The sequence below is a fragment of the Nelumbo nucifera genome, chromosome 1, assembly GCF_055504915.1.
Source record: "Nelumbo nucifera cultivar China Antique chromosome 1, China Antique-T2T, whole genome shotgun sequence".
Lineage (NCBI taxonomy): Eukaryota > Viridiplantae > Streptophyta > Magnoliopsida > Proteales > Nelumbonaceae > Nelumbo > Nelumbo nucifera.
The window spans coordinates 79,399,407-79,471,495 of record NC_142649.1 but is presented as its reverse complement, the minus strand read 5'-3'; the positions used below and the strand labels follow the sequence as shown (position 1 = coordinate 79,471,495).

General features: G+C 40.1%; 3 protein-coding genes across 21 annotated transcripts in view; 2 read left to right on the top strand and 1 right to left on the bottom strand.

Moving 5' to 3' along the window:
- LOC104605631 (helicase-like transcription factor CHR28) overlaps window positions 1-18,668 on the bottom strand; it is a 42,338-nt gene extending 23,670 nt beyond the window's left edge. The window contains exons 1-10 of one of the 8 annotated variants that reach the window (XM_088886768.1): window positions 17,580-17,750; window positions 15,502-15,595; window positions 14,764-15,054; window positions 14,361-14,468; window positions 13,306-14,228; window positions 13,115-13,186; window positions 12,610-12,687; window positions 11,647-12,517; window positions 3,476-3,606; window positions 3,103-3,324 (exon numbers count right to left, since the gene is read on the bottom strand). In XM_088886768.1, the coding sequence (XP_088742894.1) occupies window positions 3,103-3,324; window positions 3,476-3,606; window positions 11,647-12,517; window positions 12,610-12,687; window positions 13,115-13,186; window positions 13,306-14,228; window positions 14,361-14,468; window positions 14,764-15,054; window positions 15,502-15,595; window positions 17,580-17,735 (2,946 nt within the window). In that variant the 5' untranslated portion in view covers window positions 17,736-17,750. Of the gene's footprint in view, window positions 1-3,102; window positions 3,325-3,475; window positions 3,607-11,646; window positions 12,518-12,609; window positions 12,688-12,947; window positions 13,092-13,114; window positions 13,187-13,305; window positions 14,469-14,763; window positions 15,055-15,501; window positions 15,596-17,579; window positions 17,794-18,107 lie in introns of those variants that run through there. The other 7 variants (XM_010270468.3, XM_088886771.1, XM_088886766.1 and 4 more) reach the window with 7 other exon arrangements.
- Window positions 18,669-29,501: 10,833 nt separating this feature from the next.
- Window positions 29,502-36,929, top strand: LOC104605632 (protein GID8 homolog). Of its 12 annotated transcripts, none has more exons than XR_016070844.1 (8): window positions 29,549-29,688; window positions 30,122-30,225; window positions 30,436-30,595; window positions 30,694-30,800; window positions 34,627-34,758; window positions 34,932-35,088; window positions 35,930-36,168; window positions 36,422-36,929. XR_016070844.1 is itself a non-coding variant. In XM_010270473.3 (7 exons), the coding sequence occupies exons 2-7, from the start codon at window positions 30,175-30,177 to the stop codon at window positions 36,541-36,543; spliced, it is 729 nt and encodes a 242-aa protein (XP_010268775.1). In that variant the 5' UTR covers window positions 29,502-29,688; window positions 30,168-30,174; the 3' UTR covers window positions 36,544-36,929. The 12 variants fall into 12 exon arrangements, 10 of the variants coding, with proteins under 10 accessions (XP_010268775.1, XP_010268778.1, XP_088742887.1 ...); XR_736655.3 differs by having other exon boundaries at window positions 35,925-36,168; window positions 36,422-36,801; XM_010270473.3 differs by lacking the exon at window positions 35,930-36,168 and having other exon boundaries at window positions 29,502-29,688; window positions 30,168-30,225.
- A 25,206-nt stretch (window positions 36,930-62,135) lies between these two features.
- On the top strand, window positions 62,136-65,968 carry LOC104605633 (uncharacterized). The gene is made up of 2 exons (XM_010270477.3): window positions 62,136-62,841; window positions 65,328-65,968. The coding sequence occupies exons 1-2, from the start codon at window positions 62,569-62,571 to the stop codon at window positions 65,511-65,513; spliced, it is 459 nt and encodes a 152-aa protein (XP_010268779.1). The 5' UTR covers window positions 62,136-62,568; the 3' UTR covers window positions 65,514-65,968.
- Window positions 65,969-72,089: the final 6,121 nt, after the last annotated feature.

Sequence of the window (72,089 nt, the reverse complement as noted above, 5' to 3'; positions counted from 1 at the left end):
CACCCTTTGAATAAATTTCAAAAGCTTTTCTCCTTCCAAACAGAACATCCATAGAATTGGTTTGATACCCCTGGAGATCCCATCCCAAATTTCTATACCTGTATTTAGCTACTACCACCCTCCCCCACAGACCTCCTTGATTTCAGAAAATCTCCAAATAGAGCAATATTCATATTTTTCACCTTCCTCACACCCAGACCTCCCTGGAGTCTTGGCTTACACACTAACCAAATTATATTTCTTTTTATCCTTCCACCCTCTCCACAGGAATTATTTCATTTTCTTTTCAATGAGAGATGCCATTCCATCCAGGATAGGATACATTGAAAGCAAATATAGGGGAATAGATGACAGCACACTTTTTAGTAAAGTGATTTTACGGTTTTTACCTCCATAAGAAAGATACTTGTTATCCCTTTGAAACATGTTTTCCTTCACCTTTTCTTGTTATCAGAAGATAAGATGTTCTGGTAGTGGACTCTATTAGTTGCAGGGAGGTAATGTTCTGTGGTCCCCTAAATTCTGGAAAAACCTGCACAATTGGGAGTTTGAGAACCTGCTGCAGCTGTTGAGCTCCTTGGGAGTCAATCTGTCAGGGTGGAGCAGGATGATACTAATGAGAGTTTCTTGGTTAGCCTAAGAATCTTAACCAAAGCTCTGGCTTTACTAGGTAACTTCTAAAGACAATTTTCTGCATTGGTCAGTTGCCATTGGGAAATATTTGACCAGAGATAACCTACCAAGGAAAGATATGCAGATCCAGGACCAATCCTGTGGTTTGTGTGCGATGGCAGCTGAATGTCTGGACCACCTCTGAATTCATTGTCCTTTTTTTTGAAGATAAAGAAAAAATTTTATTAAAACAAAAAGAAGTACAAAGAAAGGTGATAAGCAATCAACCGAGGGAAATTAAACACCCAATGAAAAACCAACTAAAATAAAGCAAAACCCTGCCAAGCAAACACCCCACAGAGGCCGACCCCCTTACAAAAGGAAACAAAATCAAATCAAAACAAACAATGAGATCCCAATCATCAAACAAAAAAACAGCTCCCCTTCCAGCCCCAAGAACCACCCAACAAGAACCCAAATCAAAACCCCAGCCCCCTAAAAGACTCTTATTCATGCAGTCTTCTTGTTCAATTTTTGAATGCAATCTTCTTGTTGTCTTCTGACTCCATTTTTGTGTTTTCTTACTATCTTGCTAGGCCCAATGCCAAACAGGCCAACTTTTATCCTTGCAAAAACCTTTGACGCTGTTATCTGTTGTTGACTCTCTCTGCTTTTCTGTGAGATCTGCATCTTCTAATTGTGTTTAAATTTCCAACTGCTTCTTCCAATTCTCCAACAGATTTCTGACCTCTATCTGACCCATCCTCCCCTCTCAATTCTTCTTCCTTTTCCTTGATTCTATTCTCACAGCCTTCTTTCAGCTCTTTCAACTTTTGAGTTATTAGATTACTTGCATTACAGTCAGCCACTTGATTATCCTTATTTTCCTTCTCTCCATTTCTTTCCTCCACGAACCTGGATTATCCTTACAGTCAGCCACTGAATTCATTGTCCTTTTGTTCAAGCCTTGTGGACTCATTTCCTGAAATCAGCCAGTTTATGTTGGGTTGTGCCACAATCCCTCTCTGATCTTCTTTCTAGCTGGCAGCAGCAAGCCAGCAAGGTGTGAGTGAGATTTGGAAATCAATGTCAGGTATTGTTCCTGCGGTTGTTGTGTGATCAATATAGGCTGAAAGAAATAGAAGGATCTCCCTAAACAAGTGCAGATTGAAGGAGGAGCTTATTAAATTCATATTTGACAAGCTTGGCTTTTGGTTTTCTGTTACTAAGGGAAGTGGCCATCTGTCCCCTTGGCAGTCCTTGCAGTGTCTGGAGTTCTGGAGGGTGTATTAAGTGTGTCAGTGTATCTCGTGGGTTCAGAGTCTAGCCTTCTGTTTTGGGCCCTGCCCCTCTTGTTGTACTATTATCCTGAATTGAAATAAAATCTTGCTTTACCTCTTTCAAAAATAATATATATATTAAACCAAGAATCCCTTATTCAATAAAATTCTTAAGGGTGTTTAATAATGGCTGAATTGGTTGAACTGAATTGCCTATCAGTTTGCCTTTTAGAAATAAGCAATTGAGCCCTGTTTGGGAACACTTAAAGTAAGTACTTATTTTAAGTGTTGGGACCACATAATAAGTGGAAAATAAATACTTATTTGTGTTTGAAAAATAAGCACAATAAGTGCTTATTTTGAAAATTAGTACTTAAAAAATAAGCCAGAGTTGGGTGGATTCTTTTAAGTGCTTATTCAATAAGCACTTATTTCTTTTTTTCTGGGACAAGACCATCCCCAATGTTTTGTTTATTTTCCAAGGACTGCCCCCAACTTCAAAAAGCCAATAGAACCTATCATTTTTTCCCATCGAACATTAACTTAACTCACAGTGGCTATGATTATTATGGAATCTCAGCACCAGGTTCACGAAACCCCACTGTTTAACTCCATTTTTTCTGTTTTTTTTTTTTTTGCTCCATTTTTCATTATTTCTCCAATCCCTTTCTATCATCTATTATTTTTTGGATTCTAATGCACTGCTTTGCTTTGGATCCAGCCTAGCAAGCAGCATCTACTGTTTTACTTTGGTTTTTTCAACAAAGTGTGCCAATATAATATTCATAAATATCAAATATATGCCTATGTTAAGTTAGGGCTAATTGTCATTTCCAAAAATATAAATACTTATGAGATAAGCAACTCACCAAACACTGTAATATAAACAAATTAAGTACTTAAAATAAGTATAATTGGTTTGAGAAAAGACCTCCCAAACCAAAAAAGTACTTACTCAAATAAGTACTGAAAAATAAGTACTTATTCAACCAACCACTTATTTCCAAACATGCCCTCTTCTTAATTGCTGCAAGTCATGTCAGGGTGACTTCTTTACCCCTAAATATTTCACTATATGACTATTTTATCCAATAAAAGACAAACCATTAAACAGTTCAATTTAGCCAAGTTAGCAGTTATCAAATGGCCCGGGGGGGCATGGAGAGTAAAACTAATGCATAAGGACAAAAAAGATACAGTAACTACATACATTGCAGATGCCACAGATTGCCAAACAGGCTTCCAGACAATTCAGAAGATCAATCTTCCTTTCCCTAGTAAGTTTCTTTGCAGTCTCAAAAGAGGAACACCAAACGGAATTAGAATCATAACTCTTAACAAGAAGAGGGTGATCACAAGCTTGTCGTAGGCGCAAAAGCATCAATAAAATATTAACATAATTCTGTTTGATGGTCCCTGCAGCTGCATAAACCTGAGATAGTATCCACATTAAAAACCAATGAAAATACAAATTTCAGGAAAGAGTTAGAACCATGATTACCAGAGTTTCAATATACAGAAACCAAAGTAACTGTTGGCAGCACAAAAAATTCGCACATGTACAATGAAAAAAAAAAATTCACCTTGAACTGTGCACATGAATCAGCCTCTAGTTTGGAGTAGAAGTCTCGTTCTTCTTTTGAAAAATCTACCTTCTTCAGTTCTATGGATTTTGGTGGTAAAGTAATTATTGGTTTTCCATCAATAATAGTGCCTAAAGAACAAAAAACAAAGGCCCACTGAATAAGCATAACTCATCAAAGAAGATTTCACACTGATACAACCCTAGGTGCAGCCACCACAAACATGATCAGATCAACCAACATGTACAAGGATCCTGTCTTGGAACAAGATGTTGCTAATAATAAAACATATCCAACGGTTTTCCATTTGTCACCACAAGCTATAGTATAAACAAACAAACAAAACAGAATCTGAGAGCCAATTAAGTAGACCCCCTCTAGTAAAATCTTCTAAAAAGATTTATGAAAATGTCCAAAATACCCATGCAGTTACTTTTGACAAAAAAAAATATTTATTTTCTCTCTTCATATGAATCACTAACTCAAACCCTTTCAATCTCTTTTCTGAAATTGATTTATTTTCCAAATTTTCCCTTCATATGAATCACTCAAAGGTAAAGCTGCAACTTTACATTTTCTTGTTTTTGTTGTTCATAAAGTTTGTATTTTTTTTCCATAAAAACCAGCCTCAATAGTAGCTTTATGGGTATTTTGGACATTTTTGTGGATCTTGTTAAAGGATTCTAACAAAGGGGGTCTATTTGCAACTGTATCAGAAAGTTTATGGGAGGTGACTGCAATTACTAAACTTCAGGGAATGTTTTATCAATGATCAGAAACTTCAGGAGATGTTTCAGCAATTTACCCTAAAAAACAGAAAAAAAAAAAAAAAAAAAAAAAACCTTGCTAAAATATGATTTCTTTAGGTTATTCAAGACTCTATTTAAAAACCTTATTGAGTTTTTTTCCCATCATAGTGGGTAAATATAAAATTGTTCTAGTGCTTCTAATGCATGTTTGGTACACTTGGTTGTATTAAGTACACATATAGTAGATATGAGTTAAAATAGAGTAAAATTACCTTTCTATGTATATTTAAATGTTTAGTATGTGTGTTCTTAATTTTTTGACAAATTTCTAAAATAATAGATTGGTCTTATGTTATGAGCACGTGCACCACACGGCAGCAGTTGAGGCAGCAGCGCGCATACGATAGGCACCGCACGGCAGCGGCACCATGAGCCGCGCGGCAGCGGCACCACGCGCAGCGCGCAGCACCGCGCGCACGCACCGCGCGGCAGTGGCACCGCGCGCCGCACGGCAGCGGCACCATGTGCCGCGCGCACGCACACTGGCAGCAGCAACAGAGCAGGGCCCACACGACAGCTCATAGGGTGGACCCACCCTTATCCGGAGACGTCAAGAGATCGCGCCTTACCCCTTATCCCTTATCCCATTCTCCCTTATCTTATCCCCTAGTCTTAGACGGAATTGTAGTACCATTAAAAGTAAGTAGTCTAATTAGAAGTAGGAGTTTTAAGTCCGCTAGGACTAGCCTAGCCTAATCCAACAAGGAAACCTCCTCTTGTAATCGCCTATTTAAGGAGGCGCTATTATTGAATAAAGGCATCGAATTTTTTAGTCAAGAAAGGAAGTAGAGGAGAGTTCGGTGATCTCTTGAACAAATCACCCCTGAGATCGTCAAAATAGGGCCTGTACGCAAGGCCAAGGGCAAGGAAAGGTCTGAGGCTCCGAAGGCGGAACGACCCGTAACACGATCCTACACTCGAGCCCATAACATCTTGGTATCAGAGCCAACCGTCATGGGGGAACAGGAGCCGCTGTCTTTCAGAGTCCATGAACTGGGAGCATAGGCTCGCAGAAACCAGTATGGAGGTCCGAGAGGTCAAAGATGACGTTCGGGAGCTGCGTCGCCTGTTAGAAGCGTTCCTCTCCAACAAAGAAAAGAACTCAGAGGGGCTAGCCTCTACCAGCAGTCGCCGCACGGACGGGACAGAATCAGCCAACGAACATCAAGCCGCAGCACCGATGGCTGCAGTTGTTCCCAAGTACAGCCGGCTTGAGTTTCCATCTTACGACGGCACCGGAGACCCATTAGGGTGGTTGTACCGCTGCGAGCAGTTCTTCCGCAACCAACGCACGGATGACAGAGACAAGGTCAGCCTGGCAGCCTTCCACCTTACGGAAGAGGCACAACTCTGGTTCTACCGCGTGGAGCAAGAAGAACCAGGGCTCAGTTGGGAGCAGTTCAGGTCCTATTGCCTCCTCAGGTTTGGACCCCCAATGACGAGCAACCCGTTGGGTGAGCTAATCAATCTCAAGCAAGTGGGAACCGTGGCTGAATACCAACGCCAGTTCCAAACCTTGCTTGCCAGAGCAGCCACAGTTAGACCAGATCAGCAAGTGGACATGTTCACAGCAGGGCTGTTAGAACCCCTAAGGGTAGACGTTGAGATGCAGCACCCCCCAAATCTGGTTACGGCAATGAACCTCACCCGCGCCTTTGAACGGAAGATGCAGCTCACTCAGGGACCCTTCAGCATTAGACGGCCAGCCACGACTTGGGCACCGTCAAGGCCAGAGGGAGTGTCTACCCCTGCGCCCAACAGGGAGCAGAGGACCCACACCGGTAACCCCTCCAGACCAGTATCACAGACAGGGAGCAGCAGGGTGTCACCCCCCATCCGGCGTCTATCTCGAGCCGAGATGGCAGAACGGCACGCGAAGGGACAATGTTTCAATTGTGATGATCTATACTCCGCAGGGCACAGATGCAAGAAACTATTCTGCCTTCTAGTAGACGAGGCTGAAGAGGATGAGGAAGAGCCGACACCAACTGAACCAGAAATCTCACTCCACGCCATCACAGGTATCAAAACCTCCCAGACAATGCAGCTAAGGGCTCTAGTGACGGGGAAACCCGTGCGCATTCTGGTGGACTCCGGAAGCACCACAACTTCATCAGCAATCGGGCGGCCCGCAAGTTAGAATTGCCCATGGAAGTCAGGCCACAACTACAGGTAGCCGTGGCGAATGGGGAAAGAGTCCACAGCCCCGGTATCTGCAGGAACACTGAAATTCAGGTTGGAAAAGAATCCTTCAGGGCAGATTTATTTGTACTATCCTTGGACGAATTTGACATCGTCCTAGGCATCAAATGGCTGATCACCTTAGGCCCAATCCTGTGGGACTTCGCTGCCCTGACTATGACCTTCCACTTGGATGGCAAACCAGTTACTTGGCAGGGAACCAGGACAAGGTCCAAGACACAACTGCATGCACTCCAAGGGGAGAATTCACGCGCCACGGATATGGAAAGACTTCTCACCGATTACTCGGTTGTTTTCCAAGAACCCAAGGGCCTCCCTCCTCCTAGAGCCTGCGACCACCGGATCCCTCTAATTGTAGGGTCAGACCCGGTCGTTGTTCGGCTCTATCGCTACCCCCACCGACAGAAAGATGAGCTAGAGAAGCAATGTGCAGACATGCTACAGCAGGGGATCATTCGGCCCAGCCACTCCCCTTTTTCCTCCCCAGTTCTGTTGGTTCCCAAACAGGATGGGACTTGGAGATTTTGTGTAGACTATAGGGAACTCAACAACCGAACCGTCAAGGATAAGTTCCCAATCCCCATTGTAGACGAATTATTGGACGAACTCCACGGTGCACAGTTCTTCTCAAAGTTAGACCTCAGATCAGGCTATTTCCAGGTCAGGATGTCTTCCGCGGATGTAGAGAAGACAGCCTTCAGGACACATCATGGCCACTTCGAGTTCCTAGTTATGCCATTCGGCCTCTGCAACGCCCCTTCCACATTCCAGGCCCTGATGAATGAAGTCTTCCACTCTCAACTCCGAAAATATGTGCTAGTCTTCTTCGACGACATCCTGGTCTATAGCAAGACGTGGGTGGAACATATTCAACACCTACGGGTCGTGCTCGAGCTCCTAAAGCAACACCGACTCTTCCTTAAAAGATCCAAGTGCTCCTTTGGGGAACACCAAGTCCTTTACCTTGGACATGTCATCAGCGGACAAGGAGTATCCGTGGACAACTCCAAGGTTCAGGCCATTAAGGACTGGCCCCGGCCACAATCCGCCAAGGCCCTCCACGGGTTCCTAGGGCTAACAGGGTATTACCGAAAGTTCGTTCAGAATTACGGCCTGCTAGCAGCCCCGCTTACCAACCTGCTCAGGAAAAACGCCTTCCACTGGGATAGCACAGCCGAGGCAGCCTTTGTAGGCCTAAGGGAAGCCCTCTCCTCCACACCAGTCCTCCAGCTACCGAACTTCGACCTTGAGTTCACAGTCGAGTGTGATGCTTCCGGCACAGGCATAGGAGCCTCCTTCAACAGCAAGGGCACCCGATAGCCTTCTTCAGCTGCAAGCTAGCCGACCGCCACCTCAAACTACCCGCCTATGAACGCGAGCTCATTGGCCTAGCCAAGGCAGTACAACACTGGAGGCCGTACTTATGGGGCAGACCCTTCGTCGTCAAAACAGACCACTATAGCCTCAAATACTTGCTGGAACAACGACTGACCACCTCTCCACAGCAACATTGGGTCAGCAAATTCTTGGGGTTCGACTTCCGAGTGGACTATAAGGCAGGATCCCTGAACCATGCAGTAGATGCCCTGTCCCGACGAGAGGAAGATAGTATGATCCTCCATGCGATCTCCCAACCACAAGCCACCCTGCTAGAAGACATTCGGAACGCACTGTTGCAGTCTTCCGAATGGAACGACCGAGCCCAACAAATACAGTCAGGGTCTGCTAACCCAAACTGGTCTTTCCACGATGGGCTGGTATTTTACAAAAAGAAGATCTACCTACCCGCCGATTGCCCCCTCATCCCCTCCATCATCGCCAGCATACACCACTCGACACACGAGGGCATTCAGAAAACGCTGCATCGCATTCACGCTAACTTCCACTGGCAAGCTATGAAGGCCTCGGTACGGGACTTTATCCAGAACTGTGCGGTGTGCCAACAACAAAAATGGGAAAATTTGCACCCCGCGGGCCTGCTCCAACCCCTCTCCCTCCCAACGCAGATATGGGCCGATATTCCATGGATTTCATCGAAGGGCTGCCCAAAGTTGGGGGGAAGTCAGTCCTGTTCGTGGTGGTAGACCGGTTCTCCAAATATGCTCACTTCCTCCCTTTATCCCATCCTTATACTGCAGTCTCGGTCGCCCATACATTCTTCACCCACATTTTCCGCTTACATGGACTCCCCGAGTCCATTGTCAGTGACCGGGACCCGATCTTCACAAGCACATTCTGGAAGGAGCTCTTTAGATTACAAGGCACGGCCCTCGCCTTCTCCTCAGCCTACCATCCACAGTCAGACGGTCAAACAGAGGTGGTGAACCGGACAATTGAGATGTACCTTCGTTGCTTTGTGGGCGACCAGCCGCGGCGCTGGGTCGAGTACCTCCCATGGGCTGAATACTGCTACAATACATCCTATCACTCCTCCCTTGGAATGACTCCCTTTAGAGTAGTGTACGGTCGAGACCCTCCACGCCTTCTATCCTACGAGCCGGGCTCAACGCGACTAGAAGAAGTGGACCGCAGCCTACAGGCTCGCAACGCCCTACTGGCCAAAGTCTCCTTGCGCTTACAGCAGGCGCAGGCACATATGAAAAATGCCTATGATCAGCAACACCGCGAAGTCACCTTTGAACCAGGGCAGTACGTTTGGCTGAAACTCCGACCATACAGGCAGCTGTCCCTCAGGCGCCGGGGGCCCCCTAAGCTGGCCCCCAAATTCTACGGGCCTTTCAAGATCCTAAGGAAGATAGGAAAGGTAGCTTATCAACTCGAGCTTCCGGAGCACAGCAGGATCCACGACATCTTCCATGTATCCCTCTTAAAACTTTATGTTGGCACTCCTCCCGTCCAGGTACCTCCCCTACCCCCTTTGCAGGACGGTAAACCTATCCTCCAGCCTGGTGCCCTCGTCCGGTCCCGCGTCCATCAAGGCACCTTCGAGGTTTTAGTCGAATGGGAGGGACTACCCCCAGCAAAGGCAACTTGGATCCCCTGGACCGTCCTCCACAACGCTTATCCAGACCTCGAGCTTGAGGACAAGCTCGTAGTCCAGGAGGGAAGTGATGTTATGAGCACGCGCACCACACGGCAGCAATTGAGGCAGCAGCGCGCATACGATAGGCACCGCACGGCAGCAGCACCATGAACCGCGCGGCAGCGGCACCACGCGCACGCACCGCGCGGCGGTGGCACCTCGCGCAGCGCGCAGTACCGCACGCACGCACACTGGCAGCAGCAACAGAGCAGGGCCCACACGACAGCTCATAGGGTGGACCCACCCTTATCCGGAGACGTCAAGAGATCGTGCCTTACCCCTTATCCCTTATCTTATCCCCTAGTCTTAGACGGAATTGTAGTACCATTAAAAGTAAGTAGTCTAATTAGAAGTAGGAGTTTTAAGTCCGCTAGGACTAGCCTAGCCTAATCCAACAAGGAAACCTCCTCTTGTAATCGCCTATTTAAGGAGGCGCTATTATTGAATAAAGGCATCGAATTTTTCAATCAAGAAAGGAAGTAGAGGAGAGTTCGGTGATCTCTTGAACAAATCACCCCTGAGATCGTCAAAATAGGGCCTGTACGCAAGGCCAAGGGCAAGGAAAGGTCTGAGGCTCCGAAGGCGGAACGACCCGTGACACGATCCTACGCTCGGGCCCATAACATCTTATCTCTTATGAATTACAATTTATGATACAATTGGATTCTATTCAGCCTACCCTAGGATTTACAATACAATTAGGATTTCAGAATATTTGGTGGTCTCCTCTTTTGGCAAGCCAGTAAACCTAAAATTCAGCCAATAAATATGGCTCTTGAAAGGGAAACTGGCAAAGTAGTCTGGTGTCTTCACTCAAGGGAATGGATATGGAACTTTCCTTTTTATGAGTAATAAAAAATACTTTTCATGCATGCAAGTGTTATGTTAGATGTACAAAAAGGATATAAATAAAAGAAAAGGGAACCGCCTATGAACAATATCTCTGCATCTCAATCTTTCTACTCATTTAGGACAATATCCTAATCCATTAAGAAGAAAGAAACCATCAACACGAGGTAAAGGCCTTATAAATTTTTCAGATATTCTTTTACTCTACTCCTTTCATACCACCTAGGAGATGGCACAAGGAATCATTAACCAAAGCATAGCAACCCTAGGACCCAATTGAATCAAATGGTCAAGAAAGAACCCCTTTCCATTTCCAGGAGGGGCAAGTCCAAGATATTTAAATTAGATACCAAGGCTGGGCAAAACGTAACTGTTTCAGGTGTTATTACAGACTTCAGCTATTCATAGTGCTGTGAAGATATGTTGTGGTTCAATTTGTTTTCCACATGATGTGTTTGATCACAATCATGTCAAATTATAAATTCAAGATGACAACCTGATGGAATTGCTGAGGCAATAGCCAATGATGAAGCTGATAACTATTCCATGTTTTTAGTACTTATTTATTTTGGGGGCCACCACAAGGCAGAGGAGCATTGTATCCTCGTATGCAGCACTCAAGATGATCAAAAGAACAGTAAAGGATCCTCAGAAACATATGCAAGCTTGATATTATCCTTCTAGATAATGCCATGTTAGGAAAAATCATCTTTTTTCCATAGGCTTATTCCTTAAGTACATGCCTTCTGGAAATACAGAATCCAATACCCAACCATAAACCTCAACCAAGGTACTGCTATGACCTAAACCCTACTTGAGTAGGTTTATTTTATTGAAATACCTTCAGAAGTGCAGACAAAAAAAAAGATCCCATCCAAGAGAAAAAGTGCCCAAGGGGGAACTGGGAGACTCAGTACATCCATCTACTAATGGTGTAGTTCAAGAAACTGAACAAGGGATAATCAACATCCTGGAAATTCGACTACCAAATACAATGAGGTTTGAAGAATTGTGGTACTAAACAGTTAAAAAGGTAATAGAAAATTAGAAACTCAACCAATTGGGCACCAGGGCCATCACTTCCAGAACTGAAGCCTTGGGTAGATCTATGAATGAGGATGACAAAGAGATGATTTTTTCCCACCAAAAAGATAAGACAAAAAAAAAAAAAACAAGAGGATAAAAGTTAGTAAATAAAAAGATCTATTATCATCATCCACTGAAGAACCAAAGATTATAACACAAGAGAGTCTAATCTGGAATGTCACCTTTTGTGCGACGAAGCATTATGGTCTTCAGAACAGCTTGTAGATTTTTGTACCCATGTGCTGGATTCTTATTAATCGGAATCTTGATCATGGAGCAGAATGAATTGTAAACAGAATATGGATCATATCTAAGGAATCTGAAGTAACTATAAAGATCATCAACTGCATTCTGGATAGGTGTTCCTGACAAGCACCACCTCCTTTTAGCTCGAAGTCCCCAACATGCCCTTGCAACTTGAGTTCTGTGATTTTTAATGCTCTGTGCTTCATCCAATACTACCCTAAACCATCCAACCCTTGCAAGAGGACGAGAAACAGATTCAAGTGATGTGCCATCCACTCCCTTTTTATCCTTCCGATTTTTCTTATCAGAACTAGGGGGATACTTTCTTTTTCTGCTGGAAGACAATCCCATAGGTGGCAGACTTTGAGCTTCTTCCTTCCCTTTATCATCATCATCTTTATCCACAAGAGGCTGCTTTGGAACCTCCATGCTTACAATGGAATATGTTGTAAGCACAACATCATACTTGGCCAGATCATAAGGATCTTTTGTTCGATTGGTTCCATGGTATACAAGAAAAGAGAGATTAGCATCCTTGCTGACCTTACTATCCAGCTCTTCAGCCCATTGCCGGAGGACACTGGTAGGACATACAATCAATGTTCCAGCGGCTGGTCTACCCTTCATGATCATGGAAGAATTCTCATTCTTCACTGACTTCTTAACAAAACCAGAATCTCCATCATCATCTTCATCTAAATCTAAAGCTTCCAATTCCCCTTGTTTTGCAACTGCAGAACTAATCTTGGAGGAGGGAGATCTTTCCTTCAGTATAAGTGCAATTGTTGATATTGTCTTTCCCAATCCCTGCTAGGCAATTATCATGTAAGCCATTGTAAAAAAAAAAAAACTAAAATGGTTCCAAGAACAGATAAAATTTAAGTTATTGGTCAATAAACCTGATCATCAGCAAGAATTCCTCCGGAGCAGGGTGAGCTATCTGTTTCCTTTTTCACCATCCATGACAATGCAATTCGCTGTCCAAATGTTAATTAAAAGTCATTTGGGATGTCAAAAATAAGGAATTACTTCTCACAAATATAAAGGATGATCCATCTCTAGCCTTACAGTCACACAATACAAGAAGGCGAACCATTCAATCAGTCTCATTAATGTATATCACCTAGATTAAACCATTTTTATTGGTTGACTATGGCCATTAGCATGTACTTGATCATTCAACCATCATGTAGATTTTAATATTCAAGGAAAAGATTAGATAGACAATCATAGTCACCTGGATTGTATTGGTTTTGACTTAGATCATGTCTTAATTGGGACCCATTAAATGGTTTCCCTGCATGTTTGCAAGCTAATATGCATTTCTTTTGCTGACTTCAAACTATAAACCATGCTAGAACCTTGTACTTGCCAAATAAATGGACTTAAAAGATAAACCTAAACCTGATGTCTCAGAAGGGGGACGGCCAAAACACCATCTGGTGGATTATCTTCTGACTTAGGCTGAGCAAGATCCTGCAAATGCACTTCAACCTTAGGTCCATATAAATGTAGAGAAACACACATGAACATATGCAAATGCAAAACCACTTCTTCGAGCAGCAAAAAAAATAAACAAAATTTATGGTTATCACCTGTAACGCCACCCTGAAGGTTAATCTCTCATCATTTGCTCTATGCCATGTGTTTACAATTCCTGTATGGTAAAGAGAGTTTCTATTCATAGAATGTGTTGTGGTCACAGGGGGTTTTTCATGCACTAATGATGTATATGGCTGTATAGGATGACTGATATCTTCAAGAATACATAAATCAGCATCATCAGTATCATCAACATGGGCCCTATGCCCTGAGAGACTCTTGTGGACAACTTCACCAGTGACTTTTACAGAATGACAATTCATGCTACCAGATGGAAGCAGTATATTCTCTTTTTCTTCCTTCATGAATATGGTCTGCTTGTTACTTGAGGTAAATAATTGAATATCAGAAAACAATTGTCTTGAGCCACTATGAATTGAAGGCTCACCACCAGCACTAGCATCAGAGTTTCTATTGATTGGAGAATGATAATCATAGGGGACAGGCTCAAGAACCTTTACATCATAAGGTGTGCTCTTAGAAGAAAGAAGCTCATCCTCTCTTTCATCCTTTATGCAAACCTCCTCCTCACTTACATTGCATGATTGAAGAGTATGAAGTGATTGCCTTGAATGATTGTCAGAAGAAGCTCCATTTTTCGCATCAGAAGAAGAGCATCCAGTAATTGGTGAATGATACAAACCAGCTTCACACTTAAAACCCATACCCTGAGACATATTTATATGAGCATAATCCATTATGGATTCTTCTTGAACAAATGTGTCAGCTCTTCCTCCATGTGTTGTCATCGTACTTCCTTGGCATATATTATGAGTTGGAAGCAGGTGAACCTCTGTTTCATCTTTTGTGTGGATTTGTTCTCCCACAGTTGACATAAATTGCAGAACCGAAGAATCAGACAGGAAATGCCTTGAAGAACATACTAAAGTAGCATTATCATCAGAGGCACTAGGATCTGTACAAAAGGTTAGTGGTGAACAATGATGACTAGTTTCACATGTGATATCAGCAACCTGACTGCTATTGAGTATAGTATGAAATTGACCTATATCTACATCCAAAAAATATGCCTCCTCAGGATATTTACATGAATTTTCTTCAAGTTTTCCCATATTGTCCATGCTATTTCCACATATAGCACTATACTTCCCAAAAGCCAAACCTGCTTCTTCCATCACCATGTAAGGTGAAGCACCTGCAGTTTAGAATACCCACAAGTTAATGAACATGAAACTCATTCTAGAATCCACAAAGCACAGGTGAAACGAACAGGCATATGTAGCTAATTATTACTCTGTGCAGTACAAACTTAGATACATGTCTTAACCAGGCATATGGTAACACATGCAATTTTATTGAGCTCCCAAGGTGACCTCATCTTCAGTTGAACAAAGATCATGGTCACCAACAATACGAAATGTGATTACCATTGCCTGCAGAAGAATTAAACTCGGTGCCAAAATTCCTTAGCTGGTATGGTGGTTCCTTACCAGGAGGATTTACAGAGCTTCCAACCCTCTGATCAAGGCAAGTGTTACATTCTGAGAATGGCACAGTTAATTGGTCATTAAAACTCAAAGAACTGCATACAGGATTGCCAATCTGTGGTGGATCTTCCATCTTCACATGATCAGACACCATTTGAGAACTTCCTGGAGTCTCAAACGAACACTCTGAGCCCATGCTTGTCCTAGAATCTGAAAATTGTGTATAATCTGAAGGATAGAACATGAAAGATCCTGGTACCTCAGCTCCTTTTGGAGGTGCCACCCCATAGATACCTAACAGAAACTCAGCATTCAAGCAAGAAACGATTAATGCACGCATACTGAAAGGCATAGGTGTGTTTGGTAACGGCTGAAATAGATTCTGAAAGCTGAATGTGGAGAAGGCTTAAAACTTAAAAAAGGTTTAAATCCAATTTATCAAAAAAAAAGCTTAAATCCACGGGGTACTATTAGTATACAATAAAATTTCTAAGGATAAAACAATCACCCCACAATTCCCATGCTTCATTCAGCAATTAAGTAGCAAGTTACTTAAATGATGAATGAGGCTTTTCTAAATTTATTTTGCATTTATCAAATACCACCTTAGTTTTTCTTTATGACTTTAATGTATAGCTTTTCTTATATGAAATAACAACAACAACAAAAACAACATAACAGTAAATAAGTGTAACATAGGCAACAAAAGAAGAAATACCAAGTCAAAATGAATCATGTTACCATTTTGTGGCTGGGACACATTCTCATGGTGGTAAGCAAGAAAACTTGACTCTCCTTGTAAATCATTCCTTGATGATATATTTCCTGCATTGGTCTGCAGAAGGTGCCACATTGTTAAGAGCTGATGAAAGAGTGTTCATGGAAGACAAGGGAAATAAATGGATAAAAAAAAGCATAATAGTAGAAAATATGCATATCGAGTCAAGAAAGTTATCTAGAAAATATTTCAATTATAAAATAACTATTTGGCCCCTAATTTCTATAGTAGTTATTGCTAAACTTCTTCCTCTCCCTTTTTGATGGATAACAAAGTTCTCGTTAAGATAAGAATGATATCAAAAAGCATAGAACAGGGAGAGTTCCAGCCATAGTGTAGAACACTAAACATAAAAGAACAGGAAAAATACAAAATATACCAATGTCTTACAATTTCTGTCCAATTACTAAAATCAATCCTGTTCACATCCTTAAAGTCTTAAACTCTTTGGCACAAATTCCTGATATGCAATTAACAAATAGATTTTCCTGCAAATTCTGTGAAACAGTAATAAGGATGATACCATGCCTTTGAAGATTTATTCATATAGAAAGAAAGCAATAACAGCTGTTAAGACAGCAGCTTAGAAGTCCTTGGGAATAGGATTCTGGATACAGAGGTATTTTGGTCATTTTGATAACAACAAAGATTAATTTCCATCATGGTTCTAAACTTCCACAGAACTGACATTATTAACCTTGCTAATCGAAGTCACAGACGATTTTCAACAAGTTTTGACTGGTTGGAGTTCAATGTTACATTCAGTTTTGTCAAAACCAGATTGTTCACAAACCCAATAAGCCTACAGGGTCACAGGTAAAATGGTCTCACCATTGGGTTGACCCAGTGCTCTATGATGCCGTTACTAAGTATAAAATTTATAAAAAATATTTGTAGGCAGTAGCAAAATTGTTATTATTCTTTCTCCATGCATGAGCCCAAGTTTGTACCTCCCCAAGTGCATTTTCCTTTGTTTAGAATACACGATTAAAATGTATTTAATGTCCATATAGTATATCTATATAATGATATAATGCACAAATTGGCATATGACTTTATAGTTTGTCACTAGGCATTCACAAATGATATGGTTTGAAACTTCTTATTAATTCTACTAGTTGGCACTTGACACTCAACTATTGACTCAAGCAGTTCATTTAGACACATCCAGATTTCAGAGAATTATCCAGGTTAAAAGCAACTTTGCCAGTTATTCCGGAAATACAAAAAGTGGGGATCGACAAAACTGTAAAACCACCAGATCTGGTCAAGATGGTGCAGCTGTCCATGCAGCATATTGATAATGATCTAAGCATGAAAACATATCAACTGAAATTGTAAATAACATCTCAATGTGAGAATATCAGACACACATGACTACATATGTTAATATCTATATCCTATTTCCTATTTCAAATAGTCTGGTTTAGTGGCATTATTGGTGCTACTGCTATCATTTTGTAATGTTTTATCCTAGGTTTGTAATAATTTAATGATGCTCCCTTGGTTTCTGTATTTTATAATGTTTCCATGATTAATTCCACTTCCAAAAATTAATTCCTCGTCCACAATAATGAAGGTTACATTGCAATCAAAGTTTTAAAACCTTGATTTCCACTTTCTTGCTTACAAATTTTAGAGCTTGTAAACATGGAAGTCACTCCATGAAATGTATTTCAGTGTCATTACTATTGTTGTGATCATTTATACTAAAAACAAGGCCAGCATCTTCTTAAACCGTAACTGACTCCCACTCTACATACTGTTATGGATGCCATGCAATGTTTCATGTTTTTCTCTATGCGAAATCTTTATGCTTTTTCTATTTTTAATGTTAGGTTTATGCTATTATTGGTCAAGTAAATGCAATTTAAATTGTTCCCAACCCTAAGATGATTTTCTTGTCTTTGTTTTCTTTCTTTTTGTGATGGGGAGAATGAAATACTAGTTACCCAAATTCAGGACAGGGCACAAATGAGCGTAATTCAAATCCCAAAACAACAATCGCCACAGTTTTTGTTCGCAAGAAACAAACACATACCTTGGAAATGCCATGTGGCTGGTTTGGACTTTCATCAAGAATGGCATATAATTGATCAAGATCAATAGAAAGATCATCGGAACCATTTTCTACGTCAAAGGAATCCTCCAACCAGTTCGAACTCTCCTCTGCTTTCAGCATATCATTGCATGCCATCCGTAACAGTATGTAGAGCGAGGGCCAGTTACGGTTTGAGAAGATACTGGTTGGAGGATTCCTTTGACGTGGAAAATGGTTCTCATTTCTTTCTATGCGGAATCTTTACCCTTTTTCTGTTTTTAATGTTAGGTTTATGCTATTATTTATTGGTCAAGTAAATGCAATCTAAATTGTTCCCAATCCTATGGCTCAGTTTCGAAGAAGTACAAATACAAATATGAGTGCAAAACCTTGCATTTTGTATTATTTTATATTTATTTATATTGTACATATTTGTATTTATGCTCTTTCCAAATTAAGCCTAAGATGATTTTCTTTTTGTGAATTCGGGACAGGGCACAAATGAGCGTAATTCAAATAAACACATACCTCGGAAATGCCATGTGGCTGGTTTGGACTTCCATCAAGAATGGCATATAACTGATCAAGATCAATTGAAAGATTATCAGAACCATTTTCCACGTCAAAGGAATCCTCCGACCAGTTCGAACTCTCCTCTGCTTTCAACATATCAGAGAAATACCATAGAACCCCCCCCCCCAAGCACCCCCAGCTTCAAAAACCCTAATTCCCTACAGTACCAGACCCGAATTATGGAGCGCCTCGATTCAAATTTGAAGAGCCCACAACTTCGAAATTGGGAAAAGCACAATTCCGAAGAAATTCAGCGAAGACTATGTGAATGCTTAGAGACGATGGTTTTCGTTTGCAACGTCGTCGACCTGTCAGCTCCAATTCCCCGAAAGTTCATAGCTGTTTCGGCTGATACGACTTCTTTTTTCCTTTATTTTATACGGGAGGAGATATGGTTAGGCTATTAAGCTGTTGAGGGAAACCAACGCGTGAGATCAGAGTAAACAACGCGATAACAGGTGTAGTCGTCGTGTTCGTGTAGAGATGAAGTGCTCCTCATTATTTAACCCCCACAAAAAAGTAAAAGAGAGAGAGAGAACAACTAACTGCCAATCTGCCATAGAGGCATAGAGTCAGTTTGTCGCCTTATCAAAAAAAGACGTGCCCAATTCAGTAATTGCTCTGCTTTTTTAAAATTCGGAGTTTCAGTAAACCAAAAAGACAGGCGGTTTTCTAGTTTTTCTTCTTCCAGAGTTCTAGGCCGTGTTGTCGTTTCAGGATTTAATTATATAAATATAATTATCAAAAATTAAAATTATGAAAAAAAAACCCTCGAACACCTCGTGGCCGTTACGAAAACCGGAAACGTAGCAAGTAACAACTGTGCATTTGATGAAAACTAAACTCGGAGTTACAGTACAGTAGGACTCTGGAAGGAATTGAGCAACGTGTAGTTTTGAGTACTCATAGGACTGGGAGTTTGTTTAGTCTACAGAGCTACTCGTAAAACTTGTCCAATCACAAGAAAGAAATAGCGCCAGACCGTACGCGTGGCCTCAGACGTCAGGGTGAGCCGTGAGGATTGGCTGAGAATCTTTCTCAGAGGATTCGAAGTTGTACGATAATTAATAAGGCCGTAGGGCCGAGAATGTAAAGTTGGACACTTGGACCAACCCAGTCTCAGGGCCTAATTCACGTATGACACACCTGCAACAGGAGTGGCATCTTTCTATATTGGGAGAATGACGGTTCAGTCCAGGCTGGGTCAGAAATTTTAGGCCCAGTTGGGTAGGTGCCTGCTCGAAATTGATGTCAATTTACGAATGGAATGGTGTATAGAGTGGGAGTATTTGATGTCAATTTAGAAATCTAGTGTAGGTCTGTCCTTTGTTTCATATTCCCACGTATGATACACTTGCAAAGTAGGCACTTGTGGAAATTTTGTTTGATTAAAATATCTTAAACCGTATAAATGTAATTTTAATAATTATTTTTCTCTTCATTTAATTTTCTTTTATTAAATCTTATATTTAGGTATTAACTTTCCTTCTTTTGAATTTTATATTAATTAACTATATTAAAAATATATATAAGTATGATAAAGAATAATTATTTTATTAATGATAGAAATTGATAGAGGATGATTTGACTGGCCAATCATGAAACAACATGTGGCATGCCGAACCACCTTATGACACCTTGGCACCACAAAAGATGTAATCCCGACCTAAGGAGACTAATCGGACACCTCGTAACAAGGCAACACATTCTACCTCAGTGGAGGAAGTTGAGGACTTCGAAGGCCAACTTGCACTCTTCCAACCTAGGCAACCAACGGTCTAAATAGCCAGCCAACTTCTCGAGTACTGACCTGACGACCTGTGTAGCAGGTTAACCTTATCCAGAGTAATATACCTATTGGTTCTGAGTCATGCAGCAACACATCACCCACTTGGCATGGATGACCCTGGCCTCCATACGACGAGACTGGGTAAAGATCACCACCAACGTGGGAGGGGTGTGCCCCAAAGATAACAGGCCGATAAGGTCTGGCGTCCTCGAATATCTTGAACATGAAACTTAGACCCCAACACCTATAAAAGGAACTCAACCCTCCTTCAAAAGGTATGCACACAATCTGTGAAACTCATTCATTTATTGTTCTTTCTAAGCTCTATGTTCTCTATACTCTTTTCATTAACTTAAGCATCAGAGTGCCTAGTCCGTGTTCAGCATCCCAAGTACTCTGATTCTTCACCTTTTACAATTCGATGGACACACCTCGTTAGCCCGTCCGTCCGAGATGTCTTATAGCAGGGAGATCGTTAAATATCTACTACAACGAAAATAAAAGGCAATCTTAAAATCAACCAAAAAAGTTGGTGGTGAGTCAACAAAATGTATCAACATTTTGGTATCATAGTTAAACAATAATAAAAATTAAAAAGATAAAATATAGAAAAATATGAAAAAAATACAAAAAATTGTATAAAACATTTGGGTATTTCTCTAATATCATATTAAACAAAAATAAATGTAACAAATAAGAATAATTTTATAGAAATAAAAACATAAAAAAAAAATTGAAAAACGTATTATTTACTATCGTCATTCATCATCGTCGTCGTCATCAAAAAATTTAACGTGCAAAACATATGGTCACCAACTAGTATATATAGTAATCCAATCACTATATGCCATCGAGCACTGTGTCTGAATCGTCTTGGTAAATCATGCCAAATTGTACGACTTCTGTTTATGGAATGGTGTTTTGTGATTCACCCTAAATCCGGATATGCTCCTCGTATAGCACTCTCACACCAACCTTATCACATTGAGGCCATGCATTAAAACATCTTCTCATGAATCACAATTGGCTATGTTTGGTTTGAAAGAAAATGTAGGGAAAGGAAGGTAATTCGGAATAACTGAATGTTATGACCATTTAGCAAGTTGTAGGATCAACGAAAATGCCTTAACAATTATAAATGATAAGTGAGAGATTGAATGGTTGTGGAGTTCATATATATTTGTTAATGTGCGGGGCATTATTATTGGCTCCACAGCTTGTTGAACACAGCCATTGCGTTCAATTAATCCCATTTCAAAGGAAGGGAAAGATAGGGAAATCACACATCGTTTAGGACTGTAATATGCTGTCAGATTGGTGTAAGGAGTAAATCCAGTCTTTATTACTGTCACTTAGGACTCCAATTTTTTGTTCAAATTTCAAAGTGGATTAATTAACCGATGAGCCCCATTTGCTGAGCAACTCCTAGAAGTTGCACCTTGAAGAATGACATCGCATGGCAAATTCATTATGCTGATTAAATAAAAACTAAAAAGCATATTTACTACAAGTACTCAAAGTAGAGTGATGGGGCATGGTACGTACGTTTGGGTTTTATTGGAAATAGAAAATAGAAATAGAAATGCTTTCAAGCCCAGATTTCCTATAAACTTTTCCTATCCACTCTCTACCCGCTATGAATTGGAGCCATACATCTCTTTCACAACGGGTAGAGAGTGGGTAGAAAAAGTGAGTAGGAAATCCTGAGTAAATGCTTTCACCTTTTGTGGTGATTTTTGGAATCATAAGTGTGGTAGCGAATAAGGTGTTATTTATCAAAATTCATGGGTGGTTTTTGATTGGTCAAAACTCTTTCCATATCATATCTTTTCTGCATCATAGATTTTCCCTATAATAAATCCAAGATTCTTGATGAACTTGGGGTTGGGATGGCATGAGATCTCAATAAGGCATGTGTAAAAGGGTACTCATGGAATAAAAAGGATAGATACAACCCAATTTTCAACCAAAAGTAACCGAGGATGTGAAAATAGCTAGCAATCGGGGGTAGACTCAAATGGTAAAGGTATATGTCATATGCATTTAATGATTTCTCATAACAACTTGACCACTCGCTAAACTATCTAGTATCTACCATCTAATAGTGGCTAAAGAACGGGTCGTGATATACACAAGTAGGGGGGCAACGAGCCGAGCTTTTCATGAGCTGTTCAAGTTTGGCTCATGAAAAGCTTGGAGTCGAGCTCGAGCTCAATTTAGTGGCTCGATTATTAAACGAGCCGAACTCGAGCCTACTAGAGCTCGGCTCGTGAGGCTAGCGAGCCGGCTTGAATATATATATAATAATTATAATATTTTTATTATATATATTATTTTCTATATTTTTATTATATATATTATATATTAAATATCATATATATATATATATATATATGTATATATATATATGATATTTAATATATATAATATATATAATAAAAATATTATAATTATTATATATTATAATTCTTAATTTTTTAAATATAAAATAAAAAATTATATATGGTTTTTATTTTTATAAAATATTTTTTCTAAATATTTTTATAACAAAATATTTATAAAATATATAAAAAATTATTTTTATAAAATATAAAACGAGTCAAGCTGAGCTCGAGCTTATGAATTTTTTACTCGAGCTGAGCTCAAGCTCAAGGTTCTGGCTCGAACTGAGCTCGAGCCTGGTACTATTTGACTCGACTCAGCTCGAATCCACCCCTATACACAACTTGGAAGTGATGAAATTTGCAATCATGCATGCTAATTATAAATAGAATCAATGAAGCTTAGCAAAGCCCTATGTTACTTCGTCTCGTGCTTCCAAGTTTGTCGTGGCAACAAAGGTAAAGACAAGTAGTAGATAACTAGACTATTATAGTCATTTTTTAGTTTTTAAAGTCATAGTTAAGTGTAGATTTAGGTATTGACCAGGGCACCAAGAAACTAACAAGTGTGCGGAAAACAAAGGCTTTGCCTTAGAGCACCAGTCGCTTCCACCATAGGCTTTTTCTATGTGAACAAAATGAATTGAATGTTTTAACCAAGCATGGACAAGAATGTCAACGGGTCAGGTTCAATTCTAACATGGCTCATTTCAAACTTAACTCAAAGTCACTCCAACCAAAATGGAATAGGGAGATAGGACTACCAAGCCCACCCAATGAAGTTTCTCCATCAACAAACCCATACTCTTAGAGGTCAATTTACAATGTTTTCAAATTTCAATGTCACTATGTTAATGGTTTGTATTTGACGTGGGTCAATCTTAATCCAAATCAACCCAAATAGCTCAATCAAGACTATCCCAAACTGACCCTATATACATATGGTTTAGCAAAGGTGAATTTACCACTTGACCCAACCCATTGGCATCCCTAAGTTTGTGTCATGTTCATTTTGTCTATTTTCTTCTTAGGCCATGTTTGTTTTTGGGCAAGTTATTTATTTGATTAAATGCACTTATCTATTGTATTATTTTTGGCCATGGAAGCTTTTGTGTTATCGTTTTTACCCCTATAGCCTTTTGTTTTTAAAGTTTGTTTAATGGGAAATTTTGTGTCAAGGGTCGGGCAGAGCACCATTGACAAATTAGCCTAGCCTAGATAGAAAATCTAAATGTTTTGTACCCAAAAAAAAAAAAACATGTAGATACTAGGAAATTTTTTGTCAGGAAAAAGATGGAATTTTGGGATGGGTTAGAAATGATCACCCCTACTTATTTCGACCCATTGGCATTCCTAATTAGGGCTACGATGAGCAAGGCAAAGATGGCTATAGTTGGGATAGTCATTCATGGCTAAAAATGGAGAAAGCTAAGGCTCTTTTTGGCATCAATTATGGAAATTCTCATATTCAAAATATATCTAAGAAAGAATGGATTTTGTAAATTCTCATCTAAAGAATTTGTATAGGTGTTTGTACTTTAAAAAGAATTTGTATAGGTGTTTGTAATTGATTATTGATATTAAATGAGTTGAAAAAGAGGTAATTTTAAGATATTCAATGCATTCAATTTACTCTCATTAAATCCAATATTTAAGATATTAACTTACAATCACCTTCATTGAATTATATATTTAAGGCACTTTTGTTTCTTTTCATCATTAAATTCTATTAATTAAATCCATACATAATAAATTAATAATTTCAATAAAATAAAAAACTTATACTTTTGAAATCTACTTTGAAAAAATATAGTGTTTTCATCTAGATGGTGGTAAGAAACTAAACCATTTTGGGTCAAATGGGCCAATCCATGCTACCACAAATAAATAGTAAAATTCAAAAATAAACAAAAAATGCAACAAAAAATAAAAATAAAAAAAAACTGTAAACATTTTTAACATCATATATTCAACATATTAAACAATAAAAAGTATGATAAATAAGAAATGTTTTTATTAATAATGGAAATTAAATGTAAAATTTAAAATCAATTAGAAGTAAAATTATTTTCCTATTCTCTCTCATTGGATCTCATATCTAAGGTATATTCTCTCATTAAATCCTATATTTAAGATATATTTTTCTCATCAATAATTTCTACTAATTAAATCCATAGCATAATTTTAATAGTATAAAAATAAATATTTTGAAAAAGTAATGTTGTCTATATGAAGTGTATCGAACTGTGGTATGGCGAACCAAATGCAACAAATAATCCTACCAACTAGATGAAGCCGAGGTGGAAGGATGAGGTTATGCAACAAGGAGATCTGCAAATAGGAAAGAGTCAGAGACTCAAGGATGAGGTTCTGCAAAGGCACTCCAATGCTCAAGTTAGTATGGGGTGATGGAGTCGGTCAAGTCGAGTCGAGGAGAACAATAAATGCACAAGAGAGTCTAAAGAGTTGAAGCAGTTGCTTTATCTTGAGGGGAGATGTCTTTAAATAATTGAGTGTTTAAGTTGTATTTGGACACACTCCTTGTAGGGTTAATGGGATGAGGCCACCCACCAAGGTTTTCGATGAGCTCCGCCTTCCCTAGCGAGGGCGCTTATTCTTAGGAGACAGTGCTTATCCTTGTCCACGTGGGACTTTGCTCCTATCTAAGGTCTTTGGTGACTTGGTTACCTACACTTTTAGGTGAGCAATGCGCTGACAAGATCCAAGGACGTCAGCCATAGAGTTGCCCACATGACAACTTCGGCCATGTAGGGCACCGCCCAAACACCAGTCCCCCAGTTCTAAAGTCAATGAGTAAGGTGCTCGGCTATGGTGGAGTGGAAGAGCTCCTAAAGTGCTTGATTGAGGAACTTAGTAGATTTTTCTGGCTGGTCACAGCTTGGTCAAACCAAGTCTAATACTTCAGGTGTTTTGCGCTCTTTGCTTCGGTAAGATGTCTTCCTTTTTCATCTTCTTCTTCCTTTTCCTATTTCAGTAGTTCCACTTCGAGTAATGAGTCTGAGCTAAGGCCTCAACTAGAGGTTGTTAGACTCATTATGCTGAAGACTGATGTCAATATGGTCAAGGTCGAGGAGACCAAAGGTGAGGCTGAGTTGTCCGAGGTCAAGGAGATTGAAGGTGAGGCCAAGTTAGCTGGGGCTAAGGAGGCCGAGGTCGAGGAGACTAAAGGTGAGGTCGAATTGATCAAGCCAAGGAGGCCAAATTGGTCGAGGTCGAGGAGTCCAAATGTGAGGTTGAATCGGTCGAGGTTGAGGAGACCGAAGGTGAGGCCAAGTTGTCCAAGGTCGATGTCCCCAAAGAGGCTAAGGAGGTCAAAGGGGTTGAGGTCCCCAAGGATCCAACTTCAGTTGTTGATTAGCTTTAATTCTCCTAGGTTGGTCAAAGTCTTAGGATGGCCGAGGTCTCGAACTTGATGGCTAGGCGGCCTTGGTCTTAGGTTGGTTGAGGTCTCGGGCTTGATGGTCAGGTGGCCAAAGTCTTAGGCTGGTTGAGGTTATGGACTTGATAGCTAGTGGCCTCGATCTTATGCTGGCTTAGTTCTCGGGCTTAGCTAGGTGGCCTTGGACTTAGGTTGGCCGGGTCTTGGACTTGGTGTCTCAAGCGACCCCCAAGCCTAATTGGCCAAGGCATTTTCGAGCTCTCAAGTTTCTTAGGGAGCTTGGTGGAGCCTAGTCATCTCAGAGCTGGTCAGTTGCTCCTTATCAGGTCAATCGTAGTGCTCAGTTGACTCTTCCCTCAACATTAGGTCAAGGGGCAAGGGGCTTTCCATGGGTCATCAGCTCCTTAAGGTCATTATGACAATATGGAGTGGTCTTCGTTGGTCATCCTAAGCCCATGAGTGGCGGGGACACTGTTCCTACTTCACCTAGTTTGAGCTAGGAATCCCAAGTGTTTGTGCTCAACTATTAGGGTTCGGTCGGGTCACTATGGAGGGCACTTGGTGTGTGTAGTATGATGAACATGTATCATCAAGAAGTCTCATCGGAGGATCCATTGGGTGCCTTTTAGGGTCCTTGACATGAGGATCAGCCACCGTAGGCACCTATGGAGCTGGTTGCGCTACTGTAGAGGCGTGTCCTTGTTGCCCCTACGCTTCTATCATTAGGATGAGGTGGTCAACCTTCTTCTATAGGGCGTTGAACTCTTCAGAATTCACCTGGTTCTACGGTCGAGTCTTATGGGGGGGGGAGAGGGAGCTGTGTTGATAATGGGGTTCCCAAGATGGGGAGTGAGCATCAAAGTGATTGGGAGTGCTTTTAGGATGTATGATTGCTTTTGATGCACGAGGATGTATGGTCGCTTTTGTACTGGTTCCCACAAACGATGTCAATATGATATTGTCTGATTTGAGGTGTGCCGAAATGCGGTATGACAAACTGAACACACAATAGATAATCTTACCAATTAGATGAAGCCAATGTGGAAGGATGAGGTTGTGCACCAAGGAGATCTACAAATAGGAAAGAGACAAAGGCCTGAGGTTGAGGTCCTAAAGAAGGCACTCTGATGCTCAAGTCAGTATGGGATGATGGAGTCAGTCGTGTTGAGCTGGGCCAAGCCAATGAGAACAGTAAATGCACAAGAGAGTTTAGAGAGTTGAAGCATATGCTTTACCTTGAGGCAAAATGCCTTTAAATAATTAGGCATTTGAGTTGTATTTGGACACGCTGCTTACGAGGTTATTGGGATCATGATGCCCATCGAGTTTTCGGGGAACTCTGCCTTCCCCGACGCGGGCGCTTATCTTTGGAATGCAATGCTTATCCTTGCAGGATTCCACTTCTATCTGAGGTCTTCGGTGAGATGGTGACATGATTATCCACACTTGTAGGTGAGCAACACGCTAACGTGGTCTAGGGACGTCAGCCACAAAGGTGCCCAGATGGTAGCTTTGGCCAGCTAGGGCATTATCCGGACAAAAAGTAATTTGAAAACAAAACCATTTTCTTCCCTCTTGGTGGTGGGTAAGCAATTCAACCATTTGGGGTCAAATGGATTAATAAATAATTCCATAATTAAATAATAAAAAACTAAAATAAATAAAATATATAATACAAAAAATAAAAAGAATTAGGCATATCTCTAATATTGTACATTCATTATACTAAACAAAAACAAGTATGAAAAGTAAAAGTATTTTTATTAATGATGAAACTAGAATGCCAAATTTAAAATCAAGCTATAATTCTATAAATGAAATGATGTCGTAGTTAACTAATAAAATAAAACTTTTAAAAAATAAAATATAAAGAATCACAAAAATAAAAAAAATAGAGAAAATTTTGGGCACATATCTAATGCTATATATTTATAAAAAATAAAATATTGGGTACATCTCTAATGTTATACATTCATTATATTGAACAAAAACAAGTATTATATTATCAATGATGAAAATGTAATACAAAATTTAATGTCTAACATAGAAATCAAACTATTTTCCTTTTTGGGTGGTGGGTTAGTGGTTTGGGTCAAATGGATTAATCGATAATATGATAGTTAAATAATAAATTTTAAAATATAAAAAAGTACTAATAATCAAAAGAATATATAAAAATTATACATTAATCTTGTCAAACAAAAAATAAGTGTGATAACTAAAATTATTTATATAATGTAGATGAAATATATAATTTAAAACAGATCCGAAAGCAAAGCTATTTTCTTACCTAGATGGTGGGTCAATGATCCAACTTTTAAAAGAAACTCATGATGTCATAATTGAATAATAAATATTTAAAAAATGATAAAACACAAAAAATGAAAAAGTATAGGATTTTGTCAAAAACATTTGAGAACATTTCTAATGTTACGTATTCATCATATTAAATAAAAATAAATAACAACACTACTACTACTACTATTATTAACAACAACAACAACAAGAATAATAATAATAATAATAATAATAATAATAATAATAATAATAATAATAATAATAATTGTAATTGTAATTTAAAATTTCCATGTGCACATTTACAACAAACATTTAAATTTATTTTTAATCATATTGTTACTTTTGTTAATTTTCAATTTTTATCATAACTATGATATATCTAAAATTCAAATAATTAATATGAGAAAAATTTCTCACGTGTTGACTGACATGCTTAATTACTAGTATTAAACAACACTGACATGCTTAATTACTAGTATTAAATTAAGTCAGTTCAAATTGGTCAAAGCCTCAACCCAAATCTAACCCAATGTTAAATCAAATTCATACTTCTCAATCTTAACCTTAATCCAAACTGCAACTCGTGCCAACCCAACTTAACTTCTCCGGGTGGGTTTGGGCTATCCCAACCCAAGTTGCGGCCCTACGTATTGTTTTTTTAGGGAAAGTGTCAAACTCACCATGAGATTTCACAATTTCTCTTAAACTCACCACAACTTTTCAAAATGTCTAAAGCTCACCATGTCAATAAATTTTTATTTTCCAAAACTCACCTTCGGTTAGTGCACCATTAATGCTTCTTAACAGAGGTGTCCATGTCAGCATAAATAACAATTTTCATGACCAAATTACCCTTGAATGGTGAGTTAGAGGAAAAATGGTCTTTTTCAGTTTTCAATTTTCTTATTTATTTTTTGCTTTTTTAGTGTTTTGTTATAATTTCCAGTGTTTTTTTACAATTTTCTATTTTCTACAATCTATAAATTTTCCTGTATTTTTTGTTATTTATTTACAATTTCCGTGTTTTTTATAATTTTTTATGCTTTTTCTATAATTTTTATTTTCTGATTTTGTTTTTCATTTTCTATAGTTTCTATAATTTGAAAATAATTTTTTTTTTGTTTGCAATTTTTATAATTTTTATGTTTTTATGTATTTTATATTTGAAAATAATTTTTTAAACTTTTTCTTTTTTTATGTCTAAATATTAAAATGGTAATATATTAACACCGGTTAGTTGTTTAATGGTTAGTGACATGGTGAGTTTTGGAATATTTGAAAAGTTATGGTGAATTTAAGAGAAACGGTGAAAACTCACGGTGAGTTTACAAATTTCCTTTTTCTTAGAGGAGGCCTGGCCTTTTGAATTGTTTATTTTTCTGGGATTACTCGTCCTAGTACCAAAAGATGGGCATAGAAGTTTGTTGGGCACCGTCAAGATGGGATCTTTCGGTAGCAAGTATCACAAAGCACCCATACCAAATTACCAATTGACATTTGCCTTCTCATATGTTTGGCATCGATTAGAAAACAGCCGAACAAGCTGCGACCTCGATCGATCTTTTATTTTATATTAATATCATATCTGATTCAGAGGAAGGAATCGCCGGAAAACGACCACAATCATTCAGATATCAGCGAAGACTCTTCTGGCATCCGAATTGGGAGGTGCGTTCCCGCCAAATTCTGCTGGGTGTATACGTTGCTGCTGCATTATATTTTCCTTATGTATATTTATTGCACTCTGCTTATTACTTCCAAGAAAGGAATTCTTTTCCATGTCTTATTTCCTTTCTTTTCCTGATTAGTTTATTCATTTTCAGCTTCAATACCCTGCAAAGTCGTTGTTCTGGTGTTTGAATTCAAATCCTTAGTAGCCCTTATTTTCCAGTCTTGTATTCTAGGGTTTCCAAAAATCAGAAACATGAGATCTTATAAAAGCACTGCTTTTTCTTCTGGAAATCCAACATTTTTTTCGCCACACTTTGTTTTCCTTATTGGTACTTGAGGGAGGAGGATGGTGCAATAGCCATTAGTATTCTTGAGCTGCATTTTAAGATTCTCTCATTGGATGGAGTGTTTGTTTGCTTGGATTTCTTAGGGATATTGTAGAATTAATTCTCAGTTTCGGTGGTGTTTGAATGAAGCGTACTGATGTCACTGTTCTGGATTGTCATCAGTCAGCTTGCAGCGGTTGAAACAATGGTAATTAGCACATTACCTTCTTTTCTTCATTGACTATGACAATTCATTTACGTTTTTTCTTCCCTTACCCTGAAAATTGAATAGACAACCTACGGTTTAGTGAATTGCAAAGACCTTGTGAATTATTACCCCTTTGGTTCTGGCTATGTGCTGTATATTTATATGGAGAATTTTCTTAAGCATATGTCTAAGTTTGCCTATATTATGAAGTCGACGTCAAAGAAAGTGATCACGAGGGAAGAGTGGGAGAAAAAGCTCAACGATGTAAAGATTAGGAAAGAAGATATGAATAGGCTGGTGATGAATTTTCTTGTCACAGAAGGTTATGTTGAAGCTGCGGAGAAATTTCGAATGGAGTCAGGAACTGAACGTATCCTTACTTCCCTTCAACTTTGGTGCTCCACTATTTATGTTGTTGGAAATTCTGTGCTTCATTTATGGTTGCATGTCGTCCTTATAAGTAAACAGCAGATATAGATCTAGCAACTATTACAGATCGTATGGCCGTAAAAAAAGCAGTGCAGTGTGGGAATGTAGAGGATGCAATTGAGAAAGTCAATGATTTGAATCCTGAGGTGGGATGCTCCTATCTTTTCTTTACAATAATATTCACGAGAAAAAAAATACAGGGTTTACACATTATCCTTTATTGTTAACTTGGAATTCTTGGAGAACAGATTTAAGTTAGGTCTTTTAAAAGCCTTTGGTATCTACAAACTAGAAATTGACTTTTACTATTTTATTTTGTTGATCGGTGATGGTAAATACTCATTAAAAGTACATGTCTTTGTCTCTTTTGTTGTAATGATATAACCAAATTTAAATCTGAGAAAAAAGGAGATGAAAGGAAGAAAGTTTCTATAAAAACTGTTAGAGTGTCCTGGTATTTGTGGTAGTGTATTTTGGAGGGCCTGTCATGAGTTTTGAGAGAGAATTAGCTGGATATATTTTCCTCCTGTTGCATTTTAAGTCTTGTTTCGGAATTTTAATCATAATTGTTTTAAACTAAATCTTGTTTTAGTTCAACATATTGCATCTCAATAAGTTGATTTTATCATTTAAACCAATTACAGCATCTGGTCTATTAGAGAACTTAGTTGCATTTTGTGTTGACTGGAAGGTTTTTGGGATCACATGCTTCTTCCAAATATGTGGTATATTGTACATGGATATTGATGAGTCTGAATGCCAAATTTCTTAATTTTTATGTAGTAGAAAATAGACACAAGTTCATAGAAAATAGATTCAAGGAGAGAAGCAGCTTCTGGAGAAGGATCATGTGGAGAAGTATGGGCTCACAAGCATTGGTTGGGACTTGGGTCCTGGCCTGCTCCCAAGGGGATGTGCTCTGTGGAGCAATATTGTCTCTATCCTTCCTGATTTCTTGAAGGGCATTAGATGCAAGGTTGACAAAGGTATTCACGTCAAATTCTGGCATGATAAATGGTGTGGAAACCTTGCTTTGAGTGAGAGCTTCCCCTCTCTTTTTGATATTGCACAGGACAAGGATGGAATGGTTGAAGACTGCTTTGACTCAGTGAATGGTGAGACAATTTGGGGCCCCACTTTTAGAAGAAATCTCATTGCTTAGGAAATGGTCCACTGACTGAGCTGTTAAACCTCATTCGAAGTATCAAGCCTAACCCTCAGTTTGATGATGAAAGAATGGTCTTGGGAGTCATTTGGTAAGTTTTTGTCTCAGTCCTACAGCAACCTTGTGTCTAGAGAGGATGGAGACTTCCCTTGGGCTTTAATTTGGAATTCCCATGCACCCTTGAAAATAGCCTTCCTGGTTTGGACTGCAGCTCTTGATAAATGCCTAATATTAGATTGGCCGCTCAGAAGGGGGATGTATCTTCCTAGTATCTTGTTCCCTTTTTGCAATGAGGTCCCTAAGTCCTCCAATCACCTTTTCATCCACTGTAGTTTTTCTCATCAGCTGTGGGAAATGGCTTGGTCTTGCTTTGGTGTTCGGTCTTTCCTACCTGAATCAGTCCTTCAGCTTCTGCAAGGGTGGATTCTCAAGGGCTTGAATAAAAGGGGCAAGCTGCTTTGGAGGATTTTCTCATCTGCCATCTTGTGGGCTCTTTGGAAGGAAAGAAGCTGTTGAATTTTTGACAACAAATGTTCTGATGTAGCTTCGGTTAAGAACAAAATTATAGGCCTTCTATGTTCTTGGTTAAGCGTAGAAAGGGATTTCAATGGTGTCCAGCTTTTATCTTTTTTGCAAGCTGGACCTTTTTTTCTTGGATTTCCCAGGTTCTTTTGTATATTCCCAATGTTCAGACTCTCATTGTATGTGGGCTGATGTATTTGGTTTCTTTTCTAATGCTTTATAATACTTTAACTTCTTCCAGAAAAAGAAAAAGATTCAAATATGATATAGGTGATGGTACACGGGTGAGTTTCTGGGAGGATATCTGGTGTGTAGAGAGGTCTCTGAGGAGGAGTTTCCCTCTCTGTTTGATATTATGCTTAATAAGGAGTATACTGTCTTGGAAATATGAAGCTCAGAATGAGTCCATCGTATGTGCCCTTTGTTCAGAATAAGCCTGGAATATTGGGAAGTTGAATCATTAGTAGGGCTGCTGCAGGCACTTCACAATACCAGCTTGAAAAGAAATCAGAGGGATAAAATAATGTGGGTGTGGGAAAGTTCAAGTAGGTTCTTAGTTAGCTTTTTGTATGGTATGATAATACCCAGGGGAGGAAGCAGATTTCCAAGCTCAAGAGTGTGTAATGTTGCAGTGCTGTCAGAGGTCTCTGTTTTTGTGCTTTGGTTGGCAACACTCAATAGATGCCTGACATCTAAAAATTTGATGAAAAGGGGGATGGCACTTGACAATATGAATTGCATTCTATGTGACAGCTGCATAGAGTCAGCAAGTCACCTTTTTCTCCACTGCAGCCTTGTTTAATCTTTGGAAAAGGGCTTTAGGTATTTTGGAGAACAAATCTGCTTCCCAGAAACTGTACAATTCTTGGAAGCTTGGCACACTAGAAATTTGAATAGAGGAGGCAAGGTTCTTTGGGAAATGATGCTCGCGGTGCTATCTTGTGGGAAAGGAATTCTCATAAATCAAATGAGGAGACTGGTGGCTAAGAATATTAAAGGAATGTTACTGTCATGGTTGGCCTCACATTGCTCATGCAAAGGAAGATATTTCACTCTTTTCTTATACATTTTTTTTTTTGTTTAACTAACTTTATTGAGTATGGTGGTAATAAAGTTCTTAGGAGTTCAGTTTCAAATTCTCCATTTTTCGTTGCTACATCTTTGCTTCTGCTAATCCTACTACAATTGTTGAAACTTGAGCAATAACTCCCAAAGAAACTCATACTTTCAAAATCCATTATAACTTGTTGAGAGATGGAGATGCTGGTCGTTGGCATCTTTAGCACCAAGTCAGGGACTCAGAGCAGTCTAGAGGCTTGCCTTCTATGTTAGATTCTTCTGGATTCCTAGATAAGCAGATACCCTTGCTGATTCTCTAGTCAGGGAGGGAAGTAGACAGTCTTTGAATTGGGGTACACGCCTTTCCATTTTTAGCATCGTGTTTGACCTTTGGGTTTTAATTGGAGATATGGGGAAAGTAGAAGAGGAGTTAGCCTTCTTTTCTCAGCTGGGGATTAGACTAAAATCCCTCCTTTGTTCTATTATTATCTCTGTACTTTATTATTTCTGATCTAATAAAATTCTAATCAGTTACCAATAAAAAACTGTGGAAATTTGAAGATGTAAACTTGCTAGACAATTTAAAACTGTAAACATACTTTTTTTTTGCTCACAAGAAAAGCTGTTTGTAGGCTTTGGAAGCACTGATCATCTGATGCTTTTTGTTGGATCTTAGTTTTTTTTTCCTCTTCAAATTTTAGGATAAATTGGAGGGTACTGGACATGCTACATACGTAATTACACCAATGAACTTCAATTCATTTTGAAGCTCACAGACTTTGTGGTATTGGCACTTCAAGAAGTCTTTCAAGGATATATGAAGACATTCCCATATATCAAAGAGCAGGTTTGGTAATGACATGAAATGGATAGACTTTGATAGTGATTTGAAGCAGATGGTAAAGTATTGACTTTGAACTTTTTTGGTGCATTTTATTATTCCTCTGCATGATGTGGACATCTTATCCTTTTTTTTTTTTTCTGTAAATCTTTCCATACTAATAGATAGGAAGAAAATTAAAATGTATGATAAACTTGTATGCCTCCATAGAACATTAATGCTGTCCAGATTTTGTCATGTTACCTATTCTTTGCAATGACTAATTGCTCATAATATGATGTCAAAGAGCCTATGGTCCATGGTAATATGATATATTTAATAGATTGTTGTTAAAATGTTTTAGTTCTTTTTTCTTTTTAACTTAATCTGATGGTTCTGCATGCAGATACTGGATACAAATCCACAATTGTTTTTTCATCTGCAGCAGCAAAGGTTGATAGAACTTATACGCAATGGAAAGGTAGAAGAAGCTTTAGAATTTGCTCAGGAGGAGTTGGCACCAAGGGGTGAAGAAAATGTAATTACGAGTTTTCTTTTGGTCTTTGTGGGTTTTTTTTTTAATGAAATCTAACCTAGTCTTTTTCCTTCACAAAAAGGTGATGGAACTTGGATCCATGGGTCCAATATTTTTCTAATAAGCTCTATATACCTTTTGTTTACCGGATTTAAGAAATTTAAAGTTATTTGCAGCAAAGCTTCTTAGAAGAGTTGGAGAGGACAATTGCGTTACTTGCATTTGAAGATGTCACAAATTGCCCAGTGGGAGAGCTTCTAGACATATCACAGCGTTTGAAGACAGCAAGTGAGGTCAATGCAGCCATACTCACTAGCCAGAGTCATGAAAAAGGTTAGGGAAATTCCCTTGTGTTAATCTTACCCTACAATCATACTTATTATTCTTATTGTTATTTTGCATCCTTCTTTTAATATCTACCTCTTTCATTAGTTTATAGAATTAAGTTACAGTTCTGCTAATTTTTATCTTCTATTTACTGTCATAGAAAGCCACCTATAAAGTTGTTTGTCATTAGACACAACAATTTGACTTACCTATTGTTTATGATTGTTAATTGTAACTCCCACTAGATTTCTGATATTTTAGGTTTGTACATCTAACCAGAGCTTATGTTGTAGTGGTTTTCCACATTTTCTTGATTGGACTGTCCTTGCTTGCATATGTTACCTCAAACACTTAAATGTAAAATATTCTGAATAGTTTTATACCAGGTCATGGACAGGCTAGTTACTCCATACTGTGTTTGGTTTTCTTTACCCAAACTATCAGTCATCATAACTTCCATAGCATCATTCTGAAAGATAATTTTTTTGTCAGCAACACGCCCCTCTAGGCAAATCTTGGTGATGCATTCTATTTTTCCACCTAGAAAAGTGCTACCCTTCCCATCTGGTGAACTGTTTTGCATTGCATAATATGCTCATCCCTGAAGGTGGCAAGGAATATTTCAGGGTTGAATTATCTAAAGCTTCAAGCCCCTAGATTCACCAGGAAAAAAAGCCTCACGTCCCAAGTGAAAAAGTTCCTTGTCACCTTCAACAGCTCATTAAAGGATATTAAAAGTGTTGCTATCATTAATTTTCTTCCTTTCAGAGAAGTGTTAATGAAAATTGTGCTTCTAGATAAGATAATTTAGCATCCTAATCTTCCTCTTTGTTTAATAAAAGGCCAGATGTTCCTCTTAGGCTCCTTTGTATCAAAGAAAAAGAGACTCTAATATGTTTTTCAGAGGATTAGCTGTGGAAGTGATTTTAAACATGCAAGCTGTCTAACAAATACATGCATGGAGCTCAATATTGTCATGAGAAAGAATGGTTTCATGATTCAACAGCAAAGTTGTGCTTGTATTGGTTAATATCTTGAAGATGCTGAAGTATACAAGGCCTATTATTGCCTTGAGCATCTGAAAAGGTCCGTACTTGTGTTTTTCCCTGTTTGAATATTTTAGTTGATTCAACATATCACTTCCTTATTTTTATACAGATATTCATATTTTCCTGATTTGAGTTTTCCTTTGATGATTCTCAAAAGTGCTCTGTTTCCAAGAATGTTACTCTGTACTTAATCAATCTATAAACCATCTTGGTTTATCTCATTTTTTTTTTCTTTTCTGAAAAATCTCTTTGATGTTTATACTTGGTATTTCTGGTATATCAAACCACAGACCCAAAGCTTCCAAGCTTGTTAAAGTTGCTGATCTGGGCACAGAACCAGCTTGATGAGAAGGCTGCTTACCCACGAATAAATGATTTATCGACAGCTGTTCTTGAGGATCCTGCAATTTGAAAGGCATAAAAGCTCCCTTTGTGAAAGACTGAGGCCAGTCTCTTGTACTGCAAATTGAGCAAGTTGACTGAGTCATGTGAATACGTTTTCATGGGACTGTAACTATTGTTCCTGGATGTTTTTCATTCTACTATTGGGATGGTAAGAAACTCCCCTGACACAGTCTCTGGCCTTGGGTGTTCTGTTGTATGTGATCTTGCTCTAACAGTACTCTTCATTATTTATAACATGAATTCTTGTCTGGGTTTTCATGTAAAAGCTGACTGGGATTTGTTTATGTTGGTTAGTTCTTTCATTATATTACATGAGAGAGATATATCATACTACTATCAAATTATCAATATCTTTGTAACTAATATTATTACCAATTCATCTACAATTATTTGTTACTTCGTTGTTATCCTATATGTCAATACATAAAACCTTACAAAGAACATTCTTTTTCCCCTTGTCTATTAGAGGGAAAATTATTTTAGTCTTGCTGTTTTCTTTTGTTCATTAAATTTCTCAATGATCTTGGTATGGTACAAGTTCCTCTGTGCTTTCACAAAGTAGCCCAGTTGGGAAAGGTTCCTTCTATATCTTTGACCAGTAACCATGACTAAACATATTTGATCTTATTTCTTGGATCAATGTAGGGATTCCCTAGACACTCATGCCCTGTTTTTCCTACTCTTGCAACTTGGTTCTTGGCAGTGAATCATATGATGACCATTTGGTGAAGGAAGGTGCTACTTTAGCTGCAGTGAAGGATTCTGGAGAAGATAGGTCTCTAAAACCCTGTAGAAGATTTTTGTGAGAAGGTATAAGGCTTGTTTGGTGAGGCAGATATAGTGGATGATTATAGGAAAACCTTTAATTTGATGGAACAGAACCTTGACTTGAGGGTTTGCAAGGAAGCAGTTCTAATCTTTTGGATGATTGTTTTATTTGCTAGGAGATGTTTATAGAAATGAAATGTACCCTATTATTCTAACTTTGACAGCAATAAGGTGAAGGCAGTGGTGGTGGAGTTTGAAGTTTGAACAGAAGGGGGATGATTTCTCTAATGACTTGGAGCCATCTAATATTGCACAGGGAGAAGATAGAGGAGATACAAAGGAGAAGAGTAGTTGACTAGGGAGACATGTAGAGGTGCTGAAAACCACAGTTTTGTTCATGTCACCAAAGTATTTTCTTGTTTGAAGAGTTGATTATCCAAGTCCATGTGAAAAGATTAACAAAAAAGTTCATAAGAGAAAGGGTAGCAAGGATAACACTTGGATTGCCAGCTTTGTTTCTGAGTGTTTCAAACTTTCAACAATTAAGGGAGTGGATTTGGCTGACGCTGCATTTGCAACAGGCAATACTAGCTTGTTGAGGGTTGGTTACTACTAAGGCCTCGTTTGGTGCGTCTTTCCGCGCGGGCTGTCGGCTGTTTAGAAGCCCGACAGCCCGTGTTTTGGTCTTTTCTCGTTTGGTTGGGTAAAGATCTAGCCGCTAAAAGATACCATCCTGAAAAGACACGCAAAGCCCATTTTGGGCGGAAGCTCCAAATGGAGCTTTTTGACTTTTTTCATCACATCTTCGTGCGGGAAGATGCGCTTTAACCAAACGATCTTCAGGCTGCTAAGATCTTAATGCAAAAGCTCACATCATCTTTTGGCTTTCAGGTCTGCCAGAAGATCTTTCAAAAAAGACTTGCCAAACGGCACCTAAGTTAACCTGTATCAGGGAAGTGGGGAAATGTTCAATAAACCATTGCTTGCTAAAGAAGATGGATTGTTAGCCGTGGTTATTTTTCTGGGATGTGAAATGGGAGATCATATCCAAGAAAGAAGAAGCATAACAAAGCCTATGGCTGAAAACTTTGTTTTTGAAGAGTAAAAATAGAAATTTTATTAAATAGAAAAAATCAATTACGTGTAATAGGTGACAAGATGTGTCCTAGCTTACAAAACAGAGCATACTGAACTAGAGGATAGTCCAAACTAAGACTGATAGAATTTACATCAAATGAATCTCAAGCATGATCTAGAAATTTTCCCCCAAGTCTGATCTGCTAACTTGATCAAAATCTGTAATACCCATACCCAATCTGCAATTAACTTACCCACCAGAGCCATCAGAACTTCTGTGTTCTTGAATTTGTCTTCAAAGATCCTCTTGTTCCCTTCATTCCACAGTATACAACACACAGCAAAGGGGATGCAGCTCCATACTATCCTTGCTTTCCTACTTCCCCCTAATCTTGGCCAGAGAAAATTTCTACTGCTGAATTTGGCGAATAGCTCTTTTCCGGAATAAAGAAGTGTAGTAACTCCACATGATTCTTGCAGTCTTGCAGGTAGAGAATAAATGTAGAACAGATTCTTCATCTGAATGACACATGACACAAATGTTTGCCATATAAAAACCTCTGCTTTTCAAATGATCAGTTGTTAGGATGCTGTCCATGGCAACCAGCCAAGCAAAAGCTTCCACTCTAGGTGGAATGGGATTCCCCCAGATCCCTCCCTTAAAATATGATACCTGCTGATCCTTTGACATAGCTAGATAGAAAGACTTCACCGAGAAAACCCCATTCTTACACTCTTTTCACCACAATCCATCCCTCAAAGAAGTGGATATCTCAACTTTCTGTAGCAAACCCAACAACTGAATACATTCTTCTTATTTCCTGGTCCAGCAAGGGTCTTCTAAATTTGGGGTACCATACAATCTTTTCTCCATTCACTTCAAAGCATTGATCAATTTTAATCTGGTGTTCAGACCGCCTGTAAAGTTTTGGGCACACTTCACAAAGCTTCCCTACTTCACAAGTTCACACCACTCATCTTTACAAAGCTTCCCTACTGACTAGATCTTTAAACTCTTGGTTGAACAACATAATCCCCTTCCAGACACTCACTCTGTAAGAGTTGGAGACCTCCCTTGACTCCCACCCAAACCTCACCAGCCCATACTTTCTTGCTACAACCCTCCTGCAAAGAGACTCCCTCTCCCTTTCCAGCCCAAATCTCCATAGCCGCCACTTCTCCAACAAGGCCTTATTGAAAGTTTTAACCCTTCTAATACCTAATCCACCATACGTTCTTGGCCTGCAAACCTTATCCCATTTCACCAAATGAAACTTCCTTGCACTGCCTACTCCTTCCCATAAAAAGTCCCTCTGAATCTTCTTGAAAGGAAGATTATGAAGAAAATTCAAGGGAAGATATCAAGGTAGTACAAGATCAACAGAAAGGAAGAAGGTGATATTTTAGTTGATGAAATTAGACAGGTAGATAAGAAGATAGTTTGGAAAAGGTGATTAACAGATGAGTTTAAGAGTGACTACGGTGCAGAAACTGCACTGTGAAGCAAAAACATGAACCAATCACGTTAAAGATGTTACATGGCTACTTATCTTTTCATTGGTTGATCTTAAAGATGTTATAAATGTTAAAGATGTCACATGTGATATCATCTTTTCATTGGTTCACGTTTTTGCTACACGGTGCAATTCATAGCTTTTGCCCAAGTTTAAATGGCAAAAAAAGTGGATTGTTTTTCTAGGGTTGTGAAGAAAGTAGGGTACTAGGATTGTTTTGCTACATGGTGCCATTTCTGCACCATAGCATTTGCCCAAATTTAAAGATGTTGAGGGTCTTGTTTAAGGGGCTAGTGCCTAGTAGAAAGGTATTTCTGCTGCTGTGGCAATTAGAGTTAAGATTGCGTTTGGTAAGAGTGCAAATGCAATGTTCAGTATAAATGCAAAAATGCAAATATGTACAGTTCATGAAAATGCAGACTTTGGTTTGGTTTTAGGGGTTTAATGTGGCCTTTGTGCTGCACGTACTGTAGCAGGCTGGGCTGGGCCGGCATGGACCGCATGGTTACTGTAGCAGATGGTGCTGGCACAGCCCGTGAAGGCAGGGGGTGGGGCCCAGCACAAGCCCAAGCCCAAGCCCAAGCCCAAGCCCAAGCCCAAGCCCAAGCCCAAGCCCAAGCCCTGGGTTGGGCTAGGCTAGGCTGGCCTGCAATATTTCATTTTTTTTCAAGGTTTTAAGAATTGGACTGGACATGGAACCGTTTTGGCTACCGGTTCCCAGGTCAAATAATCTGACTGTCTGGTTTGAATGGACGGCCTGTTCTGATTAACAATAAAAAATAAAAAATAAAAAAAATTAAAATAAAGAACGGCCAAAGCCGTTTCCCAGGTTGACGGTTCGACCACCCGGGCCAGTGGGTTGCTGACCAAATCAACGCTTTTTGGCCCAAGAATGGTTTTAAGATGAAACAGAACTGGTTGCGTGACCAGTTCCCAAGTCAACCGGTCCGACCGTCCAGTCTGGTCTGGTTTTGAAAACCATTTTTTTTATATGTATAAGCAATCATACAATAAAATGATTTAATGAAATTGGAAAAAAATACTATAATAAAATTGCAAATAAAAATTTAAAGTGGAATTGAAAAAAATTAACAAATAACTTAAAAATTATAAATAAAATTGAAAACCTCAAAATTTACAAACAACTTACACTGTGCCCAGGCCGTGCCAGCACAAGCTCTCATGGGTATAAACCATCGGCCAGGCCTAATCTTGGGGGTCGTGCCAGCGTAGTACAAAATGCAGCCTAAGTTTAATTTGGTGAGGAGTGAACAGGTATGGTGAGGGTTTGTAAGTTTAATTTGGTGGAGTGAAAAGGTATGGTGGGGTTTGTGTTGGGGGAGGTTTTGTATCGTTGATATTGTTATTGAGGGCAATAATGTATTAATGTCATTGTCACCTATGATACTTTTGTATTTAGGAGGGTGTTTGACAATATAGTTGATTTTGTTTTTGAAAACAAAAGCAGCTGCCACAGCCTAAAGCTGTGTTTGGATTGAAAGAAAAGGTAGGAAAAGGAAGGGAAAGGAAGGAGGTTAGTTTTATCTTTATTATCATAAATGATTTATGAGAATTCTAAATGACAAATGCGTCAGTTTGGGTTTGATATTCTCACTTCTCCGTCGAAGACTGGAAGGATTGAGTTCTATAGAAAAGTGTATATAGACTCCCCTTGTGTAAAAGAATTGACAGTTTGAAAGGATATGGTTATTTGATGTTTGAGAAAAATGGGAATAACTTGGGAGTATAGATGGTAAATGAGGTTTTTCAAGTTTTCTAACAAATGCAAAATAGCACCTGTGAAGCTGTGATCTCAGATATTCTGCAAAATTGAGCAGCCAACAACTAAATACTGAAATCTTGTCCAAATTTGCCTATATCCAAATTTGTTCCGGTAATATTTAGATTTGAATAAAATCTTATCCACAATTTATAATCAGATATTGGTAGTGGATAGCATTAATAAATTAAATAAAAAATGATCAAAACATCAAATGCTATATATTATTAATGAAATGAACTAAATATAAATATGATATTATCATGAACGAAATGAACTGAAAATAACTCGTGAAACTTGAACTTATGACTCTGGGTATAAATGCAACATTCAACACTTAGATCGAATTTGAATTCATATTTAGACAAATGGATACTGTTTGCAGCCATAGTTTGTTTTTAGATCATCAGAACGTGAACTCGAAAGTCAAAAGAACCATGGGTACATGAGATGAGCTCGGATCTGCTGCCTGCACCACTCTGTATTACTTCCTATGTAACTAATCACTCAGTTTTCTGTACACTGGTATGTAGCACTGGCCCTATGAATATGCAACAGATCCCGAGTGACTTGAGATTCTGGCTTTTGAGGAGCCATTGCAAAAGCAAATGGGAATTGGTAAGCTGCCATAAAAGTGGTTGTTCTTTGCAGAACTGCGTTTCAGCTTACTGGTTAGAGAGAAAGTTCTCCGGCCGAAGTTTATTTTAGCTCATTGATGGAGACGTAATCAAGTTAAATATCAGCTTCAAAAATATTTCCAAGCATTAATATATTTCTCTATCACTTTTAAAACATGAATTAAATTCCTACTCCTTGGCACTGATGGCAGGCTATGATTGTTGATTAATTTGTCGATGGCCAAACAACGTTCGCCGCTATAGAAAAACCCATGTGAACATCCTATTAGGGGGTGAATTCTAGCCCAACTGAGTTGAGTCAAATGTCTGATTATTTGAACTTGGTTTAGCAGAAAAATATGAGGTTTGAGTTTGGGCTCCATTTTGATTCAAGCTAAAAACATGAGCTTGAATTTGGCTTGATTCAAAAGTTCGTATGTTTGAGTTCAGATCGTCTTGAGTTCAATAGTATATATATACAATAAAAGTTTAATTAGACTCATGAGTCTTACTAACTAAGCTTCATTAGGCTTAAGTTTAGCGAATGAGCCTATATAGGTTTGAACTTGGCTCGAAGTTCGATTTAGACTGAACCATATTGAGCTTTTTAAGAGTGTGACTTGAATAACTTGTGAAAATCTTGAATCATGTTCATCCCTACTTCCTATGTAAAAAGATCCACGGTTATGAATCCAATGCCACGCAAGAAAGGATGGATACCTTTTATGAGAATTGCAAACCTTTGATATAGAGCTGACAATACCACTTATTTTGCCTCTGCTAACGCCGGAATTGTAGGCTTGCATCTCATAGTCATAGCTGGTCGTATTTTGGTTTTTAAATTTCGACCAGTAAGATCAAATGTGAACTTTTTGGTATTTGATCAAGATTTTAAAAACTAACCCAGAATCAGAATCATTTTGGTTATCGATTTTTGGGTTAATGGTTCAACCATTTGGTTTGAATGAATGGCCCATTCTAACTTAAAAATAAAAAACGGTCAAAAATTATTGAACAAGTCAACAGTTTGATCACTTGGATCAACAGGTCACTGACCAAATCAATAGTTTTTGACTAAAGACCAGGTTTGGAAATTGGGGTGAAACAAAACTGATTGACTGAATGATTCTCAGGTCAAATAGTCCAACCATCCAGATCAATGACAGTTCGAAATCACTGTATTTGACTGTGAAATTAATGAAACGAAAGACGGGGTTTGTTGAGGCGGACAAGTTCTTATTGATGATCATAGAGTCGACCACATGTGCGTATAGCCGTATACACTGGCACAACAGCCATTTCTTAAGTTTTTGAGAACAGTTGAAGACTTGGAGCAGCTAAACAGCCCAATTGAATGATTTAATTCTTTGCCATTTGGTGGATAAAATAATAAAATATTTTAAGATATTATAATTAACCATCGAACCTAACTTCAGCAATTAAAGCCACGTTTGGTTCACATTCTCATTTTACCATTTGTCATCAGAAAGAAATTCCATTACCAGTTGAAAATGAGAAAGCCAAAAATGGTATTAAATAGAAAAAGGGTGTTTGGTTCATTTTTCCACATAATGAAATTTCTCTACCTAAGAACCAAAGAGATTGGGAAATATGTTTGGTATAGAAAAATTGTATGTGGTACTATTTTTTTTAATGTTTTTTTTCCTTGGGGCTACCAACCAATCAGTTTGTATCTTGTTTGTATTATTTGTATTTCTATAATATATAATCTTGTTTGTATGAGCATCTTGTTTGAATGTTATATAATCTAACATTCATGTAGCCGATCCATGTAGTTGGGATAAGGATTAGATGATAGATGATGATCAATAATATAAAACTACTATATTATAAAGTTTTATATTATATTTTCATATTCTTTAATATTATAGATAATACTATGATATGTTATATTGTAAATTCCAGGCTTCCAGCTATTATGAAACCAAGAAAATGTAAATGCAATTAAACTTTGTCTCCAATGCCAACACGATACAAGCATTGGATGCAGTTGGTGGAAGTTCCATTTTTCTTACAATCTTCAAAGCCATATCATTTTTGGTAGTCATTTAGGGAGAAACTTTGGCAGTTTTGAAAGAAACAGCCTGGGCTGTTTTAACGGACGGACAGTTCTGATTTAAAAAAATAAAAGTAAAAGACAATTAAAATAAAAATGGCAAGAAATCATTGTCTGGATAGACGATTTGACCGCCTAAATCAACAAGTTATTGATTAAGTCAATGATTATTAGTCTAAGAACGGTTTTAAGGTAAAACAGAATTGGTTACTTGAACAATTCCTGCATCAACTGGTCCAACCGTCCGGTTGATTCAGTTTTCAAAACCTTGGTTTTAAAGCTTCAGATACATGGCATGTTAGCATAGTTGTGGGGTAAAAGAGTGATTGCAATCAATACATGAATTTGGATTTCGTCCTTACAAAATAGTCCTCACAGCCCCTTGTCAGCCCCTTGCAACTATGCATTCAAATATCTCTATATTTTTATTCAAGGGGAGATATTCCAATGCACAGCTGCAAGAGGCTGTGAGGACTGTTTTGTAAAGATCAAATTCGAATTCAATACTAAATGGGGTCACGTGCCATGTGCAGAAAGCCCCCAAACAGCCCAGGCCTTTTTTTACCAAACAGCCAAAGTTTTTGCCCTCATTTTAGATATGATGCCAATATTTGCCTGTCTCATGTGTCAATGATGAATTGATGATACCAACATCTTAAAACTCCAAATCGAATCAAGGTTTGAAGTTGAAACATTAATAAGCCTACAAGCCCAACCAACACACCCGGACCCATTTAAACCCAGACGAGATTGGACAAACCCAAACCCGGTCATGGTTGCATTGGGGTTAGCTTGGGTTGATCCAACGTGCATGTCTTAGGTAGAGGTGTAAATCGGGCCGTGCCAGGCCCAGCATGATCATGCAGGCTGTGCTGGGCCTGGGGTTTTCGGTCCATGGGCCGGCACGGTTCGACCCAGTTCGCAGCATAACCCATATATATTAATATAATAAATAATTTTTTTAATTTTATTATACTAATTTATTTAATTATTGTATATATAAGCAATTGTATACACAAAATTCATATAAAATTAAAATTTTAAGTTTTTTGTCAATTTTTTTAAATAAATAGCTTTGGCCCGATGCACAACCCGATTTGGCCCAAGGCAGCCACGGCACGGACCATGCCAGGTCGACCCCCAAATTTTTCACTAGGAAGGGTGGCATGGCCTGTAATGGCCTACGGGCCAACACGGTATGGCCCACACTTTGCACGGACCATCCGTAAGCCGTGCTAAACTAGCACGACCCACTTTACACCTCTAATCTTAGGTCAGGCGATTCCGGCCTGGATTGACCTAAATCAGGCTCAACCCACCCAAGTTGCACCCCTTGTGTCAATAAAAAGAGTTTAGCGCAGAGAAAGTTAAAGAGTGTTAACTGTAAAGAGGAAAGGTTGAGAGAGAGAGCCCTATCCTCCCATCTTTCCCTCTCTATATTCTAATGTACATGTATATAATTATTAAATTTCTTCTACCTTACTCTGTGGTCCTCGATGTTTTGATTAAGCATGAACCCAAAAGAGAGAGAGGTCTTTCATTTAACAGAGAGAGAATATCGGCCACTCTATATTATATCACAGTATAGATGTATATAATAATTAAATTTCTTCTGCCTTACTCTGTGGTCCTCCACCATGTTTTGATTTAAGCATGAAAACCCAAAAGAGAGATCTTTCACCGAGTGGACCTGGCTAGTGCCAATTCTGGATTATGGGCCCCATATTCTATGACATGTCATTCTTGCTAACTTGAGACTTGACAACCAACTGCTTTTGATGCTTCACTGCGGATATGATAAATGTTCAACCTTTAGTTGAGTACCAAAGCATTGGGATTCGCTGGCCAGGCCACTTGGCATAGTGGGTTTTCGTGTTGATGTGATTGCCACTTGGCATCTTCTCAATCTGGGTCCTCAATCCCCATCTTGATATATGATCATCCACATATATGATCAATGAGTTGTCCAATGAATGGCACTGGCTTTAGCACTAGGCTGTCTATTATAGCTTGTGTATACAAGGCATAAGATTGTTCTCCCCTGGTGTGATGTGATGATGTGGCCTTGGCTCATTTGAACGTTGAGTTGGTGTGGACATCATTGTAAGCTTCAATACATGGTATTATTGCTTTCTTCCTTTATCTTTTTTTAATCGTTTATCTACTATTTTTTGTTCTTGTGAAGGCAGGAAACCTTTCTAGTCTTCTATGTATAATGTAAAGCAACTCGCTGTGTGCTTTTGTTGATGGTGCTTGCTCGTATTGCCTTCACAGTTCTCAGGATTCAGACTCATTGAATGTGACTTCTATTGATATTTTTACCAATTTCCTTTCAAAATTCTACAATCCTATCCTACTTTCTCTCTTGTCAAGCTTCCCTCTTTACAGGGCTAACCAGAGCCTCATAATGAGGTCCGCTTCATCCTCTCAATCCAAGTAACCAAAGAAAAGAAAAGGTACTTCCCAAGCCTGAGGATACATAACAAGATCTATGAGATTCAGTTAAACCAATCACACTTTAGACCTTTATAAGTCGCCGTGATCCTGAAAAATAAAATATACAAGTAATTCGAGTATCACAATAAGTCTGTCTCAATATTTGCAGGGGAAGCAAAGCTAACACATGATAAAGATTTCAAGGGTTAAGCCTTAAAGTAGAACCCAGATATCATACTCGATCATGAGAAGAATTAATAAAATCAATAAAGCGAAGCCTAAAAGACGTCATTGATAAGCAAACATAATGCCTAGAGCTAACGACACTTCTGCGCTGGTTCAATAGATTTGAAATGGATGGTCATGTCGTCTGTGCAGTATATCTGTCATGTGGATTTGCTCCCCATTCCATTCCTTTTGGGTGCTTTTCTTATTGGTTATGGGCTTTCAAACCTTCAACCTTTTCTTTCTTCTTTGACCTTCCCCTGATTGCTTGCTGTTGCACCCTTCTCAAATCTCAACTCTCAAGTGATACTTATTGCTCGCTTTGGAATTTAGATGCCCTGCGTTTATGTTGATGCAGTATTGATTGCTTTTAATTTCTTAGCGCCCAATCTTTCAGAAGATCACAACCAAATAAAGCCTCTAAATCTGCTATTAAGATAGATTATCAGTAGTTGGAAATATGTTAAGGGGTGTTTGACAACATGATGGTTTTGTTCTTGAAAACAAAAACAACTGCCACGTTAGCAAAACTGTATTGTTTTTGCTAACACGGGCAGTTTATTTTTTGTTTTAAAAAATAAAACCATGTTGTCAAACACCCCCTTAGTTGTGGAAACTTTGAGTCTCCAAGGCAAAAACTTGGGAATTTGTTTTACCAGTTGGATGTTTCACTTTACACATCATCTTTGCTGTGTTGGGAAACTAATGACAGTGCAACCATTGGGTGCCAACAACTTTTCATATGGTGCCTGGTGCCCATCTTAGCTCTAACTGTTATAAAGTGTTCACTTTTTTGAGAGAGAGAGAGATGGTTGGCCAACCTAACACTAAGCTGCTCATTGGAAAGGTGGCAACCTATTTCTCATTTTAACCTACAATTGAATCATCTGAAGTAATGATGTTCTCTACAATTACACCACTTCATACCTTTCCATGTCTCTCAATTCCACTTTTCTCTTTTTCTTCTCCTTTTTTTTTTTTTCTTTGTCCTCTTAGTTTCTTTGCATGTGGATGTTGTGGGTGCCTCCTATTTTAATTTCCTCCTCTCTGTACTCAGATGTTCTTTCTCTTCAGGTGATGTATTATTCTAGTGCCAAAAAGACAGAAAGATTAATTTATTAATTAAAAAACCTTTCATCTCCAAAAGTAATAGAATATTGAATATATATAATAGCAGACATGGTTATCAGGTGTTTATGCTTTTTTAATAATGTAAGTCACCAAAGTGTGGTCATTTGTGGGCAGAACAAATTAACACCATTATTTAGTCTAAACTGTATTTGTGTTGTTCCCTTCAAAAGGGTTAAGACAGAGTTAAACTAAATGGGAAATACCATATTTGAATTCGTTGTTAAGTTGAGTTAGAAATCTTGCCAATACTCCTAATTCTTGTTTGTAGTTTTGTGATCTGCATACTCGTCAGAATTCATCAATTGTAACGGAACCATTTCATTTTAGTTTTGCATAGTATTTGAACACACAAGTCCACGCTGGCTGCCATTGCTTTTGATTGTGTGCAATCTGGTGCTCCTTGTTGCTAGACAACTCGGATGCTAGCTAGGCTGGTGAAATTGCTTACTTGAATTCCAAGAAGAATAAATCAGAGTGTCTAAGTTGCTTGATTCGGGGTGGGCACTCCGATATTTAAGTCAGTAAACTTGTATTTGATTGTATGAGAGCTAGAGAGTTAGAGAACTGTGAGAGTTAAATCATAAGTAACTTTTCTGTGAAAGGGGAAGCTTTTAGATAAGCCATCAGCCGTGAGCTCCATGAAGTGTGTCTGAGATCTCCGACCCGTTTGGTTCAGATGTGGTTTCATATCCAGAAGTGGATTCCGTATAAGCAGGTAGTGCCTATCCAGTCATGCCCGAAGTGGGCAGGGTGGTAATCAACTCCTCCGACGTGGCACTGTGATCCCGGGGAAGTCGCAGGCGACAACTCGCTCGAGGAGGAGCTCGCCTGTTATGTCATGTAGCCTACTAAGTGAATCACTACCAGGTCGGTGGAGGCATGTCGCCTCTTATGCTGACCTGACATCGTCCGGTCTAACTGTAGGTCATTTTGCCGAGGTGAGGCCGAGGAGTCCGCTACAGGGGCGAGGTGTTTGTCATGCTTCCGAAGTTTGCTTACATGGTGCTGAGTTGTCGTTTGGTAGTTTTGTGGAGCCACGTGTCACGATGTCATTGGAGGGCCAAATCCACCTTCACCAATTGCCCCCACTCCTGATCCGAGGTTAGCTTGGTGAAGGGAGTAGCTTGTTGCTTGCTTTTGGCCCAAAGTAACATATATGGTCGGTCCTCCATGGCTCAGTCTATTTCATCCGCCTGGCATAGGAGGATTATTGTGCATATTTTGCTCATTCGTCCGGTCTGGCTCATTGGCTCGATTGGGCAAGCGAATTCAAAATTCAAATTCGCCGCTAAGTGTTGAAAGGGCGCGTTCCTCCTCCGAGCCGTCGGTTGACACGCATCTCCATCGTCGACTACAGAATGCTCTCACTATAAATAGGGGGCCCCTCAATAGGCCCCAATTGCACTATTTTTGGAGTGTTCCGAAGAACCGCTTGAACGAGATCTTGAGCAGCTCGCAGACGAGTTTGGTTTTTTGTGCGAGGTTGATCTTCTCTTAATTCCTAGTGAGTTCTTAGTTTCACGTTATGTTAAGTGGGTCGGAGAGGGAGTATCCCCAGGCTGCTCAAGACAAGGTGGGGACCTCGGCTCAAGAGCGATGAGGGTCCCATAAAGGGGCCTTGACCTCTCAAAAACCTAAGACCGGGTCAGAGTTTGGACCTACTGAACTGAGTGGGGAGGAGTTAATTTCCTTGGCGGCGACCTTCTAGATCCCCGAGTCCCATGGATTCATCCTGTCAGGAGAGGATCAATGTCCTTGGAACTAGGGGAGGATTGAGGTATGCATCTTCGAAGATGCGCTTATCATTGGGCTCTGTTTTCCACTACACACTTTTATTTGTGAGGTGCTTTCAGACTACGACATCTCCTTAGGGCAGATCCACCCGAACTCAATTAGGACATTGGTATGGATGATATCCGTCTGTTTTCACCTCGACTTTGAGCTCAACTTTGATATCTTCATTGGGCTTTGCCAAATAAAGAAAATGCACCAGGAGCCTTACTGCTTTTATTTGAGCTACCGATCCGGTTACAAGGTTTTGAGCGACTTCCCTTTGAAAGTGGTGAACTGGAAGTCGAGGTACTTCTTCCTATCCCAAGAAGACGATTGGCCAATGGATACCACTTGGAGGAGTGAGTCGAGGAAGGCCCCTGATGTTGAGTTTGACGATGAGCTAGCAGACCAGGTTTTGTTCCTCATAGAGCGGTAGTCCCTGGCTGACAAGTTTTTGGCCAAACCGATGCTCGTTGGGGCTGGTCTGAGTCCTATGGGTAGGTCGCCTGCATTATACTTATGTTCTGATTTTTTGTGATTTTATGATATGACCAAACCTTTATATTTTGGTAGATATGTCGAGCACGATGTCTGTTCTAGCCACAGTGAGGAGGGCTCCCAGGAAGAAGAGGAGGGCGGATGGTTCCACACATGCTTCGGAGACAGAGCGAGAGACTACAAAAATGATGCTACTAGCTAGGGAGCCCGATGTAGTGGACATCGACAACGACAACATCGGCCCGACCTTTGTTAACCCCACGACCGTACCCAAGAAGTTCATTCCATTTGAGGCATATGCATTCCCTGATGTCACCTTCGAAGGGCCTAGTTCAAGCGGCCCAATTTACCTCCCGAGCTGGGGTGTTACCATAGGATCCTCACGTCGCCTTCGAAGTGAGTAGTGGCATTCTTCTTCCCGAGGATGGGTGGGACTTTAGCCAATGAAGCATCACCAACCTTAGCCACTCAATATTTAGGGACACACTATCGGTAAGTGTCTGTTACCCTCTTCCGATTGAACTTTGCATATGTTTCTTTTGCTAACTTTGAAATTCATTGTAGGCGAATTGCATGACACGAGCTCTATACGATCGCACCATCACTGTGGAGCACAATGTTGCGCAGATGATAGCCGAGATCGAGTCCCTCTGGTAGTAGCTAGAAAGTGCTCGAATGGAAGCCTAGGAAAATCATTGGCGGTTCCTCGATGCATCGTCCAACCTTACTCGCCAAGTGGATAAGGTGAAGGGAAACATTGCCAACTTGACTGCCAAGGTAGGGGAGCAAGCTTGGCAACTTGGGGAGAGGTAGGCTACGTACACCGAGGACATCTAGTGGATGAAGCAGCTTAGTGCCGAGGAGTTCCAAAAGTTGCTGAGTTCGAGCGTGAGAAAAAGAGGAAGTTGCTGCACTGTACTTTAGGAAGGGGTTCTACATGTGCCGTCGCTACCTTTGGGAACTACACCCGAACTACAATTTTGGCCATGCCTTGGTCAAGTCGGTTCTAGACGAGGCGAGTAACCGGATGGACGCTGAGCTGGACACTTCGAATGACATGGTGGAGGACGGTGAGGACGAGGGCGAAGAGGGCATCGAAGAGCATGATGTTGAGGATGAAACTTGAACTGCCTCTTTTCATGGACCCCCTTTATATATATCATACTTCAAGTCTCCGAGCTTGGTTTTCTATTGAATGAACTACCTTATTTTTTAGTAGCAATGTACTTTTTTTCCTTTTTTAATGAAATCGTACACACATTATGCCACCCTTTGCATCTTTTATTTTCTATTTTAGAAAATAGGCTAAGTGTAGAACGCGAGCCGAAGTGACGAGGTGCACCAATGCCTAGGTGCCAAAGCGACTAGACTTGCGACTTTGACTAAGTCAAAACACTGTCGAATTGTATATCTCCTTGGCTAATTCAAAATGTTGCCGAACTGAATATCTCCTTGGCTAGGTCGAAACGTCGTTAAGTTGTTGACGTCTTCCAAGGTCGGCCTAGGGAGCAGCTGAAAGTGGTTTTTCTTCCCCTTATTCATTTAATCGAAGTGCCTATGACATAGGTCGGCTTGACTAGGTTGTTGTAGTAGGCGGTCTATACTTTTGCAGTTAGTATAATTCACAATTCTCACAAACACAACTCGAAACTCGAAACTCCTCATAAATAATACCTCATTAAGTTGTCGACATTCCACACATGGGGTACCTATCTCCCCTCCAAGGTTACGAGCTCGTATGTGCCTTCGCCAATCACCCTTAAGATTCTGTAGGGGCCTTCCCATTTCGGACCTAGCTTTCCCGTGCTAGGCTCAGGCACCACAACTTTCTTGAGTATCAGGTCACCAACTCGAAATTGACATCTCTTAACTCGGGTGTTATAGTGCCAAGCTACTTGTTGCTAGTACATTGTGGTCCGAATGTAGGCCAAGTCACGAAATTCCTCCACTAGGTCGAGGTTAGTCCACAACTTGTCCTTGTTATCCTCTTCGTCATATGCCTAAGACCGCAAGGTCGGGACTCCAATCTCAGTTGGGATGACAACCTCCATCCTGTACGTCAAGTTGAAGGGAGTCTTTCTAGTCATTGTCTTAATGGTATTTCGGTAGGCCCATAGAACACTGGGCAACTCGTCCACCCACAAACCCTTAGGTCGGGAGAGCCGAACTTTGGGCCCGCAGAGTATTGCCCTATTCATGACTTTGGCCTGACCGTTCGCTTGGGGGTGGGCCACCACAGTGAAACTTTGCTGGATTCCCATCTCGTTACCCAATTTTGGAACTTGATATCCTCAAAATGCTTCCCATTGTCTGATATCAACACCATGGGGAGTTCGAACCTGCAGACGATGTTCGTCCAAGAGAAGTTCTGGACATTCTGAGCTATTATCGATACCAACGACTCAACTTCCACCCACTTTGTAAAGTAGTCCACCGTGACCACTAAGAACCTCCTTTGCACGATCATAGGTGGAAAGGGACTGAGGATATCTACCCCACATTGTGCGAATGGCTACAGGCTAATAAGACACCTCAGGTCGATGACGGGTTGATGTGGTATGTTAGTGTGCCACTGACACTTGTTGCACTTCCAAACGAGTTCTATTGCCTCTACCTTCATAGTTAGCCAATAATAGCCTTATCGTAGGGCTTTCTGGGGTAGTGCTTTTCCCCCCAAGTGTCCTCTGTAAAGACTTTCGTGTATCTCGCAAAACACCTGGTTCGCTTTTGTTAGGCGCAAGTAATGCAGGTAGGGGTGTGAACAACCTGTGATGCAATTGCTCACCAATGATCACATAGCAAGCTGGTTGCCGCTCTACCCTCCATGTTGCATTACATTCTGTCGGTAAGGTCCTATGACGCAGATAGTCAACGATCTAATCTATCCAGCTCAGTTCTGCCGCCAAGATAAGAGAACCTTCTTCTCCCACCCTTTATATGCTAGGTCGTGGTAGGTCTTCAATGTAAACTATCCTCTTTATAATGTCTATCACACCGGCCAGCTTTGAAAGCGCATCGGCCTCAGTGTTTTCAGACCTCGAGATTTGCTGGATGTGCCAAGAGCGAGAGTACGAGAGGAGCTCTCTAACCTTGGCTAAGTAAGCCAACATGGTGGGGTTCTGAGCCTCGTATTGCCCACTCACTTGGTTAACAACCAGTTGCAAGTCACTATAGATGATAAGGTGTTTCGCACCAACTTCCTTTGCTAGCGACAACCTTGCTATAAGCTCCTCATATTCAGCTTCGTTGTTTGATGAATGAAATGCTAATCGGAAGCCGTACTCCAATTTGACCTCGCTAGGTCCATAGAGGATCAATCTGGCTCTACTTCCTCTCTGGTTGGATGTGCCATCCACATGGAGGATCCAAGGCTCTTCGTCCCAAGTCAGGATGAGTGCCACACTAGTTGAGGCCTCCTAAGTGTTGATGGACTCGTCCTCAAGGGTTGTTGTGTTGAACGTGCACTCAGCGACAAAGTCTGCCAGGAATTGGGCCTTTATTGTAGGACGTGGCTTAAATCGAATGTCATATTCACTAAGCTCGATTGCCCACTTTGTTAGCCTCCCTGACACCTCGGGCTTTTGCAAGACTTGCCTCAAGGGTCTATCGGTGAGCATGACGATAGTGTGTGCCTGGAAGTATGGGTGCAACTTGCGAGTTGCTAGCACTAGTGAGAAGGCTAGTTTCTTAATGGTGGGGTACTTGGTCTTGGTGACATGTAGGACCTTGCTTACATAATAGACAGGTCATTGCACTTTGTTCACCTCTCTAATTAGTACCGAGCTTACTACCTCATCATTCGCAGAGAGGTAGAGTGTAAGCTCATCTTCATCTTTTGGCCTAGTTAGCAAAGGTGGGGAAACTTAAATATCTTTTCAGCTCGTCAAATGCGAGTTGACACTCTTCGGTCCACTTGAAGTCCTGGTTCCTTTTTAATGGCTTTAAAGAACGATAGTCATCGCCTAGCCGATTTCGACATAAACTGGTTTAGGGCAACTATTCGACTTGTTAGCCTTTGAACCTCTTTAATTAACCTAGGGGGTCTCATATCTAGGACGACCTGGATTTTATCAGGCTTGGCTTCGATGCCACATTGGTTCACTATGTACCCAAGGAACTTGCTCGATGAGACTTTGAAGGCACACTTGTTTGGGTTGAGGTTCAAGTTATATTTTCTTAGAATATTAAAAACACTATTCAGGTAAAAAATTAGGGAGTTCAAAAGCTGAGTTTTTACAACCATATCATCAGCGTAAACTTCATTTTTATTTCCAATTAATTCAAAAAAAAATGTTTACAAGATGCTGGTAGGTCGCCCTATCGTTTTTCAAGCCAAAGGGCATCACTTTATAACAATAAAGGCTTGTTTCAGTTACAAATGCCATTTTCTCCTACTCAGCTGGATCCATCTAGATTTGGTTGTAACCGGAATAGGCATCTATGAAGCTTAACAACTTGAACCCTAAGGTTGCATCTACCAGGCAATCTATCCTAGAAAGTGAGAAGATGTTCTTTGGGCAGGCTCTATTGAGGTCGGTGTAGTCGACGCACATGCACCACTTGTCGTTGGCCTTCCTCACAAGCAATGGGTTTGCAATCCAACTTGAGTACTGGACCACTCTAACGGAGTCTGCAACGAGAAGCTTCCTGACCTCCTTGTCTACTATCCTCCATTGCTTCTGGGTGAGGCTCCTCTTCTTCTACTGTACTGGTCTAACAGTTCAACTCTTTCGTTTCCATTCTCTAGGGCGGCTCCAAGTCGACATCGACATCCTGTTTGCCTTTCCCTTTCAGCATGGCCACGTAGTACTTTTGAGACTCGAGCTTATCACCTTGCACTAGTCCAACTCCATAAACTGTCGAGGATTTCATCGATAGATGGTACGTCGACACCATAACTCTGAGGGTGTGCAGGATCGGTGGGCCTAAAATTGTGTTGTAGGGCGAAGCAGTTGCATCCACTAAGAAGTCGTGGTTGATGTGCACTTGGTTTGGTGCTGAGCCTGTTGTAACTGGTACATTGATTCAGCTTAGGGGCCATACAACTTTTCTACTGAAGCTGACCAAGGGAACGTCGATTGAAAGTAGGTCCTTCCTTTCTAGCTTCATCCTCTCCAAAGCCTCTAAGAAGATGATGCCCGCCGAATTACCAGAGTTGATTAGAATCCACTTTACCTCGAAGTCATTTATCATTAACTTGACTATGAAAGCGTCATCACGTGGATATTGGATCCTGCGAGCATCATTCTCGGTGAAGTAAATTACTTCCTCCACACGAGGGTGCTTCGGTGGGTTATCGTCCTCATGCAGGATCTCTTGAACTGAATTCTTTTCGGCTAATGTGCTATAGTTTGCTACAATGGACCCGCCTATGATCATGTTGATTACACTACGAAGGGGCCGCCTTATTTGATGAACCACTCATGGAGGCTGAGGCACTTCTCTTGGCTAGTCAGTCTCGGTCTTCCTATTTGATGAACTTCTTAAGGTAACCTTAGCGGATTAGCTCCTTGATCTCGTCCTTGAGGTTACGAAAATTTTCAGTATCGTAGCCGATATCCCAGTGAAAAGTGATAGTATTTGTTTGGATTCTGGTTAACGGGGTTTCCCCTCATCCAGGTGGCCATCTTACGTACTCGACCAACTTGATATGCATGAGGATCTCCCCTCTCTTCGTGTTTAGTGTGGTGTACTTCCAGTTCTGAATGGGAGGGGTGCGAGATCACTGGCTAGAAGATTTGTTGCTTCTATAGGGAGACCTGCTTCATCGGTTGTGGGGGAACCTGGTGTGTTGTGGTGACTTGTTCTTTTTCTTTTGTTTGTTGCTCTTGATTCGTCCTCTAGTCTCTTTCGCTTTCCACTCAGCTCTAACCAAGACCCAAGTGTTTCTTCGGCCTTTGTGAACTTGGCGGCCTAGTTAAGGAACTCCTCCATAGTGGCTAAAGGGTTCAAATCGACCACCCAATGCAAGTCATGGTGCCAGACACCATTAACTGTTGCGGTGAGTAGAATGGCTGGGTTGAGGTTAGGGATTTGTAGCCGCTCCAGGCTTAATCGCTTGATGTAGTCGCGGAGCATCTTGTCAGGTCACTAGACAACGTTGAGGAGGTAGGTTGCTGACTCCAGCTCTTGATCGAACCGGCGGCTAGTCCCGAATACCACATTTGAGCTGTACCCCTAAAAATGGTAGAAAAGGCCATGTATAGGCTCGCGTCATTGGCCCCGTGAAGCTATATCAAGGCTTGAAAGCTATCGAGGTGGTCGACTGGGTTGGTTGTTCCGTTGTAGGACTCCAAGATAGGGGCCTTCAAATCCTTAGGCCATGGGGCCGTAAGGATCTCAGCGGTCAGTGGTAAGGTGCGGGTTATCGGTTGTGCTAACGAGGTGGCAAATTGGCTCACCTCCTTATTTTCCTCTTCCTTTTTTGCCTTCTCATTATTATTCGGGGCGAGGAGGCTCCTCCTTATGTTGCGGTGTGTATGCTTGTGATGCCTTCTCTTGGACCCCTCGGTCGAACTAGTAGCTTCGCTCCCAGCCAACACTATAGCTCGACTCAACTCTTTAACAGACCTGGCTTAGATCATCATGATGGCGAGGTGGATCCAGTATTTGGTTTTGGTCACCGGGTTGTAGATTATGGTTTACGTTTTGACCGACGACCTGGTGTTGTTGCTGAGGCTGTGGTTATTGCCGATGCTGATGTTGTTGTTGTTGCATCCTAGACATTGCTGCAAAACAACCCTCCCATATTTGCATCTACAAGTCTATCTCGCAGACGAATTGCACCAGTTCATAAAACCGTTGATCGTTAATCCCGACAGGAATCGTGGAGGGTTCAACCATTGGGAGAGGAGCATCCACAGCGGGTAGAGGGAGGTTTAGGCCTTGGGTGGCCGGGATGCTAGGTAAGGTCAGGGGCACGACGAACTGCCCAATAGTAATAGAGGGGACCTTAATGTGCATTGCGGGCTGGTCCTGCCCCCTTGTGATTGCACCGTCAACACGTGTATCATTGTTGGCATTGTTACTTGAGGATAGGCGGTGCCAATTGATTGTGCGTGATCTGGTGCTCCCTGCTGGCCAAGCAACTTGAATGCCGAGCTGGTGAGATCGCTTGGTTGAGCTACAAGAAGAACAAATCAAAGTGTCTAGGTTGCTTAACCTGGTGTGGGCACTCCGATGCTTAAGTCAACAAACTGGTATTTGATTATATGAGAGCTAGAGAGCTAAATCACACATACCTTTTTTCGTGAAAGGGGATGCTTTTATATAGGCCATCATTCGTGAGCTCCACGAAGTGCGTCTGAAATCTCTGGTCCTTTTGGTTCGGAGGTGGTTTCACGTCTAGAAGTGGACCTCGTATAAGCGGGTAGTGTCTATCCAGTCGCGCCCGAAGCGGGTGGGGCGATAATCAGCTCCTTCAATGTGGCGTCATGATCCCAGGGAAGTTGGTGGTGACAGTTCACTCGAGGAGGAGCTTGCTTGTTGCATCACGTAGGCCGCTATGTGAATGACTACCAGGTCGGTGGAGGCAGGTCGCCTCTTATGTTGACCTGACACAGTTCGATCTAATTGCAGGTTGTTCTACCGAGGAGGCCGTGACATGGGTGAGGTGTTTGTTGTGCTTCCGAAGTTTGCTTACGTGATATTGAGTTGTCATTTGAAAGTTTTGTGGAGCCACGCGTCACAATGTCATTGATGGGCCGAATTTGCCCTCATCAGCTTTGTTCCAGGTTTTTATGGAAAATTATAAATGAAGGGCCAAATTCGCCTTCATCAGCTCTGTTCGAGGTTTTTATCGAACATTATAAATGAGCTCACTTTCAAAAAGCACCTGAAATGACCTCATTACAGCAATTGGGAATGGGGAACCATTTAGGATGTGAATTTCAGCTCTAGGAGAAACAAGAAAAGGAATTATTTCATTTTATGTGACATCCAAACAAGCTATGAATTACTGACCACACAAAGTACAAAACCATAGGTAGATTGGTTATCCCTGAATGCCATGTTTTATGTGGTATTTTATTTGATTTAATGCAACTGTACCTTAGATTAATTTCATCCCCCCTCCCAAAAAAGAAAAGAATAACACTAAGGGTCCATTTGATTTATTATCGGAATTGGAATCGAAATGGTCTATCGCGTACTCTGTTATTGTTAATGGTTCAGACAGAAATCAAAATGAGAACGGGAATAATTTGGAATGGGATTTCATTCCCAAGAGGAGAGGAAATGGCCATGGGGAATACCATTCCACCATGAATGAGATTGGGATTCTGATTCCGAGAGAGAGTTGGTTACAACTTAAAACCCAACCCATGGCCATCAAGGCTCGAGCAACAGTGGGCATCGTGTAGGGCCAATTACACAAATTGTTGATAACCATGGGAGGGTTAGGCCAGAGCTTGGATGACATTAATCGTTGAAGTTGATACTATTACTGGCGTTTGGTCCAAGCGTGCGCTACCCACTTGCTGGCTTCTCTCGGTCTCGGTTTGATTTTGCTTCTGTTAATTAGTTCACTACACTAGACAACAATATCTCTCATCTATCTAGTTGTTTGGTACAATGGCACTGTGCTGAACTAATGCCCCCCCCCCTATTGACTATTGTCCCCTTCCCCTGGGGAGTCATGGCTTCCCGCATGCTCCACAAATCCTCATTTGTTTCTTATTCTTGCATGTATGCAAGGTTTTTAAAATCGGAAAATCGGATCAGGCAGGGAATCGTTCTTGGTCCGATTCTCAGATTGAACAGTTTGATACAAAAAATTAAAAATTCAAAAAGAAAAAAAGTATTCGGATCAATGGTTCGACCGTCCAAATTAATGATTTATTAATTAAATTAATGTTTTTTTTTGCCAAAAAATAGTTTTGGGGTCAGTTTTGAAGTGCGTGGGAGTGATATACGTGGCTTGACACATCATACATGCCAGGAGAGGTATTTGACACATCATACACACGCCACAGCAAGTGACAACTTATGGGGATCGAAAATGTAGCAGCTAGAGCTATAGAGATGCCTCCCTGCTAGCTAGATCGTTGCCGTAGATGCCAAGTTAGGAGCGCTTATGTTATTGCCTAAAACCGTCAACCGTGTGAGGGGCCATCAATCATCCTCGTCATCATATTTGGATGAGTCCCATCCAAATAGCCTCTCCGGCTCCCACATCGGACCTGAATTCGCCTCCGAAGTCCAAACCCAAGGCTGTACTTAACCATGGATCCGAAAGCGAAAAGGACCCGCTTGTCTGGTTATCTCAAGTCTCAACGCTTGACCCGAGGTTGTCTTGTACGCTTATTACTTCTTGCTCCATTGAAGCCTTTCACTACAACCAGTTTCCAGTCCCGCTCATAAGTCATAACTGACCCAGTTGGTGGCCACCTTCACTGAGAAAGTGAGAAGCCTTCAGCTTTAAGTTTGTAGAGTTTCCCACTTAAAATTATTAAAATTTTCCAGTATTACCATCCTAATCTAAACCCGTACGTGACTCGTGTTGAGGTTGCTCCATACACCGTTACACGAGTAACCTTGCACCCACGTGACTGATGTGACACGTGGCGTCCCGCAACCTGACAACCGATAACAAATTCTGTCGGCATTGACCCAACTATATGGATAATCAGGTCATAAATGTGGTTAGATCCGACGGCGATTATCTGAAAGCATTTTAGAGAGAAATTCTTGCCATCGGATGGGGACAATCTTGAAATTGGATGTCTATTCTGCGGGGATGAATCCCTGTAAAGTTGGACATGAAAAGGTGATTATGTCGGTGGGTTCTAGTTCAACGGGGTCGATCAACGGTCGTGGACGTCGAGGTTGGATTGGAGAATACATTTCTTTAATGCTACCTATTTTCATTCCCGACCGGCGACCGATCCAGCTCATGGGAGGTGTTGATGCCCACGTAGTTACAATGGAGCTGGAGACAAGGAACACGTGAGGGACGAATGGGGACTTGATGATGTGTAAGCCACGTCGCTTATAGGGTCGCACTGTTGGATGACACGTCGGAAAACGTATGCGACAAGGCCCGTGTTGTTCTCCCTTTTCGAGATAACAGTCACGTCGTCTACTGTCTACATGGCTTTCTCTTTCTCACCTTTTATCTTTTTCCTTGTAGACAGTAGCAACGACAACGAGTAATCTACCAAACCACATTTGCTACGACAGCACCCTCCGTAGCTGCTGCATGTATCGTCATGGCCCCACCTTGAATTAGTTGTTGGATATAGCCACTAGGTTCTCTGTTTCAGACTTTCGTTCGGTCAATATTCAATCAAAACTGGGGTCGGGGCGTTTGCGGAAAAGGAAAACTAACGCCCATCATTTTTCAAGGAATTGCAAAAGTACCCTCAGTTGTTATGTGTGGACGTCGTGTTCAGTGAATCAGTGGTCCAGTGGACAGTATCACCGGTCACACAGTCTATCAAATCAAATAGCAAAGAGCAACCACTGATATCGGTTCGAATTTTGGTGGTTTTAGTGTTAGTTCAGTTCTAGAGTTTATTTGCGGAACCTATACTTTCTCTATTCTAAAAAATGATTTTTTTTCTAAATATTTGATTTTTATTAATATTAATAATAATATATTTGAATTTTTTATTATTTTTATTGATTAATATGAATAAATTAACCTATAGATTATCATATTAGTTCAAAAAATATTAATTTTTATATTACTTAGTACACATAAATACTGAATTAAAGAAAAATGATCAAATCGCTTAATTGACTTAATGGTCATGTGAGACCATGATTTTTGTAATACGAATACTTGGATTCTCTAAATCGGATAGGATAAATCTCTAAACCCTAAAATCAATTTGGGCAAGGAAAAAATTTGGAATTAGATCGTTTTTTTATAATAGATTGGATATAATTAGTTCAAAGCCAATTGGATTTTTTTTGATAAAAAGATTAATTCATTAGCAAACATCCAAAGAAACAACAGAACAAGAGAGGAAGTGAAACTAAGACTGTTTTGAAGAAAAAAGTAAGAAAAGGACAAGAAAGGAGATCTCCCTGCATTTCCCTTCCTTTCCCCACCTTTTCCTTCAAACCAAACATTGCCTACGAAAACAGACAAAAGGAAAAAACAAAACTGAAAAGAGATAAACAGAAAAATATCCTGAGGATTGGAAATTGATTCCAATATAATTTACCCATTTGCTCTCCCACCCCTAATTCTAATTCAAAGATACAAGGCAATCGTACAGCAAGGCAGAGTGTGCATATGGGTATGCGGTTTGGCCGGGCCGGGTAAATTGTTCTCAAGTCGAAATTTTATGAAAATATTTGAACCTAGCCCAAAAAAAGTCAGTCGAAATTCGAACTCATAGGTTTAAAGTCATGTCCAAACCTGACTTAAAATGGGCCGGGCTGAACTTGGCCGTCGGCCTACCCGACCCATGAACAAACAGGTCTAGATTGATATTGTTAGATTACATATACGTCGAAGGTTGTGGAGTAGGGTATATAAGAGGTTGTCAGCGTTACCAATACTTTCAGTCAGGGCAAATCACAGGCCACTTGCATCTCGAGTCACCATCACCCCAACCCTAAAGCCCAGCCCAAATTCCCCTTTAATTTTAGAGCTTAGGCTTTATCGTTTATTATAATAAACTAGTGTACGGACTTGTTAAAGAAAAGCGAAAATTTGCACTTGTATATAAATATTAGAGGTCTTGGGGGCTTGGCTACCCCCGGTGTTCAGACGCAAAAGCCCCTGTTTCAACATCGGGTCACATCTAGAGGAGGCCATGTGCTCTCTCTCTCTCTCTCTCCTTTACTCTGGAAGTCTGAAGTCTGAACACTGAACAGGGCTTTCTGTGTTGTTAGTACGAGCAAGCTTAACAAGGGAAAGAAAAGGCCCTGAAACAAGGAAGCTGTTTCTTCTCTTAAAAGTAAGTGTAAAAAACCCATCAATTCTTTCTTTCTTTAGGTTTGGTCCTTCTTCTGTCGCAACAGCCATGAACTTCAGTCGACCGAACTAGAACTGCGATATCATGAAGAGAAAGAGAGCCCAGCTTCTGCCTGTTTCTTCCTCTGATTCTGCTTTGCACCTTTGGCTTCTCTGGGTTTCCTTTGATTCGTGATGAGAGAGAAGTTGCTTTAAATTCAAGGGAGAATGGGCGAAGATAACTGGGGTATGCAACCTTCTGGAGCTCCACTAAACGTGCAGAGAGAGGAGCACTGGAGACATTTTGATAACTCTGTGAATGCGGTTTCTTTTGGGTTTGTTGCTACTGCGATTCTTATTTCTATGTTCTTAGCTATGGCCATTTTCGAAAGATTTCTTAGGCCCAGATCAACGGCACTAACGCCTTCCGGCGCACGAAATCACAGTGATCTCGAGGCACAGATGACCTTCAACGGAAAGCTTGGTCACCCATCACCCAAAGTAATCTCTCTCTCTCTCTCTGCTTAAGTTCTAGTTAAAAGTCTTTTTTAGTGGGTGATTTAGTGGATTGCCTGCCAATGGTAAAAGACTTTGGTTCTCTGATTATTTCATTATAACTTGAACATAGAATATCATTGTTCCCACATAAATACTCCTGCGCGTCCACTCGTTTTCTGTTCTTTTTTTTTTTAAAGTACTTTTCCTCTTACGGTCTTACCTGCAAGTCTGCAATTGCACTTGAGTGGAGACACCATCTTCATTATAACGATAGAAATGTCCTCCACTGGGTTACTTTCTCACTTTTTATTTCCTTCTTCGATAATCATACATAGTGAGTGATTTGGGCACATCTCCCGGGAAAAGACGAAGGACACCCTTGCGTACTAATTATCAGAGGGAAACTTTTGGGCAAATCCCATTTTGTTAAACACCAAAAAAAAGGGATTTACCCAAATCACACTCCATGTATCAATTGGTAGCGTAAAAATATAAGATGAGGCCTTCTGTTCCTTCAATTTTATTTTCTTTTTACGAATTACTTGATCATTGGTGCAATTAATTATTACAGAAATGAGGTTGCGAATAAGTTTCAGGGATTTTCTTTGCGTGTGTTAACATTATCTGTTTCTCCCTATTGTTTGTGTTGACATTAACAGTAGTCTCTTCTTTTCTTCAGTCGTTTTGTTATCTTAAAGAATAAAGATAAGGTCCAGTGGCTCTATAAAATGACAAATACGCATCAACCGAAGAGATTACCTTAGGATCATCTTATCCATGATGGGCTTATCTAATCTAAACCAGTCCTTGATCGTCCGATTGATGGGCTACCCTTGGACCTTCGTTTACTACTAAACCCTTAAAACTTTGGCTAACCAGATGAGCTAAAAAAATTCCCATGAGGGACAGAGGGAACGGTATTTGGTTATTGTTCACAGATGGGTACCTTGGTGGTTTATTTGATGGTCCTGATTGTTTGGTTATTGTTCTGTTTAGACGATGGAGATGAGAAGCATGGAGGTTCCACACCCACAGGTATCTGCATTATGAAATACACTTTTACGTGGACACTAAGAAACTATATAATTAATGGTTATTATTGTCCCGTACTTCTGCCTCTTGTGGTTGGGGTCCTGCTAGACCACCACCCACTTTAGCCCCTCCAATATCTCATAACTAAGACAACCAAGAATCAAAGAAAAGAAAATTCTTAACAAAGAGTATATTATTAGGATTAAGATGCAGGTTTTCTGTTGTGTATATATATTAACAAATGTGTCAGATTTTTTTCTTTTTTTTTTTTTTTTCATATATGCATTATTATGCTCACGTGATACTGGTAGTACATTTGGCATGGCCCACTTGTCTATCTGCCCCGACTTTTGTAATTTTGTTGGTCGGTGGGGGGTTCATCCTAACCCTTGGTTTGGGATCTGTAGAAGGTTAGTGGAATAAACCGATTTATTTGTTTATTTGGTGCATGCCTTGGATAACAAAATGGGTGTAATGGGCCAATGACACGTAACAAGGGGAATTTATGCAATACATTTTTCTTTCTTTTGGTTTTTTTCCTGTTGATATAATCAAAAGAGTTGCATACATTTGTGAATCCCCCTACTTTAAGGAAAGGATAATTCTAAGGTGCAACATACAATGGTATAAACAAACTTAACCTGCAACTCCTTTGACTATATCAAGCAGCCCAAATCTGTGCTTCAAAAGACATTGGAGAAAATCTGCTTTTTGAGAACCATGTTCTTTCCTGGTTGGTTGATATTGCAGAAAAGGAAAGACTGTTATTTTGTTCAATCAAACTTTATCTATTTTGTTGTTTGCTTCCTGCCAATCAGGAGTAGTAGTGTTTGCTGTTAACAGTGGTAGATATTAATGCTTTCTATGTCATAGCGGTAGTGCTGATATGGTGGATGGTCTGGTTGTTGGTGTTATTGTGAAAAATTTCTCTTTGACCAAAAAAAAACAGTGCTATCTTTTTTACTTTAGTCTATTTGTAATCATTAGAAGAACATGGATTGTTTTGTAACCTGAGATTACTATTGCCATTCATGGTGGAAGGATCGACCAGGACAACCAAAAGAAAGAGATTTTCAGTCGTTATTGGGTTTTCACTTTTACTGTGCAAATGGTTTTAGGAACAGCCCAAGTCAAAACATGTATTATGGTTGTCAGCATATGCATCCATCACCAACTTCTGTGGTACTTGCATCACTGATTTTTAATTTACCTTTTTGTAGTATAGTAACAATGGTAATAACATGTCTGATTCATTGCTGCTCCCATACATTTTATAGTTGTTCTTCTATTGTTATAATCTTAGCAGGTTGGGTTGATATTGGTATCACTGGTCTTGTACTAACCAGTAACCACCTTATGTAAACCTTCCCTTAATTTGTCTAAAGAGATTACTTACTTCCAGTGATACTGGTTTTTCTTTTGTTGATGGCATTTGTTTTCTTGATTGGGATTTGCAGATGTCAATATATGCTAGTGGTGTGTCAGTTTTGATGCCCGGAGAAGAAATCCCCACCTTCATTGCTCACCCAGCTCCCGCGCCATGTCCCCCCGAGCGCATGTCACGGCCTCTCCACCAACATGTCTCATTCAACAGCCCTACAGCTGCCCAAGGCATGATGAACTCAGTTTCAAACTTGAGTTGAATAGAGAGAAGCACATAGTACATTACTCTGAATTCAAACCCAGTTCATGAAGAAGATCATCCAGTTCAAGAAAAAAAATACAACCCTGAAAAGGGAGCTTTATTGAAGATAACAATCAAAACACTTGGGGCTCGAACTTGAGCCGGAAAATTCCTTTCTTTCCCATTTCCTGTTGTGTATACTGAAATTGGTGAGCGGGCTATTCAGGCTTAAGACCATCCGAAACAACTTCAGAGGAGCTTATTTATTTCCTTCTGCCTCAATTTGTCTTTTCCTCTGGTTCAGATTTTCACAGTGATTCAGATCTGCCCCCAAAGGGATGGGCTGCTCATCCTTTGAAGTGATTGGTCTTGACGTCTTGTAAGCATCGAAGAAAATAGCTGTTGTTTGGAATGTTGAGGGACATTTTGCCTGTTGGTGTTTTTTAAACTCATCAAGTGGTTTTCTTTTCTTTAGTTGGATTTGCAAATGCATCGATTGCATAGCCTAGAAGGAAGGATACAGGTCAAACATGCCATCAAAGAGTCTAGACTAAAGAAGAATGCATACAACTAAAGGTGGTGGTGGAACAACTTTTTTCTCGGGGATGTGACAAAAAAAAAAATAATGCTTTTGGTTAAAACTTAAAAGCACACATGATGGATCCAGGCCAGCTAATAGACTTGAGAGAATGCGTAACAAAGGTGGTCCAAAGAAAGTAATTTTGATGGTAGGAAAAAAGAAAAGAAAAGCTTTGTGCTACATACTAGCCAACAAGCCAGACTCAAATTTTAGATTTGGAATTGGAATGGACCATTCTGATTCCTAACTGTTTGATCGGACAGAATTAAAATTTCATTCTCATTCCTGGTGGCATTCTCCGATGGGAGGGAATGGTCATTCTCTCCTTAATAATGAAGTTCCAATCCAGTTGATTCCAGTTTTAGTTCTGATTCTTATTTGAATCAAACAGATTATGGGAATATATTACTATAATTTAAATTGTAAATCAAGGTTTAAAGTATTGATATGTATTGGTCTGTATCGGCCGATATGTATCGTTCCGGGACCCCTCCGATATGTTTTTATGGTGGGTGTATCGGGGTTTGACCGGTTCAAGGAGTTGGTTCCTTTAAATCGGTTTTAGAAAAAAAAATAAAAAAAAAAATAAAAAAAGAACAGTATCGATTCGCCCAATATGCCCCTACCGACATATTGATAATTTGAACCTTGCTGTAAACCGAATGGACCTTAATATTTTCTTTGGTAGGGATGCCTACTTGACTGGTCTTCGTTGGCTTATATAAAGCAGAATGTTTTGTCTCGTCTGGGTGAAGGGCCGCAAGAGGGCAATGGCAATCAATGAGGAATTGGAGATTTGCCTGGGAAAATTACATGATCATGGTCTTACGAGTCTAGGACCCGCTTAAGGCTATTTGCTCCCTCGGCCCCTCCCTCACTGTCCCTCTCTATTCTCTAAATTCAACGTACGTACACACAACGTCGGAACTTGGACGCCGGTGGATGGGATCATGGGAATGAATTAATTTTCTGTGATAGCTTTGCAAAACAGCTTAGCTTTGCAAGAGGACAGACCACGGGGGGTTTCGGGTTGGATGTTGGAACATGGAATATAAAAGGTGAATTATAACTTAAAGAGTAGGTGCCAGTTCGGAATTGATGCTCATGCATGTGGGTATTAATGTTATAGGTGGAGGTGCAGTGGAGTTTAGAATTCTGAAGTGAAATGCAGTGTAGATTATCCCTATAAGTTAAGGCAAATGTTATGGTCCATTTCAAATCAAACCCTGGAGAGAGCAGGGGACAGGACGTTATGTGCATAGAAAACAGGGAGCAGAGAAAAGAATGATAATGACTATGAAGTATATTTAACAATGAAGGATATCAAAGTGAAAAGGTTTGGAAATCTAACCAAATAGAAATAGAAATCCTTATTGTCTTTGTCTCTGTTTGATGCGTTTCCTCGACTGTGACCAATTGCCCATGTTTGGGACATGCTCCATCAGGTTCTATTTTCCCACAGGACCACCCATGTGGATCTTGGAGGGGGCGACAATCAACGTGGACAGTCCCCTACTTTGTCACACTGATTTAATGTCCTGGTTATCCTGCCTCTTATTAGCATCCTCTTTTACCATGTGGCGGGATTAGCTAGTTTGAAACTTGCCAAATGGATGCCATGGGTTGTCATAAAAAATGTCATTTTTAAGATTCCTTTAGGTCATTTTCATTTTTCGAAATGTCACTTATCCGGGTAGTGCATTTACACGGGTAAATGTTTTTTAAGGAATACTTATATGGGTAAATTCATTTATCCATGTTCTTTTGATTCACAGGTAAGTTCAACGACTTTTTTACCTATAAAAAGTTAATGTTAGAATAGACAAACTAGTTCTATTATATTTTGTAAATTTTTCTTCCAGGTAGGAAAGTTATTTACTCACCTGGGAGATGAGTATCAATTACCCAGCAGGGACTCAGAGTTTAAAAAAAGAACACTGTTAAGTTGGTCAAGATGAATTTGCTTCTCTCCCATTCTACTAGTCCCTCAATTCCAAGACATTCCATTTAGAAAGTACCATGTGCCCAAATGGACCTGACCCGCCATTTCCTGTTGGATCCTGATTTTTTATCTCTGTATTCCGCATTTTATCTCTTTTGGCTCATAAATTTCATACTTCTCACCTTCCTGAAATCTAGGGGTGCCAATGTATTAGGTTTAGGTAGGATTCATCTGAATTAAAATTAATTTAAACAGGTTGGATGGTCCAATAAGACATTGAATTGGATCAATCAAACTTGCATTGGACCTGATCCATCTCTAATGGATTTATATCGGATTGGGTTGGGTTGAACTAATATCTGATCCCCTGATAAAAGATAAGAGTAAGGGTGCCAATGGACTGGGTTGGGGTTATATTCATTCTGAATTAAAACTAATTTGAATAGGTTGAATGGTCCAAAAAGACATTGAATTGAACCAGTCCAGACATAATGGTTCAAAGGATTTATGGGATTAAATTAGACCTGATCCATCTGTAATAACTGGGTTGGGTTGGACCAATATCCGGTCCATTGACAGCCCTACTAACACTGACACCTACCTTCATCAATCGACAAAAATTCTAATTGAGTAGCTGCCACTACGGCTCTTCAAAGTTCAAACCCGAAGAAAGATATTTGCCTGCAGTTAGAATCCTGGGCATTGTTAAAATGTTGAGAGTTTCTCGATGACATACTGTTGAGGCCAGTCCCATCATTAAAGAATATGACCCAACTTTCTTACTTGAATCAAGAAACAACACCATTTGAGGGCAAGAATGGGACCTATATATGGCATTTACATAAACTTTTATTTTAAATTAAAATTTATCAACCTTCCCTCGCTAGTAACATGCTTAAAGAAACCCTATTGTGTAAGGGCTTTGCCTAAATACTATTTTGGAATGGAAGAGAGAAAACAGAGAGAGTTTAGAACTGGAAACAAATCAGGAGAGATGGAGTGTAGTAATTGGTCATGTGGTTGGAAAAAAACAAGGGAGAGAGAGAGAGATGAAGACAAAGGAGAGTGACAACATATCTAATTTCAATTGTGAGAATAGGCGTGAGTATTATTCAGTTAAAACTAAAATCGAAAAAATTGAACAAAAAAAATTTGGTTTTGGTTAGTTCAGTTTTACAAAATTTCAATATCGATTTTCAGGTTAGGAAATTTCGTCAACTGAAAAATGGAATTAACCAACTTTATTATTTATAATCTATGTTATATATCACACACACACTAGTGTATATGCTTGTAGCAAATAACAATTATTATTATTATTGTTATTATTATTATTATTAAATTTTGTATTCCATTTCTATCATAAATAAAAATAGCTTTTATTTTAAAAATTATTTTTTATTTAATATGATGAATCTATAACATTAGAAATGTTCTCAAATATTTTTAATAAAATTTTGTACATTTTCATTTGTGGTATTCTATCTTTTTTTTAATATTTATTATTCAATTATGACATCATAGGTTTCTTTGAAAAGTTGGATCATTGACCCACCATCTAGATAAAAAATAGCTTTGCTTTTGGAATAGTTTTAAATTAGGGAAAATTATAGCCAGAGCCGGCTATGTCATCGGAGGTTTCAAATTATAAAAACCCTTGCCATGTCATCGGAGGTTTGTGTGGTTGTTGCTAACATGGGACTCTTAATCCATGTTGGACACAACAAAAGGCTTATATTGAAATTGCCCTTTAATGTTGGGTAATTGAAAAAAAAAAAAGAGTTTTTAGTTTCTCTCCCTCTCCCTCCCTCCCTCCTTCTCTCTCAATCTCCCTCCCACTCTCACTTTTACAGTCATCTCTCTCTCTCTGCTCAACGACTGTGTGATTTGAAAATAAATAAAAATGGTTTTTGGTTTCTATATTTACATTATCTCTATCAATTTCTCATATTCTATATGTTTACCTATCTCCCTCAATCTCTCTCATTTTCTTTCTCGGTTGATCTCTCATTCTCCCTTAATTTCTATATCGTTCTCCCTCAGTTTTTTCTCCTACTCCCTCTCTTGTTATTTTTTTTTATTTTATTACACACTTAGTATTAATCAAACCGTATAAAAGAACATGAGACCAACTTGGTATGGGTAAAAAATCATTACACCAATTTGATAAAAGTTCACAAGAAACTCTTGGCTATTATTACACCAACTTGATTGTACAAGTGGTTGGTCCCTTAAGTTTCTTTATACAATCTGATTAATATTATATAAGTTTGTAAGAAAAGCCAAAAAAGAACGAGAGAGAGAGAGAGAGTGAGGGGGGGGGGGGGGAGGGGGGAAGAAACACAAATTTTGATTTGCCTACAGATCAAAGCTAAGAGAGTGGGAAAGACAAAGGGGACAGGATTAAGACATGATTGTGGGAGTTAGAGAGAAGGGGGGAAGCTTGAGAGGTAGAGGTAAGCCTACAAATAAGTTGGATTAGATCTGATCCGATTCTGATACTGATCCGTTAAGAGGCAGATTCGGATATCCCTCTTGACCCTAACAAATCAGATCGGATCGGAAAATCCAATCCATTAACTTAACGGATCAAATTCGGATATTAGCTAATAGTAAACCCATGATTGTGGGAGTTAGAGACAATTTTGGTTAAAAACCCATGATAATAACTTGAAAATTCATTTTTGATAATTTAACCTCAATAAAAATGATAGTAAATAGTCAGTCGTTTATATGTATGTTGAGAAAACAAGTATTTTTAACCAAAATTGTCATATGTACTGATGGAGGGTGATTTGGCCCGACCTCGTAGCCCAGGGACACGTGTGCGTGACCTGGCTCAACGAACAGCTTAGCCTAACAGCACAGCCGCAACTCGATGGGAGGGACCCCCCGAGCCCAACACTGGCCACTCGGCGGGACAAGCAACTCACCGAGGGCCGACACCCGGTTAACCTTGACTCCCACCATGTGTAGGAGACCCCAAGCTCCTCCCGGGACCCGAGCTCGCCCTGAGACCCGAGCTCCTCCTAAGAGGCCTCGAGCTCTCCCTTCCCAAGAAGGGTGCACCCCGATTTTTGGCTAAGTGTCCTGAGGGAGAAGCACCTCGGGGCAGCACCGCCTCCAAGGCAGGCACCCTGGCACCTCAGTACCTCAGTAGCTCGGCAGGCGGCAAGGAGACCTGCCTGATGTCTGTACCTGCCAGATTCAAAGGCAAGGCCCTGATCCCTTGCCAGGCGACATTCTGTCTACCAGGCGGCGTTCTATTTCCCGTCTCTGAAATGTGTGACGTGTCTGTCGAGTCCGTACCTGGCAATAGCAATCTGCGGCAATAACCTGCGCCTGCCACACCAGCCCTGGCAACAATGACTAAGGTAGTGGTGGTTATGCCAGGTATGACCAAGTTTCGATATAAAAGGACCCCAACCCTCACGAAGAAAAGGTATTGAAGCTTAAGCACTTTCAACACTCTTACTCTCGACTCTTTCTTTGAGATTTTCTCCAGTTCTAACTTAGCCATCGGAGTGTTTCCACCGGGATAACCCCCCGGGAACTCTTCACCTTCTCCTTCCTCTCAGGTGCCATTCGTTCCAGCCAGAAGCCAACTCACAGCCAACTAGGAGTGCCCAGATCGTGCAGCATCATTTGGTGCCATCTGTGGGAAACGCTTCAAAAGGCCTCCCTTTAATCTCTGCGAAACTTCTTTCTTTTGCTCACTAGCACCACTGACACCCATGGCTTCTTCTAGCAATTCCGAACGCTGGAACACCCTAGAGGAGCAACTCCAACTGCCCACCATTTGCATCGGGGAGTTCACCACCCCCTCCCTGCGGACGAGATTCCTAGCCTGAACGTAGCTGCAACAGTGGCACCCATAATTGTCCCGCTGCCCCATGCAGTTGGGACGACCTCCGCCAAACCCACCATTCTTCCTCCGATGGCCGGCCAAGGCCAACTTGAAGACTTGATGCAGTGCATGCAGACCATACAAGCCCAGATGCAGAAGTTTCAACAACTCTAGTTTCACCAGCAGCAAGTGCTGCACCAAGTGTCCCAGTACCAATACTAGAAAC

Coding starts and splice junctions, on each gene's coding strand:
- LOC104605632 (XM_010270473.3), top strand. CDS start 30,175: ATGTCACTGTTCTGGATTGTCATCAGTCAGCTTGCAGCGGTTGAAACA. Junction 30,801..34,626: donor TCAATGATTTGAATCCTGAG/GTGGGATGCTCC, acceptor TTCTGCATGCAG/ATACTGGATACAAATCCACA. Junction 34,759..34,931: donor CACCAAGGGGTGAAGAAAAT/GTAATTACGAGT, acceptor AGTTATTTGCAG/CAAAGCTTCTTAGAAGAGTT.
- LOC104605633 (XM_010270477.3), top strand. CDS start 62,569: ATGGGCGAAGATAACTGGGGTATGCAACCTTCTGGAGCTCCACTAAAC. Junction 62,842..65,327: donor TTGGTCACCCATCACCCAAA/GTAATCTCTCTC, acceptor TGGGATTTGCAG/ATGTCAATATATGCTAGTGG.